Source organism: Episyrphus balteatus, chromosome 2 (genome assembly GCF_945859705.1).
Source record: "Episyrphus balteatus chromosome 2, idEpiBalt1.1, whole genome shotgun sequence".
In the NCBI taxonomy this organism is placed as follows: Eukaryota; Metazoa; Arthropoda; class Insecta; order Diptera; family Syrphidae; genus Episyrphus; species Episyrphus balteatus.
This window is the reverse complement of record NC_079135.1, coordinates 87,140,369-87,212,457: the sequence shown is the minus strand read 5'-3', so window position 1 is coordinate 87,212,457 and position 72,089 is coordinate 87,140,369. Positions and strand designations below refer to the sequence as shown.

Below are 72,089 nucleotides of genomic sequence, written 5' to 3'. Positions count from 1 at the left end.
TTTACCAAGAAAAGGAAAATCCTCCACCCTAAATAAGTGGTAGTTAGTATAGAATTTCTTGACCCTTGTGATTTTTATGACAGTTAAAAACTTTATGCCAGATAATATCAGTATAATATTATGTGTTTTAAATGGATTTTTTTGGTAATACTTAGCTTGCTGTTATGAACATGTATCCTTTAAATACATATACATTACATTAAAAGGACTTTAACTTCTGTGGGGTTTTAATCATAGTGTTGTTTTTAGTTCATTTGATCTAGCAATAAAGAGAAACACTTAAATCATGTGTCATATGTCTAGATTGTATCAACAAAAGTTTTATAGTTTAATAACCTCCTCCTTTATTCATTCGTTCAACCATTAAAAATTCAAGAATGAAATATAGGTAGGAGAATGGCTATTTTATAAAGGTTGAATTTTAAAGTAAATTCTTTAAGTATTGAATAGTTTTTGTCTTTTTTTTTAAACAACTTTTCTTTGTAGTTATGTATCTAAAACTTGGGTTGTTTGTACCTGCTCTTATGGTAAAACTTATTTCGAGTTTTTAAGCTTCTTATGTAAAACGTCGTGAAAGATTGATTTTAATTTTTTTAAGATTTGAAAAAAATAAACTAAATTTTCTCTTTATATTATAATAACAATAACTAATATTATATGGCTTTTCTATCTAAACGAAGTACGCATTCAAAAAAATTTTATTTAAGAAAATGTTTAAATTACATAATACATTAAAAAAACATTTTATAAAGAAAAAATTTCGTATGGTTTTCAAAAGAAATTATTAATCGACACATAAAAACAAAACTTCAAAAATTTATTTTTTTTATGAAGCTCAAAAATTTCTTTTTGGTAAATTGTATTTATTATTATTTTTTTAAGTTGTTTAAAGGCTTCTGTAGGCATAAAACATTTTTAAAAAAATTGGTTTAAATTGGTTAGTTAACAAGTGAGTCAGAAATAAAGAAAAAGGTTTTATGACAGGTACCGTTAGTAATGGGGCAAAAAACATTTTTATTTTAGGCAGTCAAAAAATATTTTCAATCAATTTTTATTGAAAATGTAGTTTTCATGGTCTGAATTTTTATTTAAGAGGGTTTCAGGTATATGATTCACGATTTAACAGTCTTTTTTGTAACTGAATCTAAAAAAAATCAAACAAAAATGTTCGGAACTAATTAATCTATTAAATTTTTTTAACTTTTTGACCATATTGCAAAGCAAAAAAGTCTTGAATTGCTTGAGAAACGCATTTTGGAGTAGAAGTTAAGAAACTAATCACCCGACATGAAAACTTTGGAACAAAAGTAAATTTGGAAATAATTTATATCAACCAACTGTGTAGATCATTTGGTTAGCGATAGAAATTTAATATTATCTGTTAAAGTTTTTCGCTGGAAACAAATGTTCCGCATACACCACAGTGACCCCGTCGATCGCTTTATTTTTAGTTCGATGACTAAGCCAGTTAATTTCTAACTAATGTTTAATTTACTGAAGCTTTAAGAGTATCCAAACGATCTTAGTTTAAGTTTCATTAGATTGAATTTGTCATTCAGGTTATAGTTCCCAAACAGATATTCTTGACACAATGCATTTTATTTTAATATATTGGCCTAAATTAGATTTGTAGCGATTTTTTGGATTATTGAGAACAATTCTGTAAGACATCATTTTTTTTTTAAAAGATAACTTTAAAGAAGTACATTGATGGTGTTATGCAAAAATATCGATAGTGAAAATTTTGTAAAAATAACATAAATAAAACAAGTTAACTTAAAATTCAGTGTTTTTGTTACCGGAAAAGTTATTTATTTATTTTAATCAATTTGAATTTTTTTAAAAATAAGGTCTAAAAATTCGTGGCACAAGGCAATGCAAAAAACCCTGTATTCAGATGCTCAGTTAAAATAAAAAAAAATCATTATTTTGAGAGCCCAAAGACCATCTTTAGATATTTTTTTTTAAGACTGAGTTACCCTATATTGATAAAATTTTAACTGATTTCTATAATCTTGATACTATCACACAAATTAAGTAGGATTCATAGAAACATGTTCAGACAAAGGTTAGTTACTAGCAAATAGAATGACACGATCTATTAGACAATCACTTACATATTTTCAAAGGACCTTTTGAATTTGGAAAACTTTTTGAATATAGAAAACCAAAGTTAAAATTAAAATAGTTTTATAAGAACCACCCTTATACAAATCCATATCTATATTCATATTTTCTTGAAACTTATTTCCGACGTCATGAAGTAAAGAGTAAACATCATGAGTTAGTAAAAAGATATAAACAAAAAACCTCAAAGTTCATCTCATGATCTTGAGTTTTGTTAGACTTACGAGTCCTTCAATTATTCCGAAGATTTGCCCAAACTTTGTATTTCCTCAACTTCCAGAATATCTAAAATTTAACGAATTATGTAACTTTCAGTCAATAGAAACAATATTTCAACGAGCATAATAAAAAAGTTTTCAACTTTAATAATTGTTTTTCAACTTTTAGCAAAATATAAAGGTTCTTATGCCGAAACTTTTTCGTTTTCGTTCAAAGGTTTCAAAGTAAGATTGAATTTTATACAAGAGTCTATAAGGTGTGATGGCTTAAGCCAAAGAATTTACCTTCAGCCAGACAACAAACAAATACTCATTTAACTACCTACTTAAGAAATCATAGAAAGTTTCAAATTTCCATTTTTGCTCTTAGTGAATAATGGCAATCTATTGCATATTTTTTTTCTCTGTTTTGTTTTCAAACAATGACTCTGCTACTTGTCATAAACATCATGTCTGATATTATACCTATCATGTTTTATCCGTGTTGGATGATAATACCTACTTGATTGAACTTTTCAATTTATTCAATTCGATTGAGTTTTGAATCGATTTGAATGGATAATAATAAGGGTAGTACACTCTGAGTTATTAGATTTGTGATTGTACAAATGTTTTCTTTTGGAGTTTAATTTTTTTTTTGTTTTCTGTTTTTAATAAAGACAAATTACTCACTTCAAGGATGATACCTTTAAAGTTACATGTTTCCTTGTAAATCAAAGCTTGGCGATATCTTAAAAAAAAAACAAGCAAAAAAAAATTAACCAAATCCAATATAATCTCAAGTCACTTGATTGATAGTGAATAGCACTTTCTACCATCAATATAAATACAAAAAGAAAGGTAATTAAGCAAACTAAATTGAATGACTTAATCCTTTTTTCCACTTGAATTCGAAGCGTATTAAGTTATACAGAATGCATCGTAATAATGTATTATATTGCATTGATTCAATTAAAAAAAAAAAAAGTACTCATACGCCACAGTGACTTTTCAAGTTTCAATTAAAAACAACATATTTAATAGTAGCTATGGATGCAACTAAAGCATAATAATTTGATTGCATTCACACAAATATCGGTTTTGAAGTGAAATAAATTATAAAATCCTTTAAATGATTTAACCTTCAGCTATTGAAGCGGAAAATGTCTGTCAATTTTCAGAATCAAAAAAAGTATATAAACACAGTACTGTGATATTAATTTTGTTGTTTGTTGTTGAATATATGTTTGCACAAGTGAAATGAACTTTGTTGTGCTTCGTAAGTTTAGTCCTTGAATAATGTCAATAGTTCACTTCATTGGACTAAAAAAAAACTCGATTAACTTTTTTTTTAATTATATTTCTCTGACGCGAATTGCGGGTAAACATTTTCATTAAATAACAGTTTAAAAAAGTTAGCTTCGGTTAATCAAATAGAAACGAAATGAAATTGGCTTCGCTTGGAAAAAGTTGAAACATAAAAAGGGCAGTCGTTCAAGTTAGTTTAGAGTGTTGCAGTTATGCAAAAAAAAAAAGAAATTCAATTAAAAAAAGATCGACAATGAAGTTAAATGAAAAAAATGTAATGGTTTATGCAAATCATGAACGATAAATTAATATGGTTTCATTTGGTTGCAAATAATTATGCAACTCGAAATGTTTCGGAAAAACTTTTTACTTCATGAGAAACGAATATGAAGTTCAGAAAACAAACTGTTTCATAGTTTTTGTAAGTTTTCCTTTACAAAAAAAAAATAAAATGCACGACTGGGTCGCACGTACTTGCTCTTTGAATATTTCATTTTTATTTTTATTTATTTGTTGATATTAACTTAATTTTAGATTAACATCGTGTTTATTAAAGAAAATTATGAAGGTCATCTTCAGTTAAATTAAAAATATTAATAAAAGTTTAAAATAAAAGTAACTATAATATTTACATTCGAAAAAAATTAAATGAACAAAGTACTTAAATTTCTAGGACTTTTATAAAACAAATTTGGTAAATGTATTATGGAAATAAAAAATTAAAAAAAAACACAAAATTCTTTCTTCAAATGAAAAAACAAATCTTTAAATGAAATTGAGCTTCAAAAAAAAGTATGCAGTTTATTTTCTGTTTTAAAAATGCATTTAAAAAAAAAATTTAAACTTATTAGAGCTGTTTTTCAAAAAGCTATTTTTTTATATTAAAAAAAAATAAAGTTTTAAAATTAGTTTGGTATGCCATTTTGTGGAAATTATTAATTAACAACTAAAATAAAAATTTTCCAAAAAAATTTAAGTCTCGTTTTCGAAAAATCGATCTAAAAAAAATTTAAGTTCTTTTAAAAATCAAAAAAATATTTTTTTCAAAATTTTATATTTAGGCAGTATAAATGTTTTTGCATAAAAAAATTCGTAAAAATTGAAATAACAATTTGAGAGATAGTCAGATTTCGGTTTTATTTGAGGTACCGTTAGTAACGATTTTTGAAAAACAAAACTTTTTTCATTAGAAGATTATCACAGAACCAGAATAGGCCCTCTTGTCTCAAAACTTATACCTGAATTTTTTTTTATCAAAATCGTAGGAGTTGTTTTTGAGAAAATTAAATTTTTTCAAAATTGTTATATGACAGCTACCTACCGTTATTTTGGGTCCAAAAAAATTAATTCCAAAAATTGCCTCTTTACGGGATCCAAAAACTGCTATATGCCAATTTGAAATCGGCTCAGACGTTTAGGCTGTAGCTCTTTATACAGATCGACAGACATCCTGACTGACAGACAGACGGACAGTCGGACTTTCGGGACCCACTTTTTTCGCATTCTCTATCATCGTAATGTCATGTTTGATTATCATCTCAACTTTTTTTTGTACGAATGCATAACTTGATTTACATATTATATACATTTTACATATAGTACCTATATCGCAAGTAAAAATTTAAAAGGGACCCAAAATGTGTATCAATTTAGTAATCAAGCATTTGACACACTGAGTGACAATATAAAGCGCACTTAAATATATCTTTACCTTTAATATACTTCCGCAATTCAAATGGTACGGATTTTCTTCGAATACGACATTGAATTGAATCCAGTGCAGTGTTACAGAATTTCTTATTAAAAATTTAAAAAAAATGTTAATACCTACAGAAAATCTCTATAGACTCATTAAAATACAATTTCGAAATATTTTAACAACAGAAGAGAATGTAATAAGTTCTATGGTGACAACTCTAAATAAGATTTTTCTATAAAAAAAATTGATGTTTATGTTACTGCATTTATCCATAACCATAATATAAGTAGGTACGCAGTTTTATAGCTATACTGAGGTTGGACATAATTTGTAAGTAGGCAATATTTTGTATAGTAAAATTTTGTACATACATTTTTAAAATAAGCTAGAAAGGAGATTTTTTTTGAAAGAACGCTTTCGGAACTCTTAGGATGCAAATTTGAATCTAAGAAAGTTCAGAAACAGCAAATAGAAAACTATAAAGTCACCAATTTTTAAATCACTGAATTAAGTTTGTGTAATTCTCTTTTTAAGGAAAGCCTCTATTTTTGTTAATTTTTTGCACTGCAGAACTTTTAGTAAGAATAAGATCTTACGACGAAAATCCAAGGTTATAAGGTGGTAGTCCAATTGTTATCCAAATAAATCTTTTCTCACTTAAATCAAAGTGGGAATAAATGGTTTTCAGGTGTCTAAAATATGAAAACAAAAATAGAAGAAAAAGAATTAGAGATGTCCAAAAATATGCTGTTTTTAAGTTAGAAAATATATTGCATCTAAAAGACATTTTGTACTTTTAGTTATAAAAGGAAAGTTGGTAGTTACATATCGTCGGCGTAAAGCAAAATTGTTCTAAGTCACAAAAAGCAAATTTTACAGGGGACGATTTTTAAGTTTCAAATTGGTTTAAAGCGACATTTTTCTGCTCGTTCGCCATTCAAGTTATGTTTTTTTTATAAAGTTTGTTTTTTTCTTTTGAATAAACCATACAAGTTTACCTCATTAGTAGGTGCATACTATTTTTAAATATTTTTTAAAACTAAAAACCCGAAATTGGACATAGAACAATTCCTATACAAGTACGCACTTTCCTTAAATAAAAAGTGGACTTAGAACAAAATATGATAGGACTTAGAACAATCAAGAATACTCGGGTCTCATTTTCAGAAGGCTAGTTACCTGTGTTTATTGTTCTATGCCCCATTAAATTATATTATCTGCTGAAAAGAATTTTTTTAGACAAAAACCACCCTGAAATTAGTGAAACTGCATCATTATCTCATTTTCGGTAAAAAGAGGATTTAGAATAATTTTGCTTTACGCCGACGATATGTATATCAGTTTTTAAAATAAGTCGTTCGTCCATTTATTAAAAAAGTATTCGTTATCTCCTCCTTTGGACAATTTCGCTCCACTTTTAAAATCAAAATAAAATGCACGAGTTGGTCGCGCATACTTTTTGTTGTTTAGAATTTTAAGTTTTTATATTATACACAAAACAAAAACTATAATTTAATTTTAACATGGATAAAAAAAAAATGTTAAAAAAGTATTGTAAATTCTTTAACAAATTAGGTGGCTTTTCTTTTTTTTACTGTAGGCTTAAAGTCAATTTTATTTTATTTGGTTATCCCCTTCACTTATGTATTTTAACTACTAAATTTTGACTTTGTTTTCATTTTAAATATTTTGCTTATTTTGTATATTTTTTAAATAGTTTATTAATTACACTGGTCGGCAAAAAAACAAAACAAGTCTGGAGCAAGAACTCTGAGAGGTGATTTTAATTAACTTGAGTGTGCTGAATTCAAAACAGTTTACAGATTTTTTCTATCACGTCTATTTTTTGAGCTCTGCTCATCACAATTTTAGCTACATATAAAGTCCCAAAAACTAATTTTAAATGAAATGTTTTTTGACATTTGATCTAAAAACATTATTTTTCCGTAATATTTTGCTATTTTTTCAAGCGAATCAGGAGTCGAAAACTAAAATGTACCTACTTCAAATCTGCTTCAAAAACCATAAGTTACCTTAACCACCAAGATTTTGAGATATCATACCTTTCTATACCAAATATCTTTTAGAAAAAAAAATAATTTTGAAAATAAAAATAAACGTATTTAAGAAGATAAAATATGCATGGCTTTTGAATATTGCATTATGTAGTTTTGCGAAAAAAAATTAACGGTGATGAAATTCAAAGCCAAAAGTACCACAAAAACGCGTTTTTGACCTGTTAATATTTAAATATTTCGAAAACTTGACGTGCCAGTGAAATTTTGACTTCAGATTCGGAATCAGCACACAAAAGTCCTTTAGAAAATTATGGTTTGGTTCAAGCTCCATTTTTGTTGCCGACCAGTGTTATTTAACATTTCTATTCAAAGGCCTGATGAAGTGGTTAACCATCCCTGAAACGTTCCCCCAAAAATAAAAGATAAAAATAAAATTGACTTTAAGCCTGCCTACAATAAATCGAAATTTACTATCCGGTTTGAAAAAATTAATTGAATTTTTTACTTGCTCTATAGGGCAAAACAAAAATTTGAGGTTTTAATCAAAACTAACATTACGATGATGGAGAAGTCCGAAAAAGTGGTTTTGGTCATGACGTCCGTGCGTCGGTCTGTGCGTCGGTTCGTCGGTGCGTATGTGCGTCGTCAAAAAAAAGCTGTACATGAAGATGCAGCCTAAACAGGTGGACGGATTTTCTTGAAATTTGGTACAGATGATTTTTTCGTAATTTCCAAGGTTGGTTATTTTTTGTTTTTTAATATCTCGCTTAGAACATATACCTCCCATACAAAGTGTTCGAGGTATTGCAATTTTCTCGAAAACGGCTCTAACGATTTTGATTAAATTTGACCCACGTAATACTGTACGTAAATCTAGCAAAACTGCATTTTTAGTTTTTCTCAAAAAATACGTGTAGTGAAAATATGATATTAAAATTTTTTTTACATCTCTGATGTCGGCTCTTCCCGTGCATCGTTAAAGAGTTATTGCAATTTTCTCGAAAACGACTCTAACGATTTTGCTTAAATTTAACACACGTAATGTTGTACGTAAATCTAACGGATAATGGAAATATGATATTAACTTTTTTTAAATCGCTGATGTCGGCTCTTTCCCGTACAGCGTGATTGAGTTATTACAACTTTCTCGAAAACGGCTCTAACGATTAAGATTAAATTAAATGACATACATAATGCTGTAAGTGATTTTAATATAATTGCGTTTTTTGTTTTTCTTAAAAAATACGGGTAACGGAAATATGGCGTAAGAAATTATAAAAAAAAAATTACACAGAAATTATAAAAAAAAAAATTACCTACACATTTTTGCATTTCTTATGAAATTCCTTAAAAAATCAAATTATAACTAATTCAAAATATTTTTCAAAAAAAGCTTTGACATAAAAGGTACTTTTATCATAAGAGCAAGTACGTGCGACCCCAGTCGTGCATTTTATTTTAATCTAAAATTGATTTGTTTTTAAATAATGTACATAATTCTTAATTTTAATAAAATGTTTTCGTAAAAAAGTTCGTTCAAATTGGTTAGATGGTTAATGAGGTTAAATGATTTTATATCAAAAGGACGACTTTCTTTTCTAAAGCCTACAGATATTTTTTAATAAAAATCGTTAGAGCCTTTTTTGCGAAAAATGAGCTTTTCCAATTTTCTTCCAATTACAGGTACCGTCAATTTTAGTCTTAAAAACAAAACAACTGTTTCCACTCTATCTCTCAAAACAAATTAGATAAAACCAAGTATGAATTAAATCGCTTCCATGTTTTGGGCCGTAACTTGAGATAGAGACAGACAAGCATACATCAATTTAGGCGTGTTCTATTTACTATCTATTATTCTCAACACTTCAAGGTAGGAGAGACAAACATTCTATGAAATACCCAAAAACGAACTTAGTATCAATATTAATTTCTGGCATATTTGAATCAAAAACATTAAATAGTAAAATCCCTTAGTTAAGCATAACTTTTCCATACTGCAAGTCATACACTAAACAAATTAACTTTCCTTAACAACTCATAAAGTCTATACTCTATACTGAAATGTAGGATATTACAAAAACAAAAAGAAAATAATAAACACTTCATTATGCTAAGGATATGGTTTCTTGTTTTCTTAAGTTAAACTCTAACTAGTTATCCCAGCACATAAATTTGCAACAAATTTCATCCCCTCATTTAACGAACTTTATGTTTCACATCGACATCATAAATAATTGTGTGGCCAGTAAATTAAGAGTACCCATAAGAACTTTAGCAGTTTAGTTTGACTCATTAAGATTTGTGAAACGTATTCGAGTACATAATGTTTTTGATTGGCGAAAAAAAAAAAACTTCAAAGTAGCTTAATTAAAAGTTTTCATTGACTTTGTGAGAAACGATATCTTAAAGTTAATTTTATTTATTTTTTTATAATTAATGGTTTATTAACAAAAGTAATGGTTTTGTGTTGAACATTTTATGGCATATTCATTAGCCGCTTAGAAATATGATATGTGGTGTGGAGACACGAATTTATATGATAAAATATATGAATATGGCTATAAAATTTTAGTCATAAATATGGCATTACACTTTCATTGCCATACTTAAATTTGATATAGTAGGTATAATGTTGTGTTAAACCTTAAAACTTAAAAGAAATATTGGTTTTATAAAATTATGCACACAATACTGTTTCCTTTTTTTGAGGGATGGTTTTCCTCAATTTCGAATATGTCATCCAATGAAGCGAATCATTTCGTTTTGCTTCCGATTAAATTGAGTTTATTTATTTATTCAGTTAGAAGACCGAAGTTACGTGTATTTTTTTAAAAAAAGTTTTGTTTTAATGTTTTGTTAGATAATATATTATTGCAGTTTATAGTAACCATTGCTATTGGTAGGTATCTACATGTCTTTTCGTTATTTGTTCATCTTCATATTGATTTCATATTTTGGAGAGTTACAATGTTATGTAGCTCTTGTTTACTTTTTTAATATAAAAAAACAAAATCCTTAAGAAAACGTATTGCTATTTATGGCATGTCAGATTCGTAAAACATTTTTTATTATTTTTTTTTAGTTTGCAGTAACAGAATTGTATCTCTAAGCAAATATATAGCTTGGAACTGAATAAATTATTCAATATTATGAAAAGGGAAAAAAGTTGAAAATAAAGAAAACTATACATGTACATAAGTCCTAGAATTTTCCTGATCGTTCGGTTAGGTTGAAATGGCTGTCAGGGAAACAACTGACACCACTAATTTGTCTGTTACGATATTAAATGATATTTAAAAGAATTTCATCACCAGTTCGTTATTTTGATAAATCGAAGGAGAAAAAATGTTTTAATAACACCGGCACACAAAATAAAAAAAGTGTCATGTACCAGGAACCAGACCTATCTTTCTATATGTTTTGCGGCACGTTGAATCCGAATTTCAAGTCCGTTTGGCCCGGTCACCCTCCAGTTTTGAGCTGTGACTGCATTTTGTTTGGATTTTTATGACTTTTTTGGAGTTTTTTGCAATTTTCTCAAAACTGAAGGGTGTTCCGGCAAAACGGACTTGAAATTCGAATTTAGCGGGTCCAAAAACATATAGAAAGATATGTCTGGTTCCTGGAACATGGAACTTTTTTTTTGTGTGCCGGGGATGAAAGCGACATTTCGCGACAGTGCCAGCACACCAAAAAAAAAGTTGTATATACCAGGAACAAGACCCATCTTTCTATATGTTTTTGGACCCGCTGAATCCGAATTTCAAGTCCGTTTTGCCCGGTCACCCTCCAGTTTTGAGAAAAATGTAAAAAAGACCCCAAAAAAGGCAAAAAAAACTTCCTTTTTTTGAGTTTTTTGCATTTTACTCAAAACTGGAGGGTGACAGGGTCAAACGGACTTGAAATTCGGATTCAGCGTGCCCAAAAACATATAGAAAGATAGGTCTGGTTCCTGGTACATGACACTTTTTTTATTTTGTGTGCCGGTGTAATCTTTTGGACTTAAAAAATCATTTTTTTTTTTTGTTTTTTTTTTTTTTTTTTTGAAAATCAATTTTTTGAAATCGTTCGAATGCATTTTTATTAACATATTTGTTTTAATGAGTCGTTTAATATTTTTTTCAATTTTTTTAAATTTTTGTTAAAAAAATATTTAAAAGAAAAACAACTCTAATGATTTCAAATATGATTTTAACTTTTTAACAACTCTTTGTTATACAAGAAAATCAATAGCATACTTTGTTTCGAGATGTTTTTGGAGTTTAAAATCAAATTTTATATTATTTTTCTATTTTATACTATTATTAAACAAAAATAATGGTTTTTGTTGGTCCAAAAGTGAAAAATTCCATATACTATAGCTATATTATATAAATGAGTCTAAAATATTTTAAGTTCACTGTGTATATACTAACATGTTTTATCAGTGGCGACGCGTTCCTTAAAAGGTTGTTTTTCAATAAATTTTAATTTAATTTTCCATGCGTAACATGAACATGATATTGTATCTAATGAATCATATCTTACTTTTTTTTTAAAGAAGTAGAAAAAGTTTTGGTAAAAATCTAGACTCAATAATCTCAAGAATTTTGTATCTTTAAATTAAAGTTGAACGAATTTATCTTGATACGATTGTGGTTAGATGGTTCGAAGGGGTTGGAGAAGCTACACGGAGAAAACAGACCACATACAATTAAGCGGATCGCACCTTAATTTAAGCGGATTTCTGCATGGTTTTTTGCTAAGATGACTTTCACCTTAAATTAAGGTGACAAGTCACATTAATTTCTTGAATGCGCAAATTAAAAAAAAAAAAAAAAAACTGGCAGCCACCGGGGATCGAACCTACAACTGTTGCTAAAGCTAAAGTGTGACTATAATTTTAAAATTTTTATTTTTGGTCGGTTTTTTTAAGATAAACATTCACATGAAAATAAGATGAAGTTCACATTAAATTAAACTAAGTTTAAGTGGAATCACCTTATTTTAAGCGGATATCACCTTATTTTAAGGTGGTGAAATTTAATGTGCGCATCATTTTATTTCAATGTGACACTTTTTCTCCGTGTATACAGAGGAAATAGAATAGGAGTAGAAATAGATTTCTGAGTTTCGCATAAAGGGGTAATATAAATTCTTTTTAAATGTTCAATAAACAAATTTTTGAATTTTTCAAAAATATTTAATTTTTTTTAAATAATTTTTTGATAAAAATTTTAGAATAATATTTTCTTAACCCTAGACCCGTGTACTGGGCACTCAGTGCCCAATTCATTTTTCAAATCCAATTGGAACGTATTTCTTAGACTTTTCTATTCCAATTAGATTTACACATAGTTAGTTTAGTATGTTTAGGTCTACAAAAATATACTTTTTAATAGTTTGAGTGAGTATCGGTGACACAATAAGAATTAAAGAAAAATATGTCAAAACTGCGTACTTGGGCACTGAGTGCCCAGAGTTTTTTTTGTATGGAAATCATGGTCTTGTATTGATTTATTTGCTAATCTTCAACGGTATTTTGATATGAATTTGATTTACAGTCGAATACCTCTTAGCCTTTTTTGTTTCTACCCAAAAACTGAAAAAATCATATGACGTTTTAGCCAAGTTGAGGATATATAATAAGTGTAGGTTTGGGAATCATTGTTAGAAAGAAAAACTGGGAGCCATTTGAAAAATTTCGAATAAGGGACAATTTATTTCTTTTACTTGTTACGGGACATCGACTGTTTTTACATTTTTCACCGTAGCAATCACTTCAGCAATCGATTTTTACAGTCAAAGTCCTCTAGTCACACTTTCAAAAATAAATACAAAATTGAAGAGATTGGTGCATGGATGCAAATAATATTATTCTGAAGAATAGTCACTTTCTTTCAGGAAAAGCATTACAAAGTTTGGAAAAAAAATATAGAAATAGAGAGATTCTATTTACAAAGCTTTCGTATTAGAGAATTTTTACTGTTTTGCTAGGTAATACAGTAATTTTTTTTTTGATTTTACACCGGTTGAAATTTGTTTGCGTAAACAAGTGATTTTAGTGCGATTTCTTTGTGATCAAGTGCTTTTTTTCTGAATAATATTTTTTTATCTACTAAAGTAAGTACCTAAATTTACGCCTATTATTTATGATATCCTATAATAATAGAGAATCATGGATGCTACAATGGATCGTGTTCTGTATCTCCTGAATGCATCTTCTAACCGGGATTTGACTGTGGCGGAGCAAGAGTTCTTTGATGAGAATTACTCCAGGTTCCTAGATGCAGAAGAGGAGGAAGCTCGACGCATTGACACTGAGGAGGATAGTGATACTGATAACGATGAAGATTTATCGGATGCCGATGATCCAAACTATGAACCAGATACTGCTTTGTTGGATACACGGGTTTCGCAGGCTGGTTTAGATATGGAAGAAGAGGAGGCAGAAAGACAACAGCAAGGAACGAAGATGAAGACCCTATTGCACCAAACAGAGGAATGCGGTATGTTGCAAGAAATGCCAAATTCGATGACATTTGGTGGTCAATGCCGGACGAAAGCGAAAGACAAAGAACAATAAGAAATCGAAATGAACGAATGAGACATGTTCCAAAATGCACCAACTTAATTTCGAGAAAGGCTGAGGTTTTCAAGTCCTTAGTTACTCCAAATATTGTTGGAAATATTGTGCTGGAGACGAACAGAAAGGCAAAGAGAACTTACGAGGAGAATCGTTTGTCTCTCAACCCAAAGCAAATGCGTAGATGGTATGACAAATTTGAAGAGGAAATATATGCATATATTGCAATTTTGTTGTATGCTGGAGCTGAAAAACCCTATGGGGTGGAAGCGAAGGATCTTTTTCATCAAACAAGTGTACCATTCTACCGCGCCGTTATGTCTCTGGAACGATTTGAACAAATACGACGCTTTATCCGTTTCGATGACGGAAGAACTAGAGCGTTTCGTCTTCAAACTGACAAATTAGCTGCATTTAGGTATAAAAGATAAAATGTTTGATTGATAGGATTACACATTTTTTTTACCAATTTTCTAGGTACGTTTGGGATTTGTTTCAACAAAATCTTGTTGAGTTTTACCAACCGTCAAAGGAGCTGGCAGTAGATGAAGAGTTGGTCGGCTCAAGGGGAAGATGCCCGTTCAAAATGTTTATGCCAAACAAGCCAGGAAAATATGGCGTCAACATTTTTTGGATAGTTGAAGCCGTAAACAGTTATCCACTTCGAGGTGAAATTTATGTTGGCCAACTCTTCAAAAAAGTGTTAAAACAGCAATGAGTTTGATCGGGTATGAAATTACATCTATAAGTACCTTACCGACAATCCAACAAAACAAAGCAAAGCAACGTTGTGATACCTGCAAGAAAGAAAAAAGAGACAACAAAACTACGGCGGTCTGCGATCTGTGCTATGTTGCAGCTTGCAGTAAGCATTACATAAGAGTGTGCGAGAAATGTTTTGTGACCAAAACTGCAATTGATACTACCGAAACCGAAGAAGATGAAAATTTTGACGGAGATTCACTTCCATCAACTTCAGCCGGTCCACCAGCAAAGCGCCAAAAAAATAGAAATACAAATTAATTTCAAAAAGTGGTGGTTGTAAATTACCTATTACTTTAAAAGCTTTTTTAAATTTTGTTTTCAAATAAAAAATATCACAAAAAATAATAGTGTTTGTAAAATATTTTTTTTTATTTCACTATTTTCAAGTAATTCATAGGAAAAACCTTCGTGGGCACACAGTGCCCAAGTACACGTAAACTAGAATTTTTTAAGTACACGGGTCTAGGGTTAAAAATGGTATACCAACTTTTTTTTTTGAAAAATGTAAGAAAATAGTTAATTTTAAAGTAACAATTGCTAGTGCAGTATGAAAACTTCACAGTGATGAGCTTAAGGCTAGGCGCACACATGCGATTTTGATCGCGCGATTATTCAGTCGCAAATTAGATGACAACAATTTTAATGACTGTATACACAATTTTCAAATTTTTAATCGCGGGAAGCATGTGTGTTCACCGGCATTGAAATCCGTGTGATCCATTTTTGCGACTAAATAATCGCGCGACTAAAATCGCATGTGTGCGCCTAGACTAATGGTTGTTTTTAACTGAAGTACGACCGAATTTCCAATTATATCTTCAAAATTTAATAGATTAAATGTCATGATATTGTTTAAAGTGGTAAAAATTAATTTTAGTGAACTAAATAAATATTGAAACAAAAGCCTTAATCCAAAACGAGCAGAATTTGCAAATCGAAACAACAGTTTGACAGTTTCTATTTTTGTACAATGAAGTATTTTTAAGATTTAAAGTATAGGAAAACAAATGGTTAAATAACATATGTCGTTTTCGATTGGCTCTCCGGAAGCGTCCGGAATCATTCAGAAGACTTATGAAACCGTTTTATTGGCATGAAAATGACAGCCAGAACGCTTCTCAGAAGAGAAATTCTCTTCTTGATTTCAAATCAGAATCAAATCAAGAAGCACTAATACATGTATACTCACATGTCAAAGATACACTCAATCATTGTTTATTATTATTTTTCATTCAAATTTTTTTCGTTTTCTGAAATGAATTTGTTTATTTATTTTCAAACAAATAAATTAAGCTTTTAAAATATTTTGCAAAACGAATTCCCGATTAATTTGTTGAATATTAGGTACTATTTTCTTCACATATTAATTATTTTTCAAGTCTTATGCCATATTTGACATTTTAAATTTCACAGAAAAACAAACACAAACACAAAAAAATAGAATTGAGTGGAAGCAATTCAAACTGTTTTATTGGATTTCAGAATGAGTGAATCCTTGAGTGATTCCAATCGAAAACGACAATAGAAAACTAAAAAGTTAAAAGAATTTCATTTATCTTAACAACACCAAGGTAAATCATTTGAGAAATTTTAAGAGTCTCTGTATTTACAAATATTTTTAACGGAAAACTCATACACAAATCCTTTTGTTCTAAGTAAAAAAACATAAAAACTATTATTATGTAGTAATAATTATTTATTTTTCCCCCACTGCTCTCCACTAAAAAAAAAAAAAAAAAAAAAAAAGAAACAGTTCATATTTCTCATTCTCTTCATTATTTATTATAAAAAAAAAAAATATCCTCATTTACAAGTGGTTAGAATAAAATGGTCTTTATGAATAGTGATTTTTTTATTTTCTGTATGCTTTTATTAAATTTAATTTAATTTCAATGGATACATTTCATTGCCGAATCGTTTTTGCCTATTAAACTGGTTGCCTAGGTTTTTTCTTCAAGGTTTTTAACTATTTTTTACCCGATTTTTAGAAGACTTTTCACTGCTCTAAATTCGAAAAGCCAGTTAATTAACTGCGGCCAAAGTAACTTAATTATCAACTAATTGCATTCTTTTACCGAACTGATATTCTGTTACATATTCAAAAGAGTATCAACTTTTTAATTCTAATATGATAATATTTCTCAAAAAACACCTGTTCCACCACAACTTTTGAATTGCAACACCTTTCGACAACATGCGTCACCAAATTGTATTCAGATTACAAATTATGCAGATTAAAACCAAACTTAAAAGTAAAAAGTTTATTTTTTTTTCCCCATTTTCTTGTGAACACAACCACAGAGGAAAATAATGTCCATCCAAAGCATAGCAAATATAAGAGTAAAATACTTTTAAGTAAATACGTAATTAACTCTCCGAAAAACCATGATTCCTTCAGAAGGATTTAAAAATTAATTTACTTGCCTAAAACACAGCCTAAATGAATAGCAAGTAGAATTTCGTATTTCATTTCGAGTTTGTTTGCTTAATTAACAATTCAAATCCACTTGAAAATAAAAGTATACAAAATACTTATAAGAAAAAAAAAAAAACTTCTTTCATTAATACAGGGATTTTGTTTAGTATTAGGTAATGAATTATTTTCTAAAGAAAATATAACAACAATTAAAAGCCAAGATGGTAATGGAGACCATTTTTTTTTTCTCTTTTTATTTTTTATTTGCATCTAATTTTAGTAAATGGGAATGAATTTCCTAATAAAATGTTTTTTTTTTCTTATTTTTTAAATGAAAAGCATTTGTAAGGCTTTGGCCATTTATACGTTTTAAAAGACATTTGTCCTTGAAAACGTATTTTTTTTTCTTTCCTCTTTTTATTATGTTTTTTTTTGAAGACAAAAAATTTATTTGAAAAGGCTTAGTTTATATATTCTTGAGTTTTGAATTTCAATGGAAATAAATGATGTAAAGCCGCAAAGGCAATTCTAAAGGATTTATTCTATACCAACATAAAAAATATGTTTTCGTAAAGATACAAATATAAATATAGATATAGGTATATCTATTAAGTGATTGAGAGATAGGAGGTGCGGTTGTTGGGTGTTGCTGCCTTTTACTTGCCACAAACTTTTGAATAGCTGGATGATGGTTTTTGTTTTGTCCTTGGTGGTATGTAATGTTGTCTGTTCAGTGTTTTGTTGGTTTTGGCAAAACTCCTTTTGGTTTTTTTGTTTCATATTCTGTCAGAATATATAAAAGATGGAATAAACATTTTGAAATAACAAAATTGTGTGGGTTTAATTGAAGAAAATAACATAAACACCATCCGCCTATCATTGCCAAGGCAGTTAATCAAAAACATTGAATGAAAAATATACTTCTAGCTCAGCTCGCAGCTCATGAAATAAATTTAGCTGGAATGTTATGCACTTCCCATGAAAAAAAAAGAGTTTTCTTTCAGGATTTATCTTTGATGAAGTCTTGATTGATTTATGAAAAGAAAATAAATTTAACTTAACGAATTCCTGGCAAGGATAGGATAGAATGAAAAAAAGCAGATATAAAGTTCTATTTGCAAATTTTGTTTATGGCGTTATATAATTTTGTATCAACTTTGTTTTTGATATTTACCTACCTAGGTCCTAGGATATAATGTTGATATAATGAAGGGCAAAGTTAAGAATCGTAAAAGGAATCGCACCGATATAAAGCGGCCCTCGAAATTGTTAGAGCACTTCAACTTCTTGAGGTATTTAAGGTTAAAGTTGAAAATCAACAGCCGTTTGCTTAAACTTATCTAAGCGGTTAAGTGTTATAGTTTAACTAATGAAAAAATTGGATACTGGCACATGAGCGTTTATGTTCAACTTAAATATTTAAGTTCAGTATCAGCAAATGGTTGTAAAGGCAAAGTCTACCAAGAAAATGTTATACAGCCCAAAAAGTTAATGTTTTAGAAAACTTGTTCTTACGATATCTAAGGTACCATTATACTCATTTTTATTTTATAAGGTTTAAACCATAATTTGTGTGCGCTATATTAGGCCAGTTATTAAATTATTCAGATTTGGACATTCAATTTTTGAGAGATTAAGAAAATTGTAAACAAACTTAGTTAGAACGAAATGAACGACTCTTTAAATTATATGGTCAAGATGATTTGGGGATTCCATAGTTTTGCTTTCAATTAATTACACTGTGCTAGTTCAAAAAAACCGACAGATGGCGCTCCTATCTACTAAAGATAATTCGAGTATGCTGAACACGTTTTTCAAAGTTGGCTCAGTTAAGAAAGATTTTGGATTTTGAAATTTTCTGTTTTAGGCCCAAAATCATCGAAAAGCATCATATAAATTTGGCATTTATTGGTTTTATATCGACGTTTATAGACCAAATATATGGTCTTTTCGTAGAATTACAGTTTGTATAAGATATTTAATAAGTAAAATGACTATTTTGAAACTTCTAAGCATACATGTTTGACAAAAAACTCTTTTCTCTTTGTAAAAAAAACATCATATTTCACTCAGTTTTTCTTCAAATTTTATTATTTCTTTTTTATATCTTATGGCCAGGGAGCTAATTCTCGACAAACTACATCAACTACATCAGCTACATTTACTACATCGATGACTCTAAAAACCAAAAACCAAGCTCCATTTAATATTGGGAAATATATTGTCTGTGGTCAGAATAATTCAAAAATTTTATCCGTAAGGTCTGATGGAATGGAGATATTAAAGTTTAAAGTCGTTGATGTAGCTGATGTAGTTGATGTAGCTCGGCGAGGCCCCAGGTATTTGAGTGTAACTACAAAAACTATATAGGTACACAAATATCACAAAAAAATGTCTACAGATAATCTCTTTACTTGCATTGATTGTACAAAACGGCACGCAGCATAATTTTTGAATATGTTCACTTAAAATTTATGACAAATCTTTAAAAGACTAGATATCCCACGAAGAAAAATGTAGGTACGAATTTTTTATTCATTAAATAAATCAAACTTTATAAGCAGGTGAAGGTTGCTATTTTTTAGTAAAAAAAAAAAAACAACTTGTGAATTCAAACGCTTCCCAAATTAAAAAATTTTAATATTCTAAAAATCCCGTACGTATTTTAATGCAAAGTAATGTTTTGAATATTTTTGTACTTAATTTTAAGTGAAAATGTTATTCTGCTTGAGCTGCGCTGTTTGCCGTTGAGCTAGATACTTTTTTTTTGGAAAGGCCCTTATACAGATTCACTGTAAAGACGCTGTTTTGTTATTTTCTTATGATTCTTTAAAACTACACCCAATACCTGCCTAACAATATATCATATGTACTTCAGAACTTTTCTGCTACCACATTTCATTTAATAAAAAAAAAATAAAAGCCTTTTTTTCAACACTTTTAGTGTCCTAACCCCTTAAAAAAAGTTTTGGCAAAAAAATTGATATAGCTATATGTATGTAGATTAAATGAAATTTTGATGATTTTTTTGTAGGAAATAACATCAAAATAGTGTCATTTAATTGGCCATAAGATATAAAAGTGAAATAATAAAATTCGAAGCAAAACTGAGTAAAATATAAAGTTTTTTTTACAAAGAGAAAAGAGTTTTTAGTCAAACATGTATGCTTAAAAGTTTCAAAATAGTCATTTTACTGATTAAATATCTTCTACAAACTGTAATTCTACTAAAAGACCATATATTTGGTCTATTAACATCGATATAAAACCAATAATTGCCAAATTTATTTTGAGCTTAAAACAGAAAATTTCAAAATTCAAAATCTTTCTTAACTGAGCCAACTTTGAAAAACTAAGGACGCCATCGTGTTCAGCATACTCGAATTATCTTCAGTAGATAGGAGTGCCATCTGTCGGTAAAAAAAAGTTGCATTTTCAATCACAGTGTTATTTGTCTGGCAAATAGGATCAACAACCATGGTTTAAAGAACAACTTAAGGATGATACATACATGGGGATATAAAATTTTTTTTATAAGAGTTTTATCTTTTATATTTATTTTTTTAGTTTTTTTTTTTTTTTAACTCTTGTCAATTTTTTATTCGACAATTGTCTACTTACCCTCAGGAGAATGAGACAGTGGTAATTAATAAATTTGGAAATATTATGCCCTCAGCATTTTTTTTTTTTTTTTTAATGGAAAATATTATATACCTGATTTTTGAACAGAAACTTAAAACAAATATTGTCTTTGAAGCTTTTTATAAACTTTATAAAGGAATCATTTTAATTGTAATTTTATAAGAAATGTAAAAAAGTGTATTAAGATTTGATTTTAAAATAACAAATTAATATTAAAAATAAATATTTAATGATTGTAATCTCCGGATGAAGTATGCCTTTTGAAATTTTTGGGAGCGGGCCAAAATTCTGACTTCAAAATTCTGATTTACAAAATTCTGCATTTTTCAAGAAAATTCTGTTTTTCAAAATTCTTCTTTTTTTCTATTGTCTTTCAAAATTTTATTTTTGTCATAGCATATGCGTTTACTATACCAAAATACACCTCATTAATGTTTTTTTAGGTTGGTTCTTAACTGCTTGCCGCTTAACCATCACAAATAATTTTCAAACTGCTTAGAGTACTGACTTTCTTATGACTCACATCTATACTAGTATACCGTTGAAAACTAATTATTATAGAAACGATGTTGTGTGATAAAGTATATTCCTTTTTAATGTTTTGAATATTAATTTTTATTCGACTAAAAAAAATGTTCAATTATTATTTTTCGAAGATATTTATCATTAAAAAACCTTTTCTATTTTTTAATTTATTGATTTAGCACAAAAATATGAATGTTGCATGTGGCAAGTTGCATGTACCAAGTTGAGTGTGGAATGTTAAATGTGGCAAGTTGTATGCGGCAAGCTGCATGTGGTAATTTTCATGTGACAAGTTGCATATTGCTACTACTAGTGCTCAAGCACACACAATCCTCATAAAATAACCATATCGCACATATTATGCGCAATTCGTTTACTTTCGTTTAGCATATACCGTACGTCCTGAACCTCACAACATGAGTAAATTTCACAGAATAAATTGAAAACTATATGGACGCAAGGAGGATGAAAGAATTAATTTAGTGTTCACCTGATAAAAATGTAAAAAACGAAGTGTGGATTAATTATTAATTTAATATTAAAAATTAAAAATATCAAATGAAATTCATTTACATATACTGAATGAGAAGTATAACTTCAGTCGCGTGTACATGTGTACAACACACTCTTTTTTTTACCAAAATCTTTAGAGTCGTTTTTGAGAAAAACAACTTTTCCCATTTTTGTTATATGGCAAAGACAGTTAATTTTGGTCCTTAAAATAAAATTTCGCCGAATTTTTGATTATTTGATCTTCATTTTTAAGAGAGAAAATTAGTTGGTGTAATTTCAGTTTAATTGAAATAACGAAAATTCCAGTTCAGTTAGGAAATAAGTTAAGCTAAAGTCTAGCCTACAGTTTTCAATCTTGTCAATCAATAACGTTTTGTAAAGTAAGAGTTGAAAATAAAATACAAATCATGTTTTTTTTTGTGTTGTATTACACAGTATTAAGTATTATATAAGTATAAATTCGTATCGTATTGTTTTTGATTTATAAAATTAAGATTTTTGTGAAAAAAAACATTAACAAGTCAATGAATAGCAAAATTTTAAATTAAAATTTAACTAAACATAAAGCCAAATGCACAATACACTATTAGTGCAGAACTATTTCATTTATTTTTTAATAAATTTTTTTTTTTTTTTTAATTTACTCTTCACAGATTAATTTTTATATCCTTGTGCTTTGGACTAGCTTCAACTTTATTTATTGTAGGATCGTATAAGAGAGTTGCTTGTCATTTACAAGATCCCTTAAAAGGAACTGCTTTAGCATTTTCGTTACTTTTTTACTTCTTTTTTTGCACACGATGTAAGTAATCACCTGCAAAATCAACTCTGCAAAACATTTTTATGAATATTTTTAATAAATATTATTTTTTCTTAAATTAGTGATGGGTTTGCAGAAAATTTTCTCAGCTACAACAAGTGTTATTGGTTTGTTTATATCTGTGGACTATGGATTGTGTGATGAATTCCACTGCCATGGAAATGTGATTTCTTTTAAAGAGAAAATGTCCCATACCGGTTGGCAAGGACGGGCATTTTGGGCACTCATCTATACTTTCGGTATATCACTATGGTCTCTGCATATAGCTTTACTTGAAGGATGTTTCGTTGATTCTGTAAGTAAAAGTCTGTACCTACATCTGAAAACTTTTTTAACGGAACATTTTTTTTTTTTTTAACAGAATGAAACGAATTCAAAGCAAACAAATTTTCTCAAGACAATATCCAAATTTGTATCTAGCCATGACGATCAACAGAAAATTTTAAATGATGCATTATCAAGAGATAACGATTTAGAAACTTCGACAAGTAAAAAAAATATGCATCCTATGCATGTTGCTATGTGGGTGCATATTTTTGGTACAATATTCGCCTTATTTTTTGGCTATGTCGATGTGTTTCCAATTACAGGCACTCAAGTAAGTATTTTTTAACTTTTATAACATTTAATTTTAAGAGCATTGTATTGATTGTTTTATTTTTTTTTTTTTTCAGATCAAAACATTTACTGAGCATTGGATCGAATCAAAACATACGTTTCAGTGTCATTTAAATATTTCCTCATCCAACACTGTCAATTTCGATTTAAATTCCAACAACACTTCGATGCAAACGACAATAATGAAATCCATCTCAAAGTCGCCACAGCAAAACATTGACATTAATCTCGTCCATAAGGGTATTAGCATTCATCCAAATAGAACATCAAGATCATCTCCAATTGAAGCAAACAAACATCAGCATAAAATTTCACACTTGGTATGTTTGATATTTTGTTTTACTTTTTCTTGATTTACTTGTTAAAAAAAAAATTTGTCTGATAATGAAAAAAATAAAATGCACGACTGGGGTCGCACGTACTTGCTCTTGCAGCTCAAAGCACTTTTATGTTAGTCTACTTGTATATTTTAAAAGCTGGATCTAAATTTAAAAAAAAAATTGATATTGGGGAAGACCCGACATTTAGGGCAAAATTTTGTTAAATGCAAAAATTTTTTTTTTTTGTTATTTGACTTTTTTGAGAAAAAATAAAAATGCAGTTTTATTGCCACTGCTTTAAATATTACGTATACAAAGTTTATTCAAAATCGTTAGAGCCGTTTTCGAGAAATTCGTAATATCGTCTTTTTTGTATGGGAGGTATACGTTCTAAACGAGATATAAAAAAAAAAAACAAAATAAAAACTAACTTTCAGAATTCCATAAAAATCATCTGTACCAAATTTGAAGAAAATCCGTCCACCCGTTTAGGCTGTGGAAATGTGTACAGATGGAGGCACAACCGCACAGACGCACAGACGTACAGACGCACGGACGGAATTGTGGGACCCACTGGGACTTGCCCTATAGAGCAAGTAAAAATATATTTATTTGATGCTGGTAATGTAATGGACGAAACAAAGTCTGTTAAGTCCATTGCGAAGGCTATGTAAAGTTGGCACCACCAAATGCTTATTTTATTTTCAAACCTGATGGTTCGATTGCCCAAGTTTTGCCCTAGATTTCATCTAAAAATAATAAAAAATAGTATTTCAGTGTAAAAAAATAGTACGTATACACCTCAGTGACCTGTTTAGTTTATAATTTAGAAACGTTAAATTTACTGGTGTGGGCACTGCGCCTCAAATGTTACTTGTTTGACTTCTTCTTCTTACTTGGTTGAATGTAGTCCATATAACATTCCTGTTAAGAAGATTAAGTCGATTTGTTTTATTTCGTCTTAAAAACCACAAAATACAAATATTTTGTTCAAGTGTAAAAATCATTGATTTTTTTTGGTTTTGCCTGATGATCCACCTAGAAAAACTACATTCTTAGTACAATCTATACAATCTTTTTAGAAAAGTAACAACAAAAAGGTATAAAATAGCTAGTGTGTGAGTTGATTTCTTTACCGACTTCCAAAAAGGAGGAGGTATTCAATTCGTCTGTATTTTTTGTTTTTTTGTTTGTTACCTCATAACTTTTAACTAGGTGAACCAATTTTGATAGTTCTTTTTGTATTGGAAAGGTGGTGCCTGCAGTGTGGTACCATTTCAATCCAGTTATTGCTATAGAAACTATGAGAAAAACCATAAAACCCAGTTTTGATCCATGGAAGTCGGTTTTCTTTTTTTTGATAAAATTGATTATTCAGTACATGAATAGTACTTTTTTAGTACTTTCTCAACTCACCATATAGTAATTCCAACAAATTTCATCACTATTTTTCGTTAGCCCTCCCTTAGTTCAAAAATTATGACAAAAAAACTGTTTTCAAATTTACCAACCTCTTAAAAAAAAAAAAAACAAATTTTGAATTTAAGGAGGTTGCTAATTTAAATGATATCGTAACTTTACCGGCCCATACAAAAAAGTAATCAGTACTTTCGACGCGACCTATTTACCTATCCTTTTGGATTTTGCTAATTTACTTAAAATTTTGAAGGTGTACGGGTAAAACTGACTTCAGGGGTCGGTCGAATTACAGCATACGATTACGATCATTCGTTAACGTTTTTACTATTTGTGTCTCTATTTATTTAGTAGAAACAGATAGGGACACATAGCAACCATACGTTAACGAACGTATGCCGTAATTCGACCCCAGATTTGGATTTAGCCCGTCGAAGTACAAAATTTTGAAGTTTTTGAAAAATTCTTGTTTCATCAATCTTAAAGCTATTTTAATTTGTATTTTTTTGCTGACCTCATAAAAAACACGTTCAGTCATTTCGAACGACATATAAAATCTAGAGTAGAAAAAAATTCAGCTTCAAAAATTACAAAAATCGTAACTGGCTCACTCAATCACTGACAGATCATCAAATTTATGGAGCACTTCCTGTTATCGTAGAAAGTAGAAACTTGAAATTTTTCAGAGTGAAGTATTTCGTGAGGTAGACAAAGAAAAAAAATCTAAAAATTGAGATTTTTCATTCAGGGGCATGTTAAACTCTCATTTTCACTGAATTTATATCACTGGAAATTTATTCAAAAAACTAGTTTTAAAAAAATAAGGTTTTCGACTCAGAGGGCCTGGTACCCATCCATTTTTAAATTTGTGTAACAATTTCTGATACGATATAAAAATATCGTTGTAAATGCAACTTTCAAAAGTTGATCATTTTTTTTTTTTTAAATAAAAACTAGTGTCACACAATACGAATTTTTTCAGGGTGCTATACTAAGAGAAAAATTGGAAATTATTAAAACTTGGAACCGCTAATAAATTTTTAATAAAACTTTTTGCGTCTTTATCCTAATATAGTTATTTTTTTACTTTAATTTCAGAATGCCTTTCTAAAGTACAAAAACACGACCTCGAATCATCTGCCTTCAAAGTCTGGCAATCTAAAAACTGTTGGACACAAAAACATTAAAGTAGACTGTAGCCAAAATAGTGGATTTTATGCTCTCATATTAATCTGTACCTATGTGGGCTTTGTAGCGTGCCTATTCAACTTTTTAAGTATCTCACAATCTGCAGTGTTTACTGTAGCAATGGCAACAGGGACACTTCCCTTTACTGGACTTTTTTGGTCCTTCTATAAATTGGATACCCGAAATGGCCTTAGTATGATTATTTTGTCTATTCATTTTATACAGTATTGAAAATTTTATATTTTAAAATTTCAGATGCAGCAATCGTCTGGGCACCATCTGTGTCAGGAGAACTCATTTGTTCTCTGCTCGGAACACCGATTGTGTTTTTAGGGATCGTTTTCCTATTTAAGTCGCACTACAGTGATATGCTGAAACAATCGCATCGATCTAGCCACCACAAGGAGTTGGTCACATAGAACCCGAGAATTATACAGGAAAAATAAATAATTATTTTTTTGTTCTAAGAACACTCAAATGCTTATGCTACGTCTAGTAGTAGAATATGAGTTTGTGAATCAAATTTTTAAAATATTCCTCACCCTTTAAATTATGTGTAACAATAAAAATCTTAAATGTGTATGTAATATAAAAAAAAAATTATAAAAAATTTGTGAACGTTTTATATGTTATTTAAAAAAAGAGTAAAAAAAAAAAACAAAAAATTATATAAAATTTTATACATGAGGAGTCCTGTTGCGTCTCATATATTTACTGATAATGATATAAGAAGTCCAGATACACTTATGTATATTCTCAAATGTTATAAATGTTAAATGGTCATTGTTAAAAAAAAAAAAATACATTGTAAACATATATATGGGAATAAAGTTCGTGTTATATATACAATGGTTTGCATATGGTTTTATTTAATTTTGATTTTTGATTGAGTCTCTATATAACAGGTTTTACTTTCAGGGAATATTAAATTGAAGTTTATCCTTACATGTAATCCCCTTTGTTTAAAATCTGTCTTAAATCAAAGATTATAGAATTGCTTAAATATCCAAAATCATTATTTTGGGAACTTTTCCATAGAGATGTATTTTGATCTTTTATATTTCAGTTGTTGGTTGCGTTGCGTTCCCGAAACGTTCTATTGAAATAAATTGAATAAAAGTGTTAAGTAAACATATATACATATATTTCATGCCGGGAACGCAATTTAGGAATGAAGAAAACGGTTATTTATTAGAGGTACTGTTAGTAACGGTTCAAAAAATATTTTTTTTATTAAAGAAGTAAGACATTATCTGTGAAGTACACACAAAAACTTTAATCAAAATCTTTAAGGCTTGGCCACACCGGAGGGTATGCGGTATAGCGGTAACGATATTTGTACTAAAAAAATTCCACACCTGAACGTTGATGTGTCAGTTTGGAATTTTTTTCATACAAGTACCCTCACCGCTACCCGTACCGCTACCGCATACCCTTCAGTGTGGCCAAGCCTTTAGAGTCGTTTTGGAGAAAAGTGATTTTTTTTTAATGTTGGTTATATCGAAAGTAGCGTTAGTTTTGAATCAAAAAAAAATTTGCTTCTGGGGAATCTTCCAGAAATCATAATTTCCAAGTAACTTTGGGCACATAACGCAGGTCTAGGAAAGCTGACTAACTCCGTACATGTTGTGAAGCAAATTCTACAGCTGGTTATGACCCACCCCTAAAGGGTTCCTGAGCTGACAGGCAAATTTCAGAAAAATCTCTTCTTAAACCATCTACATCCCTTGAATGCTCACTCTTGTCTCATCTGAGAAAAGAACCATAATATGTACTTAAATATGAGGCAATGATGGGTATTTTCTGTAGAATAAATTAAGTTTGAGTTAAATTTAAGCACACAGCATAGTGTATGCAGTGGCGGAGCGAGGGGGGCGCGGCGCGCGGGGGGAGGGGCAAACCCGAAAGATACCAAGGAGTAATGCGCTTTATATATAGCATAGTTTAAACAAAAAGTGATATCAGTGGTAGATAGAGCGTAACATTAGAAATTTTTTTTTTAGAATATATACTAGAATAACCCCTTGAATTTTCCTTATCTACCTACTATTGATTTTAATTTTTGTTCCTTAGGCCTAGTACAAAGATCAAGCTTATTTTTATCTCCCATACAAAAATCTTTCCAATTTAAGACGAGCTTAGATTTTTTACGAATTTCAGCCCAGTAGTGCGCAGCACTAGTTTGCATACTAAGTTATATTTCACAAATTTTCTGTGCTACAAGTCGTTCTCGAGATATTGAAATGTATGCTCAGAAGAAACCCAGCTGGACCCAGTTTTTGGACCATTTATAACAGTTAAAAAATTGACAAAGCTTGGTTTGTTCGTTGAGTCGTTCTGATGGTGAGTCCCTTAAGGCCCCGCTCGCACTAGTTTTGAATTAAGTTGGCAACAATCCCGAAAAACATATTCAGCCCTGCTGTGAGTTTCACGTGAACGATATTCCACCCGAAAAAAATAAAATTTCACTTTTCCTCTATTGTGAGTTGTGGGCGACAAGTTGTTCGCGTCCCGAAAACTCCTAGTATTTAAATTTTGATGAAAAAACAAAAAAGCAGTTTAGTGGAAAATGCTGATTTCTTTTTAAATCCTGGGCGAACAAAAATATTTCCAGCGAAAAATTGTCCACGTGAAACTCACAACAGGGCTGATTAATAGTACAAAAAAATGGTTTGTTAATTTTTTTATTGAAAAATGGCTCTAACGATTTTCATTTTTTTTTATACAAATTTCTTTTTACAAGAAATCTGATGGATGATGGCATATTTCGCTTCGTGGCCAAAAAAAAAACCAATGTATTTCTTATGGGAGAAATTTTTTAAAAAATTTTTCGAAAAAAAATATTTTTAACTCACCACAGCTGTAAACCAAAATCGAAAAAAAAATTACACTCACCACAACCATTTTTTTTTTCTCGCAAAACAATGTGTTTTTGCGGAAAAAAAAACTTACAACTGTCATCTGTTCACCACAGAATTTTTTTTTTTTCAAGAAAAAAATTTTTTTCTTCACCACTCATTTTTTTTATTGAAAAGAACTGTACCCAGCTAACAATGTTGGTGGTATAAAGCTTTACAGAAGCAACAGTTACATTTCTTTAAAGCTTTTTAGAAGCAAAATTGTTAGTCGGGTATACTAGGCTTTATAGTACTCAAACAGATCTAATAAAAGCTGAGTTCCTTTGGAAATATTTGTCTACTGCTTAGTACTTAAAACTACTTTGATCTACTTTTGCTATACTGAAAAAGTAGTTCAAAGCAGCTTTAAGTACTAAGCAGTAGATTAATATTTCCAAAGGAACGCAGCTAAAATAAAAATACTTCACTACATTACCCTCATTACCCTCTTCACGAAGGCGTAGATCCCAATTGGATTCAAACAAACCTACCTAATCAATTTGTTTGAACCAACTTTTTGGAAAAATACATACATACATAAGTGAAAATATTTTTTTCTCACTAGCTAATTGGTTTGTGAAAAAGAGAACTCAAATTATTTTTTCAAAGAAAATCTAAGCTTTTTTCATCATTCTTCTAAGTTTTCCAGTTGGAATAACAATCATAAAATCATTTAGAAAATGTGCGCTTTTTGGGCTAAACACCCATTCTTGTAGTTTTTATAGAGAAGCAACTACTAATTTGTTGTGCTAAAATAGTACTCAAACAGATCTAATAATATTAGAATATTTCAACGAACTACATTACTCTTTTCACGTATATCCCAAAAATTGGATTCAAACAAATTTACGTAGGTAACCAATTTGTTTGAACCTACTTTTTGCAAAAGTACCTACATACCTAAGTGAAAATATATTTTTCTTCCTGGCTAATTGGTTTAAAAAAAAAAAAACAGTATTTTCACTAGTATTTTCCATTTTTTTGGCTAAACGCCCATTCCTGTAGTTATTGGCTGTGTTCCTTTGGGCTAAGCAAAGTACGTTTTAGTACTTCTGAATCCATTCAAAGACATTTTTTCTATAGAAGAAATGGAGTTGAATACAACCAGAAGTACTTAGCTAGCCAAAGGAACACAGCTATTGTAGTGAGACGAGTACTAAATTTTTTGTTAAAATAGTACTCAAACAGATCTAATAAAATAACTGAACTACCTTACCATCTTCACTCACATCCCTGTCTATTCACAATCAACAAAAAATACACCACAATATCGATATACAACCTTCTTGCACCATTGTGACCCAGCCAACATCATGAACGATGGTACTAAAAAAAAAAAAAACTTCGCTCGCTCGTTACCGACATTTTGGGTAAACTCGGGAAAATTCTCTCGTCCGTCGACAAACAATTTCAATTTCTCATTACACAAATTCCAATTAAACAAAACCAGTGAATCATAATAAAAATATTAAAATAATGCATTAATAAACTAATAATCTAATTGCAAAGGTATCCAAAAGCGCCTCGAAAGGCACAAAGTGTGTGTGGAAAAATCTCTCGCATCATGGATACCTAAGTTTGTGTTTTAGTTTTTTTTAGGGTGGATCGAAAAGTTTTTTTTTTTTTTGGAAATCATTTTGCTGTGTGCTGCTTTCTTTGTGTGTTTTTTTCCTTCAAATTATATACACATAAGTTTTTCCAATAATAAAAATATTTTTTCTAATAAGATGTCCCTTTTTTTGTAATTGTATTTGTCTAAAGTTTTGTGCCATGTGAAAAAAAATAAAAAAAAGAATTTCAAATAAAAATGTGATTTTTCCCAAAAACGCGTACAAAGATTTTTTTCTTTTTTGTATGTGCAATTTTGTTCCTAGCTTAAAAATCAAGAAGAAGCAAAAAAAAAAAAACGAGGAAAAGAAAAAAGAATCCTGAGAAAAGAAAACCATTGGAGTTGCGCTTAGGAGGAGTTTTGTTCTCGAGACTGTTTTCACCTGTAATATTTAAATGGACAGGTAATGTTTTTGTTTTATTAATTTATGTATATTTTGATTTATTTTTATTTGCTCTTTTTAAATGTTTACATTCTGTGTGGATTTAATTAATACAAAGTCTGGGATATAAAAGTGAAATGAAGAGACAGAAAGAAGCAAAAAAAAAGTGTTGAAAGTGATGACACTTTCCGTCCTGCCCATGGTTTCACATTGCCTCAATTTTGATGGGTGTTTGTGTGGTGTCTTGATGGAGTAGTTTATTCCTACAAAAAATTTTGTTTTTATTTATTTTGTTTTTTTTTTTTATGAATTTAATTTATACTTGAATTATTGCAATTTGTTGTTTCCTTTCGAACTCCTTGGAGTTTTTTTTTTTTTTTTTGTAATGCTTCTTTCTGTTTTCTAAGGGATATCGACAAAATGCAACCCCTGCGCGATAGAAATTTTTGATTACACTTCTCAAATATATCTAACTAAATGCTTGTAAGTAAAGTTAAGTGGCATTCGCGGGAGTTGAAGCGCGGGAGGAGAGTAGGATATATGAAATTATGAAGAACCGCCATTTGCGGTGGGTTTTTTTTTGGGATTTTGAGTTCTTGTTTTTGTTTTGAGACTTTTAGTGTCTTCGTTTGATGGTACTTTAGTAACGTTTTATGAATTGGGAAATATAAAATTATTCATAAAAGAATTTCAACTCACATCGAAAAATAAAATAAAGAAACCTTATTCTGTATTTGAGACAATATACACTTAGGAGCAAAAAAACGGAATCAAATAAATTATACACTAAAACCTGTTTAATTGCACCAACCTTGGGACCGAAGAAAAGTGGTCCGATTAGGAGGTGGTCCACTTATAGAGGTTCCTTTTTAACCCTCTACTGCATGAATTAATATTAGCGGACGAAAAAATTAAAAAATGCTTTACATGGGTTCTTTTGGTTGTTTCAAAACGGTTTACATTTCAAAAATTTGTTTAAATTAATTTGTTTAAAAAATTTGTTTATAAGCCAAATTTGGCTTCGTATGCATTAAGGGGTAAGAAATTTTACTAATTTTATTTATTCAGATTATGTAAAGAATAAAATTAAAAAAATCAAAAGATAAATATTCATCATTTAAAAACAAAATAAAGTAAAATAAATACATTGCATTACAAAAGGTTAAGAATTAATTCAAATTTGGCTCATTTTAAGCCATGGAACCGAGAAAAGCAATTTGTTTTTTCCGTTATATATATTTTTTTCTTGTTCACATTCTTTCCACTGTCAAAGTAAGTCTTGCTCCAACATTTTCACCCACTCCCAGATCTTAAAAAAAACTAAAAAGTAATAAAATGATTGAAAAATATTATAGGTAAGCCTCCCTCCCCCTAAATTGTTTGTGGTTACGCCCCTGGAAATGGGGTTAAGGTAAAAAAAATGTCTCTAAAAGTGAAGGGGCTCCATATCTGAAGCTTCCAAGCAAAAAAAAATGTAAGGGAACAAAATTTGCCAACAAAAAAATGTAACAAATTGTGTAGATTTAAAACCCCTTAATGCATACGAAGCCAAATATGGCTTCCGTACTTTTTGCCCTCCCAAGACCAGGCCAATAATTTTTGTTCAATAAAAATTGGTTCATAGCGTACATAATAAGACAATCGATCAAAAATAAATTTTTAATTCCACTTTTCTTTCCAAACAAACGCAGTAATTAACACTTAAAGTATGAATATATTCTACACTTTCGATTTCAATGCACACGACTGATCGACTCACCTGTGATCATAAAATACACCTTTATTTTGTGTCGGACACACGAAAAAACTATCCTTATGGGTTCTCAGAAACAGAAAGAAGAGGATTGTATTGAATCTTTATAATTTTTTTGTGACAGAGTAGAGAAAAGTGCATACAAATAGACAAAACCATATTTGGCTTCGTATGCAGTAGAGGGTTAATCAGCCCGTCCATTTAAAAAAAAATTTCTCTCATTCATTCCTCTAACCCACGTAAAAATGACAACAAATATAGGTACCAACAAATTTCAAAAGGCTTTTAACTTTAACATTCTTTTTCAAATCAATTTCACAAAACAATCAACTTCAAAAACTCTATTGCACTGTCAAATTGTTTCCTTTGCCAAGAAACGAAAAATAAAATAAAATAAAACATTTTGAGGAATCCCCGCATATAACAAATGTAACTTTGCAAAATTGGCCAAGAAAAAAAAAAATGGGATGCATATGTACATGAACATTGAACACACATGTTTCATATTTTTGACTTTTGGTCCAATTAAACAGGTAAAACAATAAGCAAAGAATGTTACAAAGGTTGTCCATGGTCCGATTAGCAGTTGTCCCGATTATAGAGGAAAATTTGTATGAAAAATAGCAGGGAAAGCATTAAGTGCGGTCCGAATAGGAGGTGGTCCGATTATAGAGTGTCCCAATTAGCAGGTTTTACTGTATTATATTAAAAACAAAAATTGCCATGGATAAAATATTTTTATTCAAAGTCTCATGGTCTCATTTTAAAGCTTGTATTTTTTACTTTGAATCGTTGGTAAAAACATAAAAATGCATATGATAGTGTTACCGCTATCTGTCAATAAATTGCACTTCATTTTTGTTTTAATGTTAAATTTTCCAGATACTCTCTGTTTCAATTTCAGTCTTTTTTTTCCAACGATAGTTTTAGCGTCAATGGCTGTCAATGAATTGCACTTAATTTTTTTTAAATGTTAAATTTTCCAGATAATTTGTGTTTTAATTTCAGTTTTTTTTTTCCTTACATACTTCATTTATGTTGGATGGATAGAACCAACGAACGGATTTTTGAGTTCTTAGCATTGACTCAGCGTTACCGTTGAAAATTTTTGAAAGGTCGCTAAAAAAGTCGCTTTCAGAAAAAAAAGGTCGCTAATCTGAAAAATTGAAAAAAGTCGATTTTTTGTCGAAAAAGTCGCTAAATTTGAAAAAAAAAAGTCGCTAAACCGTTTTCATATGTTTTTATATAGAAAAATAGACACAAGTTGCCTTGAAACAAAATTTTTATTAACAACAACAAAATAACAAAATTTGAAACTAAAAAAAAAAAAACAGTCTTCATTTTATACCGTAGTTTTCACTACAGCCTAAATGAGATAATTTCGCAAATTACCAAAAAAGTGTTTTCACTATGAAATATCTCATTTCGACTGTCAAGTGTCAATTCAGAAATGAGTTTAGATTTGAAAGACATTTGACAACCAATTTATAAAAAAAATTAAAACAAACAGAAGGTTTTTTAAACTCAACAAATAATTTATTTTTAAATGGAAATATAATTTTATTATGCTCGTTGCTTTTAAATATTGTGAGCATAAAGCGCAACTCATGGAATAACTGAAGAAGACGGCTGGACCCAACGCCGACAATGGAGGAGTCAAGAAGTCTTCGACTAATTGGTCAGACACTAAAACAAAACAATGCAAAGAAGTTCTGAATAAAGGGTTGTACTTTTTTCAAAAAAACACACCTACCTACACCCATGCAATGTAATGGACTCAGAAAAAAGCTCTGAACAGAGCCAGAATATTTCGAGCACGCTTTGAATAGCCTCTGATCTGAACAATGCTTGTTCTGAGCGCTCAGAATAATTTTTAAAACACACCTGAACATTTGTCTTTTGTCTATTTACTTGTAATTTTCTGTTACAAAAGCAAGAAACAAAATTTAACACTTAAATTAAAATAAAAAAACTAGACGGACTACTGCACTCTTGCCGTCTTGCATCATTATTTAATTTGTTGAAATTTTTTTTCAATTTCATTTGCAATGAAATTAAAAAAAAATTTTTTTAATTTCACTTGCAAAAAAGAAATAAAATTTTAAGAAAAAAAAAAAGTCGCTATCATGAAATTGGCGAAAAGGTCGCTTTGAATAAAAAGTCGTCGCTTGGTCGCTAAGGCTTTAAAAAGGTCGCTAATAGCGACTAAAGTCGCTTAGCGGTAACGCTGCATTGACTTAAAGCTTTTGTTTCAAGCTTTTCAATGCTACCATTAACATTTATGTATGTCGATTACTTCACGACCAATTATCGTTTTTACAGAACGCAAATATTGATTCCATTTTTTTGCTCCTAAGTGTAGACAGTAATATGATTGAACTTGACTTGTTCACGGGAGTTTTAAATAGAATGCTATCTTATTATTAAAAGTAGGTAGGTGCCATACTTGCGTGGGATTTCACAACACAAAGACACCAATTCTGTACTGTATGTAATCAAGTGAGAAAGGATCTCAATTCTCAAACTAATTTATAAATTATAACTAGCATTATTTGCGAATTTAATTTGGAAAATTTTTCACCCGAAATTTATTTCTTCCTCCGAAATTAAAAAAAAAAAACTAAGTGAGTTTTATACCTGACAAAAATTTTTTTCGCCACCAAAATTTTAGTTAGAAAAGAATTCAGAATATGGAGAATATTTTTAAAGTGTAACGTGAAAAATCTTTCGCCCGAAATAAAAAAAAAAAAAAGAAAAGTCAAATTCTGTTTTCCGGGTGGAATCTTGTTCACTTCAAACTCAGTATTCAATAGCAAACAACTAGGTATCTAACTTATTTTAAGCTGGATACGGATAGAAATCTTGAATAAGGCATAGATTAAACTCCATTTTTTTTTTTGTAAAATTAATGCGTTAATTACCTATTTAAAAAAAAATAAGAGATAGCGTAACGGGGGAGGGGTAACTTGCATAATGAGTTTTTTGTCTCCCTTTTAAATTGTACACATGTAATTTTAAAAATATTACGCAGGCTTTCATAAGCCGTTTAAATTTGTAGCTTAAGTAAACTAGGCGAAGTAGGTAGATTAGATAAGTCAATTTGATTATTGTTGAAAATACATCCTTTATCATACCTTAAAAATCGCAAGATGAGTATGCCAAATGAGAATTGTTGCGACTTTTTAGATACAGCTATGGACAAAGAAATAGCACACTTTTGATTTTTCTTACAAAAATTGGATTTATTTGGGACCTTTTAACTTATATATTATAATTTTTACATCAGGGCATGCATTAGCTTATGGGAATTCATAAAATTAATAATTATAAATTATTTTATTTCAATTCAATTTTTAAAAATATAATTTCTAGAGAATACCCTTTTTTCTTGTGGACAAAGAAATAGCCCACATTCCGAAAATCATAAAAATAATCATTTCTAAGCAAAAATTCTTACAATTTCAAATAAATTCAATACTACTAAGTTAGTAACTTGTTAGTAGACCACAGTTTTTCAAAGTTCTTTCGCACCTCTTTGGTAAACTTTCAACTAACGTCTGGTATCCACTTTGTGGAGTACGGCACCACGCTTCTTTGATTCTTGCCCAAAGATCGTTTGAATTTTTGAATTTCCTTTTCCCACGCTTAACCTTGATATCAATTTATAAGTTTTCTATGGGGTTAAGATTGTGAATTTGAGATGGCTAGGTGCAAACATCGATTTTTTCGTCCGAAAACCTATCTTGTACTATTTCTGATGCATGTTTGGGTGATTGTCATGTATGAATATCTAATTAACTGGCGAGAAATATGGTTCCTCGGTATTCTAATGTAATATTAAGACAAAAGAATTTATCAATTTTGCCATCCACCTAACCAATGGGTCCTTACCATGCCAGGAAAATGCGCCCCAGACCATCAAATCCTATCCTCTTAGTTTCATCGTCTTGAGATAATACTTTGGCTTGTCCTTTTAACATTTTAGGCGATGGACAAATGTTTTGTCATCGGTTCCAATGCGGTTAACCTTTATTTCATCACTCCAAAAGACTCTCATTCAAAACAGCATGTTTTTATTCAGATGTTTTATAGCTAATGTTAGGTGATCTTTCATGTGTCTTTTTATATCATTGGATTTTTCTTGCTTACCTGTCTGTACAACTCAGCATCATTAAGTATCCTTCTTAAAAGTCTGCTTGACACTTTTTTCGCCGAATTCTATATTTACTTCGGGCAAAATCGTGCGAGATGACTTAAAAGGCCCACATTTGCGTTTCTTTGTGATCGCTCTATCCACTCGTATGGAAGTTTTGCGGGGAAGAAGTTAACGCAATTTAATTTCAGAGTTTAAATTTCTATTTGCTCTTTCCAAATAAATGGCTTTATCCATCATTTATTCGAAAAATTTAGAGTTTAAGCTAATTAAGAAGGATTTTTCCCTTGACTATGAGGCTCGAAAGTAATTCGCCCTTTTTTCGCAGTTTAATGATGTTTTCTGCCTATTTTTTTCAAAAATACTTGTTAATTAAATAGTAGCAATAAAATGAATGCATTTTCGTCTACAACTTTTGAACGCGGAACAAAAACTTAACGGTTAACAAATGTGTGCTATTTCTGTGTCCACTAGCGAAAGAGACAGAAAAAGCATTATATTGCTAGTGCAAATAAATATAGAAAATAACGGTACTTTTAAGATATTTTTGTCTCCATCACTTTATTTCAATAATATACCAAAAGAAAAAAATTTATAAAAAGCATTCCTAATATCTAAAATTCGATTCGCATGATTTTTCTCAATAGTGTGCTATTTCTCTGTCCATGGCTGTATAACTAAAGCTAAGTACCTATACACGATTGGAAAAACTTTCAATATCGGCCAAACTGTCAATTGTCAATTTTCTACCAAGTGAAAATTGTCTATGCGGTAGGATAATTTTATCCAAAAATTAGACAAATCATTGGGAGAAAATCAGCTGACATCTGCCGCCAATTGTTTGTCATCCAATTGAAAATTGTTGTTTACATGGTTGAAAGACTTTAGAGTGAACAAAATTGGGTGGCAATGTTCTTGACAGATGACGAAGAATATGAAACTTTTTTTAGAAGTTAAATTGAGACAGGAAATGGGGTCCCTTCCGCTTAGCTTAAAAAAACATTATTAAGAATTAAACTTGCTATAAGGAATTTATTGTGAATTTTAAAATTTTCCAAAAAAGATTACAAACTAATTTTTTTTTTTTTAATTTTATTGTAAATGAGTATCTATTTATTTTTCGTTGTTTTCAATTCTCTTATTAGTTTATAGTCAAAATCAGAAAACAGGATGCAAAAATGTTTTTTCGTTTTGAAAAAATAAAAAAAAAAAAATTCCTTTTTAAATTTTCTCTCAGTATCGATTAAAAAATGATTATCCAATTAAAAATTGGACAAGAACATCATCCAATCTCCAATTAGTCCACAATTGTCTAATTACCTATTTGAATATAAAAAAAATATTGTGTTTAGACGAGTTCATACGATTGCAAGAAGTCAGCCAATTTTTAATAGAAAATTGGCAAAACATTCTATCACTTTTTACAGATAAAATTGGATGTTTACATGGTTGATAGAAAATTGGTGAGCATTTGTTGGAAAAAATCTTCCAATATTGGAAGATCTTGCAATCGTGTATACTTAGCTTTAGGGATATTTTTGTCAACAATACCTAAAAAAAAGTTGCTTAATATTTTGTCCGATTCAAAACTAATTTCACTGAAATAATTGAATTTTTTTTTCCTCCGTGTCTCCATAGGTACTGCTCTTAAAATAGATGTGATCGGAACTTTTTTATGGGAAATTTGATGTGCTTTTATTATTTAGTTTAAAATATAAACGAAATTCTAAAAAAGAGGAACCTTCACCCTCCTCTTAAGAGATAGATGTACACTCCTGCTCAAATTTAACTCACCACATCCTATTTATTTGACAGAAAAGTCCTATATTACTTTATGTCACAGTATCATGGTTATTTTCTCAAATGAGACAGAAGTGATATTAAGTTCAAGGTATGGGATACAATGTTTGTGGGGAAGATTTGGTGAGAATTTAGCTAAAGTCCATCGTTCGTCTTTTTTTGTTTGTTGATAATACTGTTGCAGTTTAGCATTTTTTTTTTTTTTTTGACTTGGTAAACAATAAGCAAACACAAAAAAAAAAACAAAAAATTTTAAAGCCATTTAAAATAAGATACAGGGGTTAAACTAAAAAAGAAAAATATGTGCGTTAATTTTGAGCAGGATTTTATAAAATCGACGAGGTCTTAGTAGGTGGTACTCTAGGGTGACCGCAACTCTCATAGAATTTTTTTTGTCGAATTCTTTTCAGGCGAACCCCATAAAATGCTCAGTCTTTGCAGATAGCCCAAATTTAAAACTGATTTTGAAACTACAAAGTCAATTGGATTCTGCCCTAGTGCTTCTATTGTTGTTAAAATTATACGAGAAGCATTTCGATCAGATACCTTACATATTTATAACAAGGAAAGTTTCATTGGTAACAGCTCTTTTACCTCTGCTCTTTTTAAGGTCAGTACTGAAAATTTAAATTGAACACAATAATTTTTTTAACAAAAATCGTAAACAATATCCCGAGTCAATTATTTTTTAAAGGAACTCGACATAAATGAATTTACCATCTGAATTATGTGTAAAAACACTACCTACACTACTACATAATAAGTGAAAATAGCTAAAGCTAATTTTCTTCGAAAAGAAGTGAAAAAAACCGAAATTTTTGGAACTTTGAGCGAGTGTTGGCAACATGTGTCGGTGTCGGCACCAATCAAGCTGAAATTTGGGCTATCTAAAAATCTGCAAAGGCTGAACATTTTATGGGGTTTCCCCCTATCAAATTTCGAAAATCGATTTTTTTGGGGACTTTTGCGTTTTGCAGTCCAAATATTTTGTTTGCCCTCACACTATATACCGATTATTTAGTTGGTTACCAAAATAAGACAGATTTATATAAAATAAAAAGTAGTGACGTAATTGGTTTTACGTAAAAAATTGATGAAGAACGAAAAATTAAAAAAATGTGATTTTCTTAGCACTATTTAGCCATTTGCTCAAACGAAACTTAAATATTTATGTACAACATAAACTCTTATTTCCTAATTTTTCCTCTAGAACATAAATTCCTAAGAAAACCCATAGTCATGATAAATGTTTTGACAAAATTATTTGATAAAGTAAACTGCCTCAATTTTTATTTTTCGACTGTTTTCGATAACTTTGGCATTGACAGTATCACCATCAAAAAATCTTCGACATTTTTAATACATAGAGTTAGTTGGGATCTTAAAGGTCAAAATACCAGTTGTAAGGAAATAAGTTCTCAGAAACTATGGCCGCTGAGGGACTTAAGTTCTCCCTCTTTTCGGATACTCTGTTCCGCTCACTCAACTCCATTGCTGAGCCTAGGGTACATAATTTAAGCTTTCTTCCACAATTTTTTTAAATTGCGATATCGGTCATCAAAGCAAATAACACTTTCTATGTTTAAAAAGCTAGCATTAACGACTTTTATATATATGCTCGCTGCTCGTAGTTATTAAATCGTTATTTTATTCGAAAATTAAAAAATCCCACAGAGAAAAAATTGTATTTAGCATACGGCATTCAATATATTTCGTCAGTTAGAACAACTTCCTTTCACTTACACTTTGCACTTTTTGGTGAAAACACTATACCAAATGAAATCGAATTATTGTGAACGACAACTATAATTGCAACTGTAATAACCTTTTTGTTATTAAAATCATCTATGGAGATTTTGAGATATCAATTTTGTATTGAAACGCATTTTTCATAACAAGTGATTAAATTTCAAACGCATTGAATTGATTACTATTTTAATCTAATTTTGATTTAGAATAAATTAACTGAAATATCTCTTATTGGTGTATTTTTATTTTCAGATTAAAATGGTTCACCGCGGCGGGATAGAATTCAATACAGAGAAAAACAAAAAAGAAGATTTCAATTCGTGTATAGCAGAAAATGCGAAAACAGCTGACGATGATATATCCAACAATAAAATTGAACAATCTGCACCAAAAGCTAAACAAATAAAGAAATCCACAAAAAAAGCGTCACCCAAGAGCACAATACTGCCATTATCCGATCATTCCATTTCACAGACTGTTGTTCGGTTAGAAAGATCGCGATTAATTAAAACAAAAACTAGCCCTAATTCCAAGGGTGCCGAAACTAGTAGTAGTGGTGGTAGTGGCAAATCAAAACGTCTCTCACCAGTGCGAGCAGGTTTGCGAAGCAGCAGTTTGGAAAGCCATACTAGTACCACCAGCAACAATAATAATGCCAAAGCAAAAAAGAAAAAAGTTAACACCAAGAAAGCTAAAGCTACTGACCCCATCGAATGTCCTCCAAAAGGAACAAACAAAACTGAGGACACAAAAAACGCACAACAACCGAAGCTGTCTAAACAACTGCCACTCTCATTTATATGCAGCCTCCCTCTGAACAGACTTTCTGGAATACTCGAAAAGTTAAAATCCGACAAAACAAAATGCATCCTAGGAATAGACGAAGACACTTCGTCCGAGGACAAGTCAAATATCGATAAAAATTCAAGTCAATGCAAAACTCTTTGCCTCTATTGTGATAAACGCATGTCAACAGTGAAAGTCCGAGCTAGACACATCGAACGTTTTCACACTATTTCCAAAGAACGACGATCAAGTTCCAGAAATCCTGTCACACCATCTTCACAAGACTCAAAAGACCTTACAGGCACTTCACCAGCATGCTCATCTTCATCAGCACCATCAACGCCCATGTCATCGACCACCAATTTATACTTTAGTGGCTGCTCATATTGTTCCAAATCTCCTAAACTACAAGCGGTTGCTTTAGAAAATGATCTCAGCGCTCTCTTTTTCCATTTAGTAGACTTCCATTCGGATAAGTACTTTGGCTGTAAGGCTTGTGCAATTAGGTTTCAGACTGCCGCAAAACTAAGCGACCATGTCCAACGCATTCACTCATCTTCAAATAAAAACTCCAATCCTGTCAGTGAAGATGTTAAACCACTTCTTCCATCGGCAGAAGAAGAAAGGGCCCCAAACGAAATCGGCAAATCTACACCGACGAAAACGCGTCGTCAGATAAAGCAGGTGGGTAATGATTCATCTGTGTCGACAACGACTCAAGCGGCAGCTTCAACATCGTCATCTTCGACGAACATAAATCGAAATGGCTCTATGTTCTCAAACGATGAACCGATTTTGTCGCGTCTCGGACTAACTCAAAATCGATTGCCACGTGGACGCAAAGGAATCCGTAGTCGTCGACAAACCAATGTAGACAGTGTCAAGCCAGACACTAGCCTCATAACTGTGAAGACCAGGAACAAACTTGGCAGGTTCACCACCTCAAATGAACCCATTGAAACTGTATTTCGTACTCCAACTAATACTCGCATCGAACCTTTATCGTGCACCTTCGATGAAGATTTTTACGAAAAGGTTTTCAATAACGTTAGAACAAATCTGAGCTGCCACTTAGATGGAAAGATTGGCAGTGATACTGATTCAAATCGCCCCCAAAGCCCACCCCCTTTATTGCCTGCCATACGTAGTACTGTGGTTAAGAGTCCACAAATTTTGGAGAGTGAAGTTCATACAGCTACCAGTTTGGCGGCATTAACAGCTTTCCCCACCTTACTCACAGCTGAACAATATGGCTGCGACTTTGGCACAGCCAAAATTAAACGACCCATTACAAGACACTCGTGGAAATGGAAATGGGACAGTGTCAAAAAATACAAATACGTCAATGAAGGTGGTAAGATAGTGAAGAAAATTAAGCAACCCATGCTTGGTTTGAGGGATTTGTCCAAATTGGATATGTGGACGCAATTAACAATGCGTCAAAAGCACGAAGTGGTAAGGAAGCAATGTGAGACGACAACCAGCCAATGTCTTGTTGAATATACTGACAATAGTCGCGAGGAGAAACAAAGGCAAGTCGATCAGTTGAACACTATTTTAGATAGTCGTCGATTGCCACAAATTATTTTAGAGCAAAACGAACAGACTATTATAAAGATCGAAATCACTGACGAAGGATTTCGTTATTTGGCCGGTGAAGTTTCATCATCTTTGACGCCTACATTAGATGAAGGTCCAAGCACTAGTAGCCAGGCAGTTAATCGCATTATACCAGCGAATTTAAATTTAATTCCTAGTCGTTCGCTTGGCGAATCTTTACGTCAGTCAGTGGTGCTAAGTGGAGAATGGGCTAGGCCACGTTGTTACGTCTGTTTTGGTTGTGGTGCCAGATTTGACAAACGCAAAGCGCTTGAAGAGCACAAAATGTTCCGCCATCCGCATGTTTATTCGACACATTATGAAATTGTGGGCCGGGAATTAATAGAAGGCAATCTTTATAAGCATTTCTTTATTCCATTGAAAGCACTCAGTCGTCATAAGGAATACGCGCAACGGATACTTGTAAATAAAAAGACTGATTATAGCGTGTCGAAATCATCTAGTAATTCGGGCAACGAAGAGGAGTCTTTGGATAGTCTTCATTCGGTGACGGCTAGTTTCACAACTTTAAGTAGTAGTAAACTAAGTGATGATTGTGATACCGACACGAAAACTGCCATTGAAAACGTATCATCGTTTGCAGAACCATTATCGCCAGCTTTGACGACGAAGAATGATAATAATAGTTTAGTGGCTGGGAGTAGTTCTTCGATGGATTGTACAAAGTGCAATAGAAATTGTCATGGAATGTTGGAACTTTATAGACATATGTTGGATTGTTCTGGTGATTATGCTTGGAGTTTGGCTAAAAAGAAGAAGTATCGTTATTATGGTAGTCGCAAAAGGCGACAATTTAATAGACAAAATATATCGGCTTTACATTTGCATCGTCGAAAAGTTAAAGCGTCCAAGGATGAAAACGAATCGGATGAGACTCCAAAGAAGAAGTACATGTCTCCATCAACACCTCGTCCGAGAGCTAGTGATGGTGAGTTTATTATTTATGTAATTTTTTTTCACAAGAAACATACATATTTATAAGTATATTATCTGTATGAAATGTCTTGAGCATGATCTCAAAAATGGACTTACTTAGTAGCGCCTTAAGGTGCTACAAACCATTGTGAAGCATTTCAATTTTATTGAGGTCCTCTCCCATTTGCTTTCACGAAGTCTATCTATACTGTACCGCTATCTAGATTGGAGTCGAAAAATTGGTATGAGGAGATTTTTGTACGGTGGCAATCGAGAAATTGATTTGCTGTTCAATTTCCTTTCAAAACCAAAGAAGCAGCTGTTGACAAGAGTAATTTATTCTTCGTCCGATGTTGACGCTGGTGTTTTTGACTGTGTTTTATTGCAGCGGTGGAAGGTATAAGTTAGTCCTTCTCTACCTCGAAGTTGTTGCTGTCTACAGTGCAGTGCATCGCCTTGTCTAAAACCATTTTTTTTACAGTAAGGGTCCTTCAAATTTTCGATTTTGTTTTTTTTTGCATATTTGGAGTTAGGGCATTGTCTCAGATTTATTCTCATTTATTTTTGTTTGCCTAGGTCTTCAAATAAGCCAGAAAATTCCAAATATTTTTTGAACATTTCAATTTCTATATACAAATTGCCGCAAGCGAGTGTTTCCCTCTATAACTCAGAAGTATGAAAAATGTAGTTAGGCCTATACGAGATTATGGGCAGTAGAGACCTATTACATAGACTGGCTTCAGACGATCACATAGTACGGCAGAGAGGATCTTATATGCGATGTTCAGAAGGCTAATGCCTCTGCAGTTAGCACAAATTATAATGTTTTTTCTTTCCTATAGGTCGGACAGACAATGTTGAGATTCCATTCTTCAGACATGCTTTTGTCCAAAATGATACATGCTCTCAACAAGTTCAGAGCTTGGTGCTTTAAAAATTTGAATAAGACTTAATTCCCTCCGCCCAGGTCGGCAATTTTTGACCTTGGTTTTTCACTCCCATTGTACAGTTTTTAGAAGTGATTTTTCCAAATCCTCAACATTGTTTGCGACTCCTGTACGATGTTCCCTTTTAGATGACTACAGGCTTTAATTCGGTGTTTGTATGCCTTTTTTACTTTCTGGTAAAGCTTTCGAACCTTATTCCTTCAATAGCAGCCCTCTTTTTCCTCGATCGCTCCTTTCCCATGTTGTCTCTTTTTTTTTTTGATAATTCGAGGTTAATCCGTTATTTTTTACTTGTGGACTTTATGAACAGTTCTAGTTCTTCTTTGCAGCGCCTCGCCATTAGCAGTTAGTGGTCCAAGTCAGTGTTGGCTCTTCGGACCCGTCGGACATTCATAGTATTGAAGGAGTTATCAATTTGTTGGACAGTTGATTGATTCGGAAATTTCCATGTCCCTTTATGATTGTCGAAATGCCGGAATCGGGTATGATTTATGGCTATGCTTGCCGACTATGTTTTCAAAGATGTCCTTTCTTTCTTGCTTTAAAATCATAGCTAAGGATTTGCTTGATGGTGCACCATCTTTGGTGATAACATCTTTCTACTACGTAGAAGCGTCTAAGCTTGTGTCGGCTTAAAAGTCACCTTTAAAGTTGAGTTTTGTTTAGGTCGACTAGCAATTTCTTGTCGTTCGATCAGGGGCGAACACAGAAAAAACTTACGGGGGTGGGGGGTTGTTTCAAAAAATTAACTTACCATTTTTGTTTTTTGTATCAGCCCTGTTGTAGTTTCACGTGGACAATTATTTTGCGCCCGGAATTTAAAAAGCTATTACAATTTTCATTTTCCGCTAAACTGTTTTTTGTTTTTCACCAAAATTTTTTAACTGCAAAAAATTCAAAATACGAGGAGTTTTCGGGATGCGAACAACTTGTCGCCCGCAACTCATAATAGACAAAAAGTGAAATTTTATTTTTCCGGGTGGAATCTTGTTCACGTGAAACTCACAATAAGGCTATATAAGTTTTTTCGGGGAACATATCGTCGCTTGAAAAGCAAAGTGACTGTTGCCAACTTATTTCGGAACTAGTGGGTAGTGAGGGTATAGGTAAATGATGCAAGAACGGAACATAGACCGACCGAAGAAAATACTCTTCCGGATCACCATTGTCTCGGTTCCTCTGTTTTGTGTAATGTGTGAACATGTATGTTCGATGGAAGATAAGCATTTCAGTGTAGATTCTATTCTGATTTTGCAAGAGAAATTTGTAGTTTGTCTGCAACAAATACTAGTCCATTCAGCTTATTTGTTAATGTTTCCACAGAAGACTGGCTTAAAAGCAGAATTGTGAGTGGCAATGGTGCAGTGGATGTAGTGCTTCACTGCTTATAATCTTATTCTCAATTCACTATACAAACAAAAATTCTTTCCTATTTTTCTATTTCTTCTAACTAGTGCAACTGGAGTATGCATTGCTACTTTTAAGACTTTATTGACTCGATCACTTTATTTCGACAATATACCCAAAGAAAAAAATTTATAAAAAGCATTTCACGTATCTGAAATTCGGATTGCATGATTTTTCTCAATAGTGTGCTATTTCTCTGTCCATTGCTTATATTTTACATTTACTCTTGGAATTTAACCAAAATCGATTGCAATAATTTGATATAAATTTAATATTAAAATGAACTTAACAAACTTTCTGTGCACTAAAACTCCTTTTTTTTAATTCAAAAACGCAAACAAAAATTAAAAATTGACGTATTCTTTTCCACATCACCCAATGGGGTAGAATACTAGATGCGTTTTTTTTATAGAGGTTTCCCCAGTAGGCCTAATCCTCTTTTTATTTGTTAGTTATAAATTACAAAATATATACATACATAATATACAAAAAAATAAATAATGTTTAATAAATAATAAAATATTCTTATAAAACTAAATATAATTATATAGTAAAATATGACATAACACACCGAATTAAAGAAGATTTATATCACTTGTCACTTAACACTTATCACTAAAAACTTGTCACTTAGCACTTATCACTGAACAAAGTTTGACCACAAATTGAAGTATATACTCACTTACATAAATAATCTTTTTTTCGAATTCCACGATATATTAAAAAAAAAAAATGGGTGAGAAAAAAATGTAAACGATTTCATACCTAATTTAGAAATTTCAATTCAATTTTCCATTCCATTTGGGAAGCAAATGACATAATATTTTTATTCAACTCCAAAATATTCAAATTTCTTTGTAGATTGAAATCGTTTTAAATATTTTCCTCAGCTATTTATGTAGAAAAGATTCTTCCCTTAACCTGAAAACATCAATATAAAATAGAAAAGAAAATTATCCACCAAAATAAAGGAAAAGACAAAAAGGTTAAGTAAATAAAACTGCAAAAGAAGTAATTATTTATTTAAAGAAAAAACATCGAACCTGAAAATAAACAAAAGAACAATTAAATAAAATATAGTAGGTAAATAAATTAATAAACAGATAATCCTATAAAAAAGCAAATTGAAAAGAAAATTGTCATTAAGGATTTTCTATCGAATCTCCTCCTAAGCCATCGCTCTAGTTTCCAATATTTGTTCCTCACCCACTGGAGAAACAAATTAAATTTCTGAAAATAAAAAAAAAAAAACATAGCAATCAAATATCAAAAAATAAAAAATATTATTGAAAAAATTATATGTCAAGATATTTTCTTACCGAAAAATGGACTCTACGGTGGATTCTGACCACCCTAGTCCTGGAAACTAGAACACTTTGGCTAGGAAAATATACCACGCCTATATTGGGCTGAAGAAAGGAAGAAAATAATGAAGAAGTAAGAACAAAATTTCAAAATATAAGAAATTATTTATATGTCAGCTTACCAGCACATGTGGTCCATCCCCAATCAATTCGATGAGTTGGACTGGTTCTTGGACATTGGTAATTTGTTGCTAAACATTAAAATATTAAAAATTTAATATATTTTTAACAAAAAATTCAATTTTTCATTTAGCTTACGAAATTATTTGTCCTCCTAAACCAATGGCGTGGATTTGACCACTGCATGCCGGCAAACTAATTAAAAATTTTAAAATATTATAATTTATGGTTTTAACAATCAATTAAATTAAAACTTACATTTCTAAAAAAAGCTCTATCGGTAATATTTTGCATTTTCAATTTCTCTTCTTCTGTTTTTTCTTTTTAGATTTTAATTTTTTGTTATCGATTTTTTTTTTTTTTCGGATCTATCGATTTTAATTTTTCAAGTCGATGACACTGAAAATATTCATCAAAAGCGCTACTTATATTCAACTGCTGACCATAAGTGGCTGTGAATTATAAAAATAGAAAAAATTGAATATCGAACCAAAATCGATATTCAAAAAATAGGTTTGGGTCTTTACTAAACAAAATTATCGATATATTTTTTTGGTAATCGATTTCGTATGGAGGTTTCGATTAAAGAAATTTTGAACTGCGTCAAGAGTTAACTGTAAAAGAAATATTGGCAAATAGTTAAGAGACATCAAATGCACTTTTCCCATTTAGGTAGACTTTCGTTGATTTAAGAGCAAAAGTGCAATGGCGTTGCATTAGAAATGGTAAAAATGCATTAGATGCACTTTTTTTCAAAAATGTTCAAAACAGCTCAACGGTAATTCTTTCGTTGAGTTAGGAGCAAAAATGCAATGGCGTTGCATCAGAAATGGTAAAAATGCATTAGATGCACTTTTTTTCAAAAATGTTCAAAACAGCTTAACGGTAATTCTTTCTTGGAGTTGGGGGCAAAAATGCAATGGCGTTGCATTAGAAATGGTAAAAATGCATCAGATGCACTTTTTTTCAAAAATGTTCAAAACAGCTCAACGGTAATTCTTTCGTTGAGTTAGGAGCAAAAATGCAATGGCGTTGCATCAGAAATGGTAAAAATGCATTAGATGCACTTTTTTTCAAATATGTTCAAAACAGCTCAACGGTAATTCTTTCTTGGAGTTGGGGGCAAAAATGCAATGGCGTTGCATTAGAAATGGTAAAAATGCATTAGATGCACTTTTTTTCAAAAATGTTCAAAACAGCTCAACGGTAATTCTTTCGTTGAGTTGGGGGCAAAAATGCAATGGCGTTGCATCAGAAATGGTAAAAATGCATTAGATGCACTTTTTTCAAAAATGTTCAAAACAGCTCAATGGTAATTCTTTCGTTGAGTTAGGAGCAAAAGTGCATGGCATTGCATCAGAAATGGTAAAAATGCATCAGATGCACTTTTTTTCAAATATGTTCAAAACAGCTCAACGGTAATTCTTTATTTGAGTTAAGAGTAAAAGTGCAATGGCGTTGCATCAGAAATGGTAAAAATGCATTAGATGCACTTTTTTTCAAAAATGTTCAAAACAGCTTAACGGTAATTCTTTCTTGGAGTTGGGGGCAAAAATGCAAAGGCGTTGCATTAGAAATGGTAAAAATGCATCAGATGCACTTTTTTTCAAAAATGTTCAAAACAGCTCAACGGTAATTCTTTTGCTGAGTTAAGAGCAAAAGTGCAATGGCGTTGCATTAGAAATGGTAAAAATGCATTAGATGCATTTTTTTCAAAAATGTTCAAAACAGCTCAATGGTAATTCTTTCGTTGAGTTAGGAGCAAAAGTGCATGGCATTGCATCAGAAATGGTAAAAATGCATCAGATGCACTTTTTTTCAAATATGTTCAAAACAGCTCAACGGTAATTCTTTATTTGAGTTAAGAGCAAAAGTGCAATGGCGTTGCATCAGAAATGGTAAAAATGCATTAGATGCACTTTTTTTCAAAAATGTTCAAAACAGCTTAACGGTAATTCTTTCTTGGAGTTGGGGGCAAAAATGCAAAGGCGTTGCATTAGAAATGGTAAAAATGCATCAGATGCACTTTTTTTCAAAAATGTTCAAAACAGCTCAACGGTAATTCTTTCGTTGAGTTAGGAGCAAAAATGCAATGGCGTTGCATTAGAAATGGTAAAAATGCATTAGATGCACTTTTTTTCAAAAATGTTCAAAACAGCTCAACGGTAATTCTTTCGTTGAGTTGGGGGCAAAAATGCAATGGCGTTGCATCAGAAATGGTAAAAATGCATTAGATGCACTTTTTTCAAAAATGTTCAAAACAGCTCAACGGTAATTCTTTATTTGAGTTAAGAGCAAAAGTGCAATGGCGTTGCATTAGAAATGGTAAAAATGCATTAGATGCATTTTTTTCAAAAATGTTCAAAACAGCTCAATGGTAATTCTTTCGTTGAGTTAGGAGCAAAAGTGCATGGCATTGCATCAGAAATGGTAAAAATGCATCAGATGCACTTTTTTTTCAAATATGTTCAAAACAGCTCAACGGTAATTCTTTATTTGAGTTAAGAGCAAAAGTGCAATGGCGTTGCATTAGAAATGGTAAAAATGCATTAGATGCACTTTTTTCAAATATGTTCAAAACAGCTTAACGGTAACTCTTTCGTTGAGTTAGGAGCAAAAATGCAATGGCATTGCATCAGAAATGGTAAAAATGCATCAGATGCACTTTTTTTCAAATATGTTCAAAACAGCTCAACGGTAATTCTTTCTTGGAGTTGGGGGCAAAAATGCAATGGCGTTGCATTAGAAATGGTAAAAATGCATCAGATGCACTTTTTTTCAAAAATGTTCAAAACAGCTCAACGGTAATTCTTTCGTTGAGTTAGGAGCAAAAATGCAATGGCGTTGCATTAGAAATGGTAAAAATGCATTAGATGCACTTTTTTTCAAAAATGTTCAAAACAGCTCAACGGTAATTCTTTCGTTGAGTTGGGGGCAAAAATGCAATGGCGTTGCATCAGAAATGGTAAAAATGCATTAGATGCACTTTTTTCAAAAATGTTCAAAACAGCTCAACAGTAATTCTTTCGTTGAGTTAAGAGCAAAAGTGCAATGGCGTTGCATTAGAAATGGTAAAAATGCATTAGATGCACTTTTTTTTCAAAAATGTTCAAAACAGCTTAACGGTAATTCTTTCGTTGAGTTAAAAGAGTTATTAACACGAGTGCAATATATCATTTTTTTTCTCTCATGTCTTGTTTTGTTTCTAAATTAACATACTTTTCACTTTTTAATTGCAGCTGATTCTATAAGAAAAATGCTTGAGAACCTTCCTCCAAAACGTGTATGTCGAGAAATAATACCAAATGCCACAAAGCCCAGATCCAGAAAATTTAAAACAACAGCCAGCGGCAGAAAAATACAACAAAATTCAACAAACAAATGCATGACATCAAATACAACGCTAACAGCCATCTCCAAGAAAATACTACGCAACCACAAATTGCGTGCCATTTCTGAAAAAGACAAAATTACAAGAAATAAAAAGATGTTAAACACCAAACGAAAATCAGCACGAGTCAAAAATCGTGTAATAGCCAGCAAAAATGTCCATTCCCAGAATAATAAGGCAAATACAAAGACTGAGGGGAGACGAGGTGGGATTGTGAGAAAAATTGGTGCAACAACAAAACGTTTCGTCAAAAAGATCAAGAAACGTATTCTTGGTGACAAAACAGAGAACAACACATCAAACAAAAATGAAAAACAAAAACCTACCGAAGAGGATAAAAAATCATCCAAAACATCAGCAGTTCGAAAACTAACATTTGATAAGGACCAAGAAGTTGGTGGCAATACACAAGATAATTCCAGCCAGGAGAAAACACCTGTCAATACTGGTTGCACTGCTGAAGACAAAGAAAAGTCCGATAGCAGCAAAATTGAGAAGAACGAACCATCTTCAAGTGCATGCAAAACCGAATTACCAACAATCACAATTGAGACCAATTTTGAAACAAAAAAGTTGCAAGATACAAGTGCAAATGAAGATTTAAGTCTAAGCTTACGATCTGAAGGCTCAACAGAAAACCTCCATGAACAACAAAGTGATCTTTCTGCAAGTACAGAAGATTTGAATAGACTTAATCCAGGTTTCTTGCATAATCAAGTTAGTCCAACAACAAAACGAAGAAGTAAGAAAATCAACGATTGCATCGCAATGTTGACTGGAAAAATTCAAGAAAAATTGGGAAAACCATTTTTAGAATGTAAAGAAACACGAAGTGTTACTGCAGCAAGTATTCAAAGTAATACCGAAGCTAAACTAGTACTCCCAAGTCCTGAAATTAAGGAAACTAAACCAACGAAACGAAAGGCACTTACACGAAGAATTGTTAAATGTGATCAGCCTTCAGCAGAAGCCAATGTCGAAGTGTTGACTCCCGTGGCTGACAAAATAACTGTTAAAGAACCTGAATTACCATTGAAAATAGATAATTTAACTGAACAAACAACTTTGACGAAACGATCTTCAACAAAACAGCTTCAAATGGAACAATCAAAAGAGTCTCTAGAAAAACAACCACCATTGAGTGGAACATTTTTGAAGCAAACTTCCTCAGACAAATTGTCAGTAAAAGATACACCGCGCAAGACACCGAAACTTTCACCAGAAAAGTCTGTGGAACAAATTAAAGAATCACCATGCAAGGTGCCGAAACTTTTACCCCAAAAGTCTGTGGACCAATTTAAGGAGTCACCCTTAAAAATGTCGAAACTTTTATTAGAGAAACCTGTGGTTCTAAAGGAAACACCTTTAAAAGTGTCTAAACTTCTACCAGAGAAGTCTGTTTTGCTAAAAGAAATACCCTCAGATGTTCCATCACTATTAGATCCTAAATTAAAAGAGGTGCTCTTAATGAAACCACCACTAAATAATCCTCCAAAGGTAAAAGAATCATATCTTATGGAATCAATATTGAAAGAATCTCCATTAAAGAATTTACCAAAAGAATTGCAAGTAAGGAATCTGTTAAAAGAGCCTCCATTGAAAGAAACGCCATTACATCCCTTCAAACCACCTTTTGAAGATATGCCTACAAACTCTGCGCAACCTCTTAGAGATTTCCATCCGAAAAAGGAACTTCCAGTTAATCGCAGAGCTTCTCAAGCAGGAAATCCATCTGCCGGAAACGTATTTACCAACAATCAACAGCTTTCGACATCTTTTAACACTGACTTTAGACAACAAGAACACCCTCATCCATTTGCAACTAATTTCAAACCAGTTCCAGCGAGTAGAGTCCCTCCACCGCCAGTTACAATTGAAATTACTACACCAGCCCCAGTTTTACGAAACGACATTGTTCCTAAAAAAATCTCCAATCAACCTCCCATACAGCAGTGTATGATAAATGCCGACACAATACGAGTACCATGTATCAACAAACCACCACCCCAACAATTATCAATACCACAATTTATGCCGGTGCAACAGCAACAAGTGCCAACACCAGCACCAAGAGGAATGATCTCAAAACGTCGTCAAACAATTGCAGGTGCTCCTAATGATTTCTTGTTTGAGATGAATTCTTTGCGTTGTGCAAATGCCTACAACAATTTGCCATTTGAATTAGAAGTGCCATTAGATTTGTCGAAGAAGCCGAAACGTGCCTCGCCTAAGGCAAAACAAAATGTCCCAAAAGTCGTTCAACAACCACCTGCTCCTGCACCTGCACCTGTGCACTTTCCTCAGATTTCAGTCAAACCAAATGCTGTTCTCATGCCTCCAGTTCCTTATCAACTGCCCCTTTTACCACAAACCCAAATTATACCAATATTGTCTGAATCTTTACTCCCAAATCTACCACCACAAATACCACTACAAAATCCAACGCTTGTTTTTCCGAAAGAAATCACTCCAAAACCGACACCAAGCACACCAAGAAAGAGAACACCAAACAATAAAAAACAACAGGAACCTATTGTTGTTAATATTAATCCGCCATTGGTAAATTTACCCCTCGATATTTCCCCACCTAAAAAAGTTTCAAGAAAAACAGCAATGCCTGTGGTGAATGAGAAATTAAAACCCAACTTTAATCTGTTACCAATTGAAAATACGAATTTAGTAAAAGATCCAGTTCTACCAATGCCTGTTGAATCGAATATCAAAGCCACTTGCAAAGAGAAAACCAAAGTTCCCGAGTCCAAAAAGATTGTTTCAACAGAAGAAATCATAAATCTACCAAAACAAACGGTCACTACTTTGGAAGAACCAAAAAGTACTCCTCCACCAGCAAAAACTATCTTACCTTCTCATGAGCCTCCTAAAGATCAAAGTACACCTCTTTTAATAGCTTCAATGGTTCCAGAAGTTAAGAAGCCAGAAGATGAGCAAAAAATAGTAAAAGTTGATTCCAAGGAAACGAAGAAACCAGTGAAGGCAAACAAAAAGCTTACACAAATAACAACAACTCCTCCGAAAAAAGGATCTCCTTCATCGAATTCCGCATTGACAAGTAGCAATCAAGTCACCAAAGCAGTAGAGCCTTTGGCTAAGAATGAATCTAAAAATACATCATCGCCTGAGTCACAAAAATCGATCCCAACACGACGAAGTAGGAGAAACAAAGCCACTGAACAAAGTGAACTTAAGAATTCGGTTGTACCAAACGAACCTGTTCCTCCAGCTTCGGCTCTAAAAGAAGTCGAAGAGATAGCAGCAAGTTTTGTAAGTGACGATGAACCAGAAAATGAAGCCACTTATCCTCCGTCAAAGAAACAACAACAACAAATTGAAAAGTCAACCGTTACAGAAAAGCCTCCGGAGCCAAAGGTTATAGAGCCGGAAAAACCAGAGAAATCTAAGAACGAAGAAGTTGTTACTAAAAAATCTGAACCTACTCCATCAGATCAGAGCTCTCAAGTGAAGGAAAAAGCTGTAGTAATAGAGCCCAATGAATTGGTCTCAGTTGCAAATAAAACAGAAAGCGAACCACAAACGACCAAACAAGATTCTGGCAAGAAACCTAGAAGGCGAAGAAAGAACGAATTGGCTTCAATCGTTGCCGATCAATTAATGGAGAGTTTCAAAGAAACTGACAAATCTCGAATTGATGATTTGAAACGGCTTGAGGAATTGGCTTATGAAAAAAGTGAAGATTTGTTACTAACAGGAATGCGTCTAATGCCCACAACTAAACGAAAAAATGTTCTTGACAACAACAAAAAAGATTTAAGCACCTCCGAACCCGAACCGAAGACGGGTAATACGGTAAAAGAACCCAAGAAACAGAAATCTGATTTGACTAAAGAAAAACCTTCTCCAGTTGTTCAAAAAGAGGATACAGATTCTAAACCGAAAGCCGAATTAACAAAGGAAAAAGAAAAGATTCAGATTGTACAAAAAGACAACACTGAACTATTTAAGGATCCAAAAGATTTGCAAAAAATTGAAACAAAATCAAAGAATCAGAACGTTGAACCTTCAACCCCGTCTAACCTACCTAACTTGATAGGCAAAGATCATGTTAAAACAAAGCCACCACCTATCGACTTTGGAAACTATCGGTCAAATTCACTAGACAGCTGGTCAAATCGTGGCTCAAAGCAACCTAACTCGGAGCAAGTTTCGCCGAACGAAGATAAATCACCAACCAGTGACATAGTGCCAGCAGTGGCCCAAAAAGACAAAAAGAACAAGAAAAAGCAAACGAAAAAGCGTGATAAGAAAATCGAAACGGAGAATATCAATCTTCTGCGCACAGGTTTAGAATCATTTACTCTTAGCAAAGATGTTGTTGACAATGGGAATGATAATGTTACATCGACTGGTGTAACTCGCCCTTCAGAACTTTCGCATTCAATAACTAGCTTATTTTCACCGGTACAAACCAATTCGGCAGTATCAGGGGTTGCCAAAGATGCATCTCCATTTGGCAGTTTGGGAGTTAGCAATGTAAAGCCATCATCGTCAATTTTGCGTCCAAGTATATTGGCAGCATCGTTAGATATCGTTGCATCAAACAAAGAGAATCCACAACCTAGCACAGATCGCAAATCTACTATATCAAGCCGCGATCCCAGATTGAATAAAAATATTCATACAGAAGAAGGTGATCAAGTCAGTGTACCGCCAGAAACAACATCCCGCTTAGCAACGCTTCGAACGCGAAGAAAATCATTTGCCGATGCTACTCCACCGACTTATACCAGTCGGGCAAATTCTCGCTCGACACCCAGCAAACGTGGCACTTCTGCTAGTCGTCGAAATTCTTTGGCATTCGATGATGATGAAGACGATAACTTTTTGACAGCAATTGCAAAAAGAGTTAATGAAAATATAATGTCAGCTGAAGATAAAGATTTTAACCTTGCAAATGATGGTTTTGAATTAGCGAATTCATTTATAGACCAAGAAGATCCATTCGGACGCCCATCGACTTCGATGAGTGTTAGAAGTGCGCCGAATTTTAACGAAGACCGTTCGAACATGGACACAATGGATGCAACAAACACAGACCTCATAGACATGGATGTGGATGATGATATGAGTGTTTATACAACATTCTCACAAGACACAACACGAAGTAAGGGAGGAAGACGTAGACGTCGGCGAAGAAGTGTTCTACTAACGCGAAAGCCCAAGAAGACAAATGTGAACATGTTGGATTCGATGGAAACCTTTGATTGTCTTTTATGTAATAAGAAATTTGCTAAAGCAGTAGCATTAAACAAACATCAATTGACAATTGCTCATGTATCAAAAGTATCCGAACAAGAGTATTTGAATGCTACAAGAAAACAGGAAGAAGAGAAGGCCGCAGCTCAACAACAACAAGAAGTCAAAGATGTACCGACTCCTGTTACTAAGTCCAATACTACACCACCATCTTCATCAACAGCTGTAGTTCCTCAAAGTCCTAAACAATATTTTAACGCTATTCAAAATATTCGATTAGAAGGAAATAACATTGTTCCACCAAAATTAGCAGAAACTCTAGAAAAATCTGTAGTCGAAAAAGTCCATAAGCCTCAACCAAAAGTCCCTTTTATTCCTCCAAATAGTATTCTTAATCAATCTGGGATTGAGCCAATTTCATCACCAGAACAAAACTATGAACGCTATTCAACGAAAACTTCATCTAGACTTACACTGAATCCAGATGAACGTCTTTTCTATGAATGTTGTAATATTTTGAAAGGCTCTGAAACACCTTTGGTAGAGCGAACTTATCCAATTGTACCACCCACAACTTATGCATATGATTTACAAGTTAAGCCGGTTACACCAAAATCACCAAATGAGAGATTTTCCTATATCAAGCAATCAGGGGCTGATACGAATGGTAAACGAGAGTCTGGAAGTTATCCGAGACTTGATGTAAATCAATTCAGTGATATTTCATCAGATTCGAATCCGGCTTGTGCTCAACCACCACCTGTTTTACCAGTTAATTATGCTCAAATGCATGTTTTGTCTGGAGCGAAGGATCAAGCATTTTTGGCAAATGAGGGAGGAGGTAGCGGTGCACAAAGAAGTAATTTGCCACGAGAGAGTTCAATTTTACAAATGGCATCTATTGCTACACCTAGTTTAATAACACCAGCCCCTTTGACAGCAAGGACGTTTGTCAATCAGCCATCACAAATTGGAACACATCTTCATGGAATGGATAGTTCAGCTGTAATCGGTCAAAAACAGTGAGTACGATTTTAAAAACTTTGTTTATTTCCTAAAATTTTTCGTTGTAGTTATTTTATATTAACTTATGTTTTCTTTTTACTATGGATGATAACCTAGTTGTTCCAAAAAATTTAATATCACTTTTTTGAGTTTTAACCATTAATGTTAATAAAAATATGTACATATATTCTAGATTTAAAACAAAAAATTTCAATAACAACGTTTTTTTTCTTTTAACTTTTTTTTTATACCGAACTTATTAAAAAATATTCTATGTTCATCTTATAGATGTATCCTACAAAAACTGTCATAAAACTTTTAGATACGAGCGATGAATAACAAGATATCGTGACACTTTTCGAAAGGATCGATCAGTTACAAGATATCGTGACTCTTGGAATTTATTATCCTTTTCGCATCGAATAAAAATCTTGATTTCAAGAAAAAACCTCCGAATCTTATGGAAATCTACCAGATTTTCCATACATTTTCAGTTTTCATAATCTAGTTCGTAATCTAGATAACGAGGAAATCTGCTCAAAATCCAATTGGTTCTGTTAGAGACATATTCATTTCACTTGTATAACAGTTAAATGCTTCACCTAGTGAAAACTAAGTGTCGTGTTACACTGCAGTGTATTGAAATAGGTACTTTTTCTAAAAAATAAGCGCAAAAAACAAACAACATAGGAACTTTTTATATTGTTGCTGAAATTCAAGATTATCGTTTGAAGAGAAAAGGCTATTACGACCAAAAACTAAGGTACCCGTCATTTAAAAATTTTGGAGAAGTTTAGTTTTTTCAAAAACAGCTCCTAAGATTTACATAAACAAAGTTCAAGTATCATTTTTTAACAAGGTCCATATTTTGATGATTTTTTTTTTTCGAAAATCCTCCCACTTAACGCTTTTTTACTTGCGATATAGGTACTATATATCAAGTTATGCATTCGTACAAAAAAAAAGTTGAGATAGCATTTTTCCATGACATTACGATGATAGAGAATGCCAAAAAAGTGTGTCCCGGAAGTCCGTCTGTCAGTCTGTCTGTCTGTCTGTCTGTCTGTCTGTCTGTCTGTCTGTAAACGAAGTTACAGCCTAAACGGATGGACCGATTGATGTCAAACTTGGTATCATTATTTGGCGACTCTCCAGAGGGGTTTTTGGAATTATTTTTTTGGACTAAAAATAACGGTACTTGTCATATACCGATTTTAGTAAAATTGAAATTGCTCAAAAACGGCTGCAACGATTTTGTTTTTTTTTAAACGAATTTTATTTTTTTTTTGCACATTTATTTTCCAAATTTCTAAATAAAAAGTCTTAAAAATTTAAGCAACTTGAACTTTAAGAGCAAGTTCGTGCGACCCAGTCGTGCATTTTATTTATTTATTCTGATTTTCTCCCAAACGACTTCAATTTCAAATATTTTTTTTTTACAAAAGCTCTTAAGAAGTAATAAATCGAAAGTTAAATAAATTTTCATAAGCCACATTTTTTGGAATTTAAAAATAAAGGAGAATGGGCATATTGGACGTTTGGCGGCCAGTAATGAAATTGGTATCAAATGAAAGATCTATAACGTAGGAAAATTTTTTACTATGGCCGTTTCGTTGTATTGCATTTGGAATGGAAGATATTGCAATATTAGTGTTGTTATTGCATCGAGCAATATGCGAAGGGCAAATTGAATTACTATTTTAATTAAATCATGAAATATGATTTTATGTCATTTTTACGGTGATTTAAAACCTCAATCTTGAATATCCGACCAATGGAACTCAAAATATAAGCTTTTTAAGCCAACCACTTCAAGATTTTGTGTTTGAGTTTTCAAAAGGAAAAAACAAATACAAAATTGAGAAAAAAAGTCTTAAAATAGACTCGAAATTGATGTTTTAAAAAGCCAATATTTTGGGTTCTATTGGTTGGATATCCAAGATAAAGGTCTTCAGGCTCAGGGAAAATGACAGATTATCATATCTTGCACTTAAAATACACGTTCAATTTTAAACATTGAGACAATTTGCATTAACTTTTAAATGCAGAAATGCATTTTATCGGTTTGTGAAGAACGTTAGAAGGATAAAACTTCTGCACAATGTATGTAAGACTTAACTACATCAAAAAATAACAAAATCGTTCTTGGCCGCGGAACTTCCAAGTTCCATACAAAATTGCCCATTCTCCTTTGATTTTTTTCTAAAATCGATTTTTGATTGTTTTTGAAATTTCGTTTTAATAATAATGGCTATAAAATGGCATATCAACGATTTTAAATATTTTTTGAGTAATTTACTCCTCCTTGTAACACCAATATAAGCTAGTATATTTGAAAACCGCGAATCCGACATGAGTTTCTTTTTATTAATATTATTATTATTATTGTTATTATTATTATTATCATTATTATTATTATTATTATTATTATTATTAATCTTTATTTTTTCTAATAAAAGATACATCATCAAAAGATAATAATAATTTTATTAATATAAACAATACCGTAACATGGGGTTACTTTGCTCCGTTTTTTGCACTATTTTTAGAAAACCTCTTAAAAATGGCAGAGACATTTTTTTATCTATTTGTTTTTTTCTTTTAATTCATTGATAAGACATGAAATAATGCATTAATTCTAAAAAAAGCATTCAAATAACAGTAAAAATATTTTGTTTTTTAAGTTGAAAAGTGGGGCAAAGTAGTCCAAGGGACGGGGTTACTTTGCTCCACCTGAAGTTTTTAACTATACAACTTGTATTTAAAGAGCTGGAGCAAAATTAGTATTGTATTTTAAAAGCCCTGGATCAAAGCTTCAAATCAGTCAGAAAAAAAATTTGTAGGTACACACACAACTCTTTTTTTTACAAAAAACAAAACAGCCTCTTTTATTTCATTAATTGATTATAAATAAATACGAATTTAAAGAAAAAAACAGAAAACTTCATTAATTTAACCAAAAACTGTTTAAAATAAACATTAATAACAATTTACAAACGAAAAAATTGTTCACTTTTAAAAACAATAAAAACATACATAGAATTAAAAACACATTTAATTATAAAAATAAATTGCTTCTGGGGCAAAGTAACCCCAAAACAAAAAAAAAAACTGCTTAGTCACATAAAAAAAATGCAATAATTATTATTTATTAATTAAACAAACAAATGACAAGCGCAGAGTAATAACAAAATAATATCATAGCTAGAATATTTGTACTTACTTTGTAAATTATCACACAACTGGTTTTATACACCAAATTTTTCACCTAAAAAAAAACACGAATTTCCTACCTCAAATTCACAGGTCAACTGCTTCTTAAAAACTGCCGGCAGATGGTCCGTTGCAACACGTGGCAGATGTATATATGTGTGTGTGTATATTACAGTAGCTTCGATATAGAGAATCTAACATTTCTGAGCGTGAATCAAGAAACTAACTTTTTTCGTCAGTGGCGCAAAGTTACCCCCGCCGGGGCAAAGTAACCCCATGTTACGGTAGCCCTAACGCCTAAGATAACTAAAGGCGAAATTCATAGTCATCACTCAAGTTGAGAATCCTTATTCATAGTCATCACTGGAGTCGACGTTTTTCACAAGTAAACGTCTGGGGAGGCTTTTTTACTTGAGGAAACGCTTAAGTTTTTTTCAGTCAGTTGACATTAAAACGCAAGTGTCATTACGAGCGTTTGTTTTTTGTATTTAACAATTAAAATTTGTACTAATTTTATGATAAAATAAATGAATCGCGAGTGGGACGACGAATTTGACAAGATTTTTCTTTACTCAAGTGACAGTATTATTTTCAATTCCCTTGAGCGAACTTACTGGAGTTGAGAAAAATCTTAACTCGAGTAACGACTATGAATTTTGCTCTAAGTATCCGATAGGTTTGTGAACACAAATCAACTTTTCTGCACATTTCCCATTAGATAGATAAGTAGGTACCCAGGTTTTGTTAGGGTTTTTTGGATTTTTATACTAATCAATATACCATAATATTCGTGATTAGATGGGATTTAACATGGGATTACTTTAACACAAAGCTATCTAGACCGCTTAAGATACTTACGTGAAAACACCGACATTCTTTCTATTCTTGAACTCTTCAAGTGATTAGCTGTTACAGCTGACTTGTGCTTGTTTTGATGATCACATTCGGGAGCCAATATTATATGCTATCTAGACAATTAAGCATCCGATTTTGCCAACGGAAAAAAACAGGTATTCCTACCTTTATTATCCCATCCAATAATTAAGTATCCGAAAATGTTTAGAATCGCATTGGATTGCTTAACACATATCTATACCGAAAGGTATAGAATATATCTGAACGCGACCATTATTTTAAGCGCTAGTTTCTTGTAGAATACTAACACCTGCTTCGGCAACAAGATGAATGTAGGTAAACATCTGTTTCGTTCAAAAATATTCCTGAACGCAGCCAATTTCATACATACACACACATACAAAATCTTGACGTTAATTTGTTTTCGTTTTCGCAAAAAAAAAAGATACAACGCCCGGTGTGCAAAATTTTATTTTTTGTTTTGTATGAAGAACAAAGAAGTTAAAAAATCTTTTATTGAAGTAGTCCTTTTTTCACAATTTACAAACCTGTAAGCTTTACAATACTAAACAAAAAAATTAAAAAAAAATAAAATCTAATTTTGTATTTTATTTTCTTAGAAATTTCATCTCGCCTCTTCACTCGGCATCATCTCAAAGTTCTACAATTACTACAACAACTAGTCGACTTAAAACTAAAGCCGCCATGAAGGGCTACGACAACTTAAAGGTTTCCATACCAACAATTGGTTTGGACATGGAACATGCCTTAGAGCGCAGTCCACGTCCAGGTTGTAAGCTTACAACTTTAGCTGACATTGCTCTTGGAAATGAAACACCACTCACAACATTTACACCTTCGCTGCAAGTGCACAACGAACAAAAATCTAAATTCAAACAAAAACCCACAAACAATGATATTGCTGGACATTTCCCCACCATACTCCAGAGCCAACCAAAAGAAATACAAGTATCACCACCAAGCAAAAAGAGAGATAATTCCCCAATCAAAGAATCCTCTCTTGTAATATCTGTTCACGATACGGAAAGTTGCATGCCAATCGTATTAAGTCCACCTAAAAAACCGGAAAGTATTATTCCCAAAGATATTTACGAATTTGATGATTCTGAAAATACACCAATTTCAAAAGCTATACAATCTCCATTCAAAATAGCAGAAGATAATGATGCAGGTCCTAAAAAGGCCATCATCATACCTGAGAGACCATTCAAAAATATCGGAATGGAAGAGAAGGAAGCAATTAAATTCCAAAAACCAGAAACTCCTGCCATCAATGATGAAAATACAACATCGACTGTTACCTACTCGGATCGAGATGACTTTGTTTATGGATCAATGAGTGGCGGTGACGATGACAACGATAATGATAATGATAACGATGACAACAAGGAAACTCATGTAGAATCTGACGAAAGTAGTAATTCGAGTGCATTTACAGCGAAAACATTCGAAAACAAGTCACTTATTATGGGACGTATTTTCAAAAATGCTAAAACGAAACCAAAAATTGCAATTGAAAAGCCGGTACTACCCGCTCCAGAACCACCGAAGCAAATTCCGAAACAAGAGCTGGATAGACTGTTTGACACTCTACGTGGTGTAAATGAGAATCGTCAGGCTGCAAAAGAAGACAGACATGATAATGCTACCAATTCGTCGAGAAAAAGACAAACTCAATCGACGAAAAGAAAACCAGCTGTCACCGCCGCCCCTGCTCCCGCCCCTAAAGCTCCCAAGACCAAAACACCACCAGCAGAAAAACCAAATAAACGAGTGACGAAGAAAAATGAACAACAACCAACTTCGAAAGAAATGTCTCAACTTCATGCTGAACTTGGAATGTCACCGGCAGAAATTGCCGAGTTAATTGGTGAAGGTCAAAGAAAATCACAACGAAGATGTGCAGTAAATCGACCGAAAAAATTAGTTGAAATATGGAGTTCTGATGAATTTGAAGAATTCCTCTCAACAAAAGACATCATTGCTCTGATTGAAGAAAAAGAACAAAAAACCAAAAAAAAGAGGAAAACCGCATCGACCCCTGCTCCAAAGAAACCTAATTCAACACCAACTTCAAGTAAGAATAGTAAGAAAGATATTGAAGAACAATCAGTAACTCAATCAGAAGATGAAAAGTCCGAAAGTGCTCCTGCTTCTCCACAAAAAAGGCTCAAAAATAATACTCCTGAGGCAGCTAAAGTTGTTGCAAGTGCTGCAAAAAATACAAAAGCAACTAAGACAAAAAAGAAAACTCCAACTGCGGTAGTTAATGCTCCTATAACGACACCACCTGCACCAGCACCGAAAGTAACAGCAAGAGCACAAAAAGATAAGGATACAAAACCAACATCCAGTGGAAAGAATACTATTGAAGCCACAAAAAACAATAGTTCGCCTTTCAAAAAACCCACACAAAAAAATATAATTTCTAAAATTGCCGCTGACGACTCTGAGAGTGACTTCGAAGCTGAACTCAATCGAAGATCGAGAACGGCCGCGCCAATACGTAATCGTCGAAAAACAATTTCTGGTAAATTGGAGAATGATGCTGGACCGTCATCAACAAGCTGTGCTAAGAAGGTTTCTGCAAAGTCAAAACCAGACAAGGCAGATGCCCGAAATTCTTCCAAAACAAAACAAACAGCGCAACCATCGCAGGCTGATAGTTCGCCACAAAGTAGTAGTAGACCACAAGCTAGACGAAAAAGAATCGCCTCTGAAATGCTCTACTATTGGTCTTCGTCAAGTGATGAAGAATTTGGTCGCATAGAATCGCCACATGACGACGAACACCATATTGAAGAGAATGAAAACTACCAGCAGCATGGGTGGATAGTAGGTGATTCACATAAGAAACTAGTGACCCTTCTAGCAATAGCTAAAGGCAATAAAAAAGTCGATGATTGTGGTGTAAAGGAGACAAGCTCTAAGAAGAAGAGCTAGACCTCGTCATCATCTTCTGAAACACCAATCCAATCAATTGTGCAATCTGAAGTCAACCATTTTTAGAATGTCAATTTAATGTTAATGTTTTTACCATTTTTTTCATTAATCCAAAAGTGACAATAAAACAGTCGACAGATATTCTTTTTTTTTTATATAATTTACAGCAAAACAACCCGCAATAAAATTGAAAATTGTAAAAAAAAAACAAAAAAAAAAACTGAATAGCATTAAGAAGAGTCCAGCATGGAAAAAAAGAAAACATTATTTTTTAGCAATAGTGTAGAAACGTTTCAGAGCAGGATGTTGTGTAATGATGTAAATAGTTTTGTTTTAGGTTAGAATATAGTCATAAATATAAATTGCTATTAGCTTAAAATTTAAAAAAAATAATAATAATAAATGAATTATGCAAAATGTTTGTTTAAATTAAACGAATATAGTAAAAAAAAAAAAACAATACACACAAGTCAAAGAGAAAATTGTATTCATATACTGACGTTATTCAGACAAAATATATGAAGCCTCGAGCGAATATAGCATGTAAATGTATTTTATTGTTTGTATTTTATTGTAAAACAAGACCTCCACCACTCCCCATTTCCCAAAAAGAAACCAACCATTATAACTAAACTCATTGCACCATATTGTTTTGTTTTTATTTGTTTTTATCTTCCCCTTCTCCTAATATTATATAATTATGTGTCTGTATAAAAAAATATATAAATTGGCAAAATAACAATTTTAAAATATTTTATTACTGTAGGCTCTCTTTTGATTGTGCTTATAATGAAACATTATTATTATGTAATTTAGATGAAAATAAATAAAAGAAAAAACTTAATAAAAATAATATATATAAATCTATATTATACACTTACTATTCCGTAGTTTCATCAACTATTCGTTAAACAAAACAAAAAATAAATCAAATAAAATTATAACAAAAAAAAAAGAAAATCGTTTAAATTTTAAGTATTTAATAGATGTAAAATATATAAATTGAAAATAACAAAAAAAAACATAATTTTAAAAAATATGTGCAAGTGTTTTTATTTTTTTTTTATTACAAATTTGTTTTATAATTTTTTTTGCTCTTACAAACATAAATCTATATATATATATAAATATATAAATTTTATTTCCATTCATTTTCCATATTTTCATATTTTTGGGAAATATTAAATTCATTTAAGGAAAGTTATAAAACATTGGAAAAGAGAGTTCATTTCGAACTATACAATACAATGTTTAAAGAAAAGTAATGAGAAAAAAAAAACAAATATTTTTATTAAATATGGACAATGTAATATCATTAAATTTATACATAAATAAATCAAACTTATGACAAAAAAATAATAAACGAGTTTTTTTTTTATTCAAGGAGGAAAACAGAAGGTTTTCAATTTTTTGTATTTTAAGGAACTGAATTAAATTTCGATACTTTGGATGAAATTCTTAAATAAATTAGTAGGACAATGCAAATTTCTGAGCTGCATAGTTGCATGTAATTTATGTTCCAGGAATTATTCATACGACAAAAAAAAATTAAAAAATATCCAGTCACCAAAGAAGCATTTTGTGTTCCAAACACCGGCCATTTATGCATTCTCTTGTAGATGTCCGACAAACATAAAGAGATAGTGCCACACTTAAAAGAACATATTTGTGCGGTTATCAAAAGCCAATGGGAAAATCGGCATTTGCGACCACATATTAGAAAGTCCAGACAAACACCACTGGATGAGGCGATAGAAATAAAACGTCATACAAATTTCAATCCCTACGACAGTTTTCAATTTTCTAGTTCATGGGATCCCGTCATCAGCCCACGGTCTAAATCTAGGGGGTTGTGTTAATCTTATCTTTAAGTTTAAATTTTCGTATGTTTCTATTTTTTTATTTAGTTTTTTTTTTTTTTAGAAAAACAGTTAATTCTTTTATAAAATGTTTTAATTTTCATGTACTTATAAAAAATGCATTTTCTTAAAATGTGTATGACTTCTTTACCACATAAAAGGCGCTTTTTCTCTTAATATTCGTAGACCATACTTTTGCCATTCATGTTGGTTTATCCATAGTTCAGGTGCACTTTCCAAACACGACATAATTGCAGCTCCTTTCCAAGCGGTCATTGCAGGATCCATATCTTTAGTACTTGTTACAATATCAAGATGCTCTGAAAAATAAAAATAATGTTAAAAAATATATTAAAAAACAATATACATACGATATATTTTGACTAAAAGTGAAAATCAACAAAAGCTTTTTTCAAATGAATGCTGAATCATGAACGATTTTCACGTGATTTGAGATCAATCAAATTATTTTTAAATATTGGATAATTATATTCCAGGCTCTTTTCTTCACCATCTTCATTCTTTTTGTTGTTTTTAAGTAAAGAAGCTCAAAGGAATAACTTACCAGAACGATGAGAGTATGCGACATTCAATGCCATTTTGTTCTGCAACCATTTTCCAATTCCAGCAAACTTCATTCCCCCTCCAACAACAAGTACACATCCGTACATTTTCTTTTTCATCTCTTCATTTGCTGTTAAGAAAAAAAAAAAAGTTTTGTTTTTATTTTAAATTTACACTAAAATAAGTTTGAGACTTACGACATCGCTCAATACTGAGTAAGACGGCTTGGTCAATACCAATTACTTGACCATTTGGTAAAACAAAATCTTTATCGTTTTTGCTATCTCTTTCATTTTCAAATGAATCAACAACAAGTTCTTCTTCTTGATTATCCTGTTGCACAATAACACCATCACCTTGAATTTGATCAAGTTGTTCACGAGCATTCCTTCTCTAAAAGGGCATCAAATATCAGTAATTTGAATATTCTACATAATTCTTTAATTTTCTTACACTCGTTTCCCTTATGTATTCAGCATCAAAACAGTCTTCTGAGTCTGGCTGATGAGAAGCAGATATTTGTACCTTTGCTGCTTTACTTTTGCCTGTAATCGTCAGGAGTTCAGTGTGAAATAAGCTAAGTGGTGCAACGATACATTCATCGCCAACTTGTATTGTGTATTTTAATTTGTTCTCTCCGTGACACACTTCAAATGTTTTTTCTTGAGATCCACAAATGTCCTTAAAAGAAACAAAAAAACAAATTCAAATAGAATTCTCTTTTGTATTAGAAAATTATGTACTTACCAGATTAACATGACAACATTTTTCTTTCAATTGTTTAAGCAAAAATACATCCTTTAAAGTACTATCATTGCACTCTTTATAAGGAAAGGAGCATTTTTCTAAAAGACAGTGTAAGACTTGTGTCACATCAGCTCCACCATACTCAAGTCTAACTCTTGTATTTGGTTGAGAAATACCATCTTCTACGCAAGAAATTGATGTCTTCTGATCGCCGACATCGACGACACAAGCATGTCCCAAACCGGCACCAAATGTCGCTGAAACATGATCCTTTTGACTCAAATTAATATCGCAAACCAAAGTTCGTTTTATTTCAAAGAGATGTTTATTATACCTGAACTAAGAAACAACTTCCGAAACCCATCCGATTTAACAGCAGGGAAGTTAGTTCTTTGAGGTGACTTCGGTTATAAATATCGGGAATGACTAACACTGCTTTATATTGATTCAGTATACTGCAAGAATGGAAAATTTTCCAGGATAAACCTTTTTATAAAAGAAAATTGAAGCATACCTTAAATCGATACCCATTTTTGCTTTTAAAACATGTTCCCAAATATCTTGTAAGTCAGTCATAACTGAGGTTAGAGAACCTCCAAGTTCACTGTGCAGATTAAGTTCTCCACGTTTTATTGGGAAATGAATATTGTAGGGATCATTAACGTTTATGTTCATAATCTTAAAAAAAAAAAAAAATAGGAAAAGAATTAACCAAAAGTCTAGAATTTGTATTAGTTCAGTGGCAAAGGATTAAAATTTCATATCACACTCTAGTCTTACGGCCAATTTATTCACATGAGTACTAAGCCTGCCTAGCTAGACGAGGTACTAGCACTGGTACTCGGTCTTAAGGAAAAGTTTCTTTACATTTTAGGACCTGATCTTAGTTCACAAGGAGGGACTAAGAACTAGCAGGCATAAAACTGGGGTGGAATCGGCTTAGGTGATGGTTGATTATCACTTTTTTCATTTTCACTTTTGGCCATCGACTATTCTTTGCTCTGAGCAGGGTTGTAAAAAAATCAATTTAAATAAAATTAAAAAGAAAATTTATTGCAAATAAAAAAAAAATTGCATTGAAAAAAAAAAATATTTATTGCAAATGAAAAATATTTGCTTTAAAAAAAAAATTATTGCAACTGAAAAATATTTGCATTGAAAAAAAAAAATGTATTGCAACTAAAAATATTTTGCATACAAAAAATTTCATTGCAAATGAAAAAAATTTTCGTTGAAAATAAAATTTTTATTACAAATTAAAATATTTTGCATTGAAAAAAAAATTTTCTGCATTGGAAAAAAAAAATTCAATGTAAAAGTGTGCATTCAATATTTTTTTTTTAGTACTCGTCAAATTTCTTACAGATTTGAATTCTTGCCTTATATTGTCAAATTTGTAAGAAATTCGACGAGGTTAGTCGCCAATACTATTTTTTAATAGAATTCTGTTGCAAAGACATTTTGTGTATGAAATTGGAAGATGGATTTCGGATGGCAACCATCGTCTGGTTCAAGATTATATGTCCTTTGCCCAAAAATTGGATTCGAAAGATGATATTTTGAGTGAATAAACCATAGTTTTCCTATCAGAAAGGGAAAATAATGTTGTTTTTAATTGGTTTAAGTCAAGGATTCACTCATTCTTAAATCCAATAAAATATGTAGTTTGAAACGCTTTCACTCAATTCTAAAATATTATATATCTGTATTGGGGAATGATTAAATAAAAATACTTCCGGACGCTTCTGGACAACGACACAAAAACGACTCGTTCTAGAAGCCAGAATTGAGGCTTAATGAAAGAAGGGCGAAGAGCTCAGGGAACTGCGAAGCTAAATTCCTAAATAAAGCCTAACTGGTAGACCAGAATGATGTAGCTGTGGCTTGTGTCTTGTGTCGCTGTCAAAGTTAAAAAGTATGAAATTAGTATATTGGTGCCAGAATACGTAGCTGTGGCTGTGGCAAGGAAATTCGCTGTGGTACAAGTTGAGTCGACTTTTACTTCAAGCTACAAGCGCAATGACTTTTGACGTTTCTAATGTGGTGCTCAGTTAAAATTATTTTTTTTTTCAAGGCAATTGACATTTTAGTGCGCCACATAATTCTGTTCATTTTTTCTACATTTTGAGCGAATTTATTTGAAATCTTGTACCACGACGTTTTTCTTTGCTACAAGCGAATTTTCATTCTGTTCAACCAGTAATACGCAGCTGAAGCGAAAACGAAGTCTTGAACGAATTTAATTTTTAATTTTTTTTAAACTCTTTTTTTCTGAAGTTTTTTCTTGAATTTTTTTTTTTTTTACGTATTTTTATTATTTTGATTTGACATATAGGTAGTTTCAAATCAAAAGTCCCATGGAAAATTGAGCAAAAATAAAAAAAACTCATTCGATTACTGGAAAGAAGCATGTATGAGGCAGCTGAACTTTTTCTAAAATTACTATAAAGTAATGAAGAACAGTTCTTGATATCCCTATTTTAATTAATTTATTCATCTGTGAGATTCAATGGGTTAGCCTCAGAAAGCGGAGGCAAGTCTCCGGGCTTGCATCACTCCATATCCGCGGGCAATACACAAAAACATACAATTATTTATCATTTGAAGGCAGTTGGGATAACTTGCCGATGATATTGTTATAGGACTAGGTGAAGATGGACCAGAAATGTCCAGTTTATATGATAGCAATTCATAACTTAAAATTCTATTCACATCTTTTCATTTGTATAATTGGGCAGTAAATATCTTATTTTTATTTTTTAATTATTTTGGAGTCGTCACCATAGAAATCATTGGTAAACAAATTCAGATTTTTCGTTTGTTTATTTTTTTCTCTAGCATTTCATTCATTCAAACAAGCATGATTTGTTGTTATTTTTGAGTTGATTTGTCGCAATGAGCCAATAAAATTGAGTTTTTTGTTTATTTGTTCTGAATTTTATTGGAAAGTAGAAAATAAACTCAGAGTCAGGACTTTTGATTTGAAACGACCTATAATACTGGATGGTATTATTTGTTCGTTAACATGTTCGCTGTTGACTTTGGAGAGTTAAAATTTTTTCGTTTCGCTTCAGCTAGAGGAAGTCGTTTCCTTGTTGTTTTTAGTACAAATGACATACGAAATAGGGGTGATTATTGTTAAAGTCAATTTGTAATAATTGTCTTTAATGTTAATTTATACTTTAACATACTTTGTGCTGTACTTACGTTTGTTTAAACTGGTATGTTTTTATGTAGTTTTTAGAAAATTTATTATTCTCGATTCAAATCTTTTTTCAATATTGTTCGTTCATTTTTAAATAAAGAATATTTTTGTCAATTTAAATACAATTAATCGTATATTAATTCCATAAAAAAAAAATTATCATCGCTAGACTGTCGATTTGTAGGTCCCAAGTAAGACTCGGTACCAATTTGACAGTGAAGAAATCACTTGGTAGCGATTTGAGTCCCTACTAACAATTGTCATAATACCAGAAACCTACTAGCTTATTTTGAGAAGCTAACTAGTACCGATTCCCAACAATTACTTGGTCCTAAATTAACAGTTCTAGGGCTTAGTATCTGAGTGAAGAAATGAGTAGATACCGATTTGAGTACTAGCTTTAGCATTAGGACCGGTATTAGCCCTACGATTCTGTCAAGAAATCGGCCGTTAATAGATTAAAGAGTTCAAAATTGTTCATCTTCATATCATATACAAACTATATCCTCGAAAGTATACTTTACCTCATCTCCGATAATAGTCTCTTTTCTCAATGTGTTCGTCTCTGCTTTCCCAATTATGTCAGGAGTAGATCTTCTGTTGAACGCAGCAATTTGTTGGGGTGGTGTTGCGTATCTTCGTCGACCGTCCGATTGGGAGCATGATTGAATGATGTGGGATACTTGTAAACGATGTTCTTCAAACTCAGCCAAGGATTCTTTTGACTAAATTATTAAATTAGAATTATTTTATCTGGAGTCCTTTTCTTTCAGAACAACTCACAACTTGAGGAAGAATTCGATCTCGATATTGATGTCCATTTGGACGTATTTTGCGACCAATAGCATGGATAATTCGTATGGGATTAAAATCGGAAGCTCTTCCAATTCGAAGATTCAAAGAACCGGGATGAATGATGATAATCATTTGAGCTTGCAAGTGCTGGAAGGAACATTTTTAGTTTGAAAATTAGCAAAAGAAAAAGATTGTAAAAACCTCTGGGCAGCTAGATTGACTAGACATAGTTAATATTTAAGTAAATTAAACACTTTCTTGAAAATAGTTAACAATTTGCAAATTTCATCAAAAATTGCATTTGTTTTCAAAACAAATTTGACGTTTAATTTTTAAATAGTTTTAGTTGTCAAACAAAAGTTCTGTTCCTTTTGAAATTTTAAACGAGAACTTAAAAATATCTTTTTACCTGAAAATACTGTTTACACGGTGCAAGAAATTATGAACACGACACTTTTGCAGTTGCTGAATTTTTTGAAGTAACAAAATGAAGAACTTCCAGCGAGTGTCATTTCTTGGCTGGTGAGGATGTAAAAAAAAAAGGTTTTAGTACTGAAAAATAGCTTTTGTGTTGTAATTAACATTGGAAAAATGTTTGATTACCTCTTCACCAGTGCAGG

At 31.7% G+C, this 72,089-nt stretch overlaps 3 protein-coding genes and 1 long non-coding RNA gene across 6 annotated transcripts in view; 3 read left to right on the top strand and 1 right to left on the bottom strand.

The window, feature by feature from the left end:
- The window catches only part of LOC129909273 (uncharacterized), a 38,978-nt gene extending 12,003 nt beyond the window's left edge, over positions 1 to 26,975 (top strand). The window contains exons 3-8 of the mRNA XM_055986345.1: positions 22,429 to 22,577; positions 22,658 to 22,890; positions 22,957 to 23,193; positions 23,270 to 23,533; positions 26,048 to 26,330; positions 26,393 to 26,975. Coding sequence (XP_055842320.1) covers positions 22,429 to 22,577; positions 22,658 to 22,890; positions 22,957 to 23,193; positions 23,270 to 23,533; positions 26,048 to 26,330; positions 26,393 to 26,556 — 1,330 coding nt within the window. The 3' untranslated portion in view covers positions 26,557 to 26,975. The remainder of the gene's footprint in view (positions 1 to 22,428; positions 22,578 to 22,657; positions 22,891 to 22,956; positions 23,194 to 23,269; positions 23,534 to 26,047; positions 26,331 to 26,392) is intronic.
- A 3,386-nt stretch (positions 26,976 to 30,361) lies between these two features.
- On the top strand, positions 30,362 to 64,794 carry LOC129908111 (uncharacterized). 2 transcript variants are annotated; one of them, XM_055984411.1, is made up of 5 exons: positions 30,362 to 30,610; positions 30,796 to 31,046; positions 40,733 to 43,814; positions 50,879 to 57,284; positions 61,956 to 64,794. In XM_055984411.1, the coding sequence occupies exons 3-5, from the start codon at positions 40,739 to 40,741 to the stop codon at positions 64,297 to 64,299; spliced, it is 11,826 nt and encodes a 3,941-aa protein (XP_055840386.1). In that variant the 5' UTR covers positions 30,362 to 30,610; positions 30,796 to 31,046; positions 40,733 to 40,738; the 3' UTR covers positions 64,300 to 64,794. The 2 variants fall into 2 exon arrangements, with proteins under 2 accessions (XP_055840386.1, XP_055840385.1); XM_055984410.1 differs by having other exon boundaries at positions 30,362 to 31,046.
- On the top strand, positions 46,399 to 47,923 carry LOC129908113 (uncharacterized). The gene is made up of 2 exons (XR_008771226.1): positions 46,399 to 47,699; positions 47,773 to 47,923. It is a non-coding gene; the product is annotated as an uncharacterized LOC129908113 (long non-coding RNA).
- Positions 64,795 to 65,800: 1,006 nt separating the features above from the next.
- LOC129908112 (actin-related protein 8) lies at positions 65,801 to 71,807 on the bottom strand. Of its 2 annotated transcripts, XM_055984413.1 has the most exons (11): positions 71,671 to 71,807; positions 71,458 to 71,616; positions 71,199 to 71,399; positions 67,984 to 68,147; positions 67,804 to 67,924; positions 67,470 to 67,739; positions 67,176 to 67,403; positions 66,920 to 67,115; positions 66,724 to 66,852; positions 66,310 to 66,478; positions 65,801 to 66,141 (listed from the first exon to the last, which is right to left on the bottom strand). In XM_055984413.1, coding segments are annotated over exons 1-11 (1,665 nt in total). In that variant the 5' UTR covers positions 71,698 to 71,807; the 3' UTR covers positions 65,801 to 66,140. The 2 variants fall into 2 exon arrangements, with proteins under 2 accessions (XP_055840388.1, XP_055840387.1); XM_055984412.1 differs by lacking the exon at positions 65,801 to 66,141 and having other exon boundaries at positions 66,235 to 66,478.
- Positions 71,808 to 72,089: the final 282 nt, after the last annotated feature.

What these genes read in the sequence shown, in the direction of transcription:
- LOC129908111 (XM_055984411.1), top strand. Translation starts at nt 40,739, where the DNA reads ATGGTTCACCGCGGCGGGATAGAATTCAATACAGAGAAAAACAAAAAA. An exon ending in TCGTCCGAGAGCTAGTGATG is followed by an intron (nt 43,815 to 50,878) that starts GTGAGTTTATTA and finishes TTTTAATTGCAG; the next exon opens with CTGATTCTATAAGAAAAATG. An exon ending in GCTGTAATCGGTCAAAAACA is followed by an intron (nt 57,285 to 61,955) that starts GTGAGTACGATT and finishes TTATTTTCTTAG; the next exon opens with AAATTTCATCTCGCCTCTTC.
- LOC129908112 (XM_055984412.1), bottom strand. Translation starts at nt 71,697, where the DNA reads ATGTCTAGTCAATCTAGCTGCCCAGAG. An exon ending in GAAGTTGTTTCTTAGTTCAG is followed by an intron (nt 67,740 to 67,803) that starts GTATAATAAACA and finishes TTGAGTCAAAAG; the next exon opens with GATCATGTTTCAGCGACATT. An exon ending in ACTCAGTATTGAGCGATGTC is followed by an intron (nt 66,853 to 66,919) that starts GTAAGTCTCAAA and finishes TTTTCTTAACAG; the next exon opens with CAAATGAAGAGATGAAAAAG.